Genomic DNA, 70,036 nt, shown 5'->3' with positions numbered 1-70,036 from the left:
AACTAAGAATCAAAGTACTAGCCATCACTTCCAGAGTCAAAAATCTGTATTACTGAGACCCTCTTCCACTTCTCCTTGTCTGTGAATGAAAATGCCTCTGCTTTCTAACATCTGCAGCTGCTTTGGTCTTTCTTCCCTTCGCGTCTCCGACAAAATGGAGGCTGAAGATCACAACAAAAAGAAAGCCCAAACCAAAATCTCAAATGAGAAAGAGAAGCTCCCCAAAGCAAACCCAAAAAAGTCTGGAGCTCCAATTCCAATATCCTACTTCCCCATCGGCTCAAATCTCTCTCGCCTTTAGTGTTTCTAATTCTTATTATGCATGCCTCTCTCTCTCTCTCTCAGTGACATGATGAAATGAAACAACCCAGGAGTGTTTGTCTTTGATCAGCTAAAGAAGGTGTCTTGATTTTCTCTGTCATCAGTGTGTGATTTTCTGTCTCGCACAATGTTTCAAATTTGCAGTTCCTGGGTTACTTGGGGGTAAATGAAATATTTCAAGCTAACTCTCGGTTCTGGCCTTGATGAATTCCATTGAAGAGGAATCATCATTTGGGTTGGTGATCGGTCAAGTTGGTTTCAAAGTTGAACGGTTCGAATCTGAGAAAAGAAACAATTGATATAGAAAGCCTTGCTTGCTTCTCAATCCTCCGAAGATGGCTTTGCAAGAATTCTGCAGATGAGTGTGTACTTGGGAAGGGAAGGGAACTCCTTGGTATCACGTTGTAGCAACTGTGGTTGTAGACTTGTAAGATCATAATTTGTTGTTCTAAATAATAAAGAGTAAATTATATATAACCCGCTGGTTTTGCAATTAATTATAAATTAAATAATAATTTAATTGTCACTAAATAAAATTTTGAAATATCAATTTTGTTTTTTATTATTCAAGTATTTTTTACGATACTATTCTATTGTCTTCTTTCTCTCTCCTCTTCTTCTACTTCTCCTTCCTTCGCTTTGGCTGCACTGGCTTCACCTAATGGGCAGCCATTAATCGTACCTAATTTGATCTGGTGAAGCAGCAAACAAAGATTTTAAGCAGGAAAAAAATGGAGGACAGAATATAGGAAAACCTCCAAGAGGTAGGGGTCTAATGATCAAACTTATCATTAGCCGTCAGATTCCTTCCTCATAGACATTTGAATTTAGAAAGCATTGAAGAACAAGTAGAGAAGACTCGAACTTGAACGGGCTAGCCTTGAGAAGCCCAGAAAGCCAGCTCCCAATCGAAATCCAAAATGAGCCAGACATTGACATATCTAGCCAGTCAAAATCCAAAATGCTGCCCTTGAATTTCTGCTGTTCTACCCACAAGGACTCAACAATAATACTTACTCTGGCCTTGTGTGTTGTGAGAAAATCAGCAAATGGCTTTAATGTTAGCTTTCTTCAGTTGTTTTGGGTTTCTTTCTTTTCGTGTCTCTAACAAGTCAAGGCTTCAAGCCCAAGTGTAGAGCACCACTCAACTCGCATCTCTCTCGCTAATGGTTGTCTACTACTCTACAAGGTGATGCCCGTGCTGACGGAGTTAAGGAAGGAGAAGGCTAGTGAAGAGTAGACCCAGAGGAGAGAGAATATAATAGGTAGACGAGGGTTTTTGTGAATAAGTAAAGGATATATATAATTGATTGATATATGACTTAAAAAATATAATTTGTGAATAAGTAAAGAATATTTAAGTCATAACACATTATATTAGATAATTTAAAAATACTTGGGGTGGGGGGGGGGGGGTTTGGTGTTCCACCCACAACAAAGGATAATGGTGTTACTTGTCTAGTTCCCCTTTACCTGTTGTGTAAAATGATTTTTATCTTTGACCCACACGTAATATATTGCACTAAGGAGACTAACTTAACATTACTTTATGGTCCACTAAAGGGACCAGATGTAAAAAACTCTATTATAAATGAATAAAGAAAAACTAATTGAGAATAATAGTATTAGTAGTATATAGGGGTCTAATTGATAAAGTGGACAATTCAGAAGTCAACATTAATATTAAGGGATAACTTAAGGAGTTGCCTTGAAAATTTCTCTTTCCTTTCGACACTTTTGCTAGGCCGTTGATCTTTATCACTAGAGCAATTCACTTTCTGTTGAACTTTTGTTTAGTATTTTATTATGTCCATTTCTAACAAGAAAATGCGGTCATTCATATCTTTAGAGATGAGCAACATGCATCCATAGGTCAGATCTAAAGGTTAAGATTAGATTTACAAGATATAATTTTTTTTCTTAACCTCTAAATATGACATAAAACACATGACACTTATCCATTGAAAAAAAAAATCTACATGATAAAAGTTTGTCAATACCTTCATGATTTCCATAGAGGTGTTGAAGGGAGTCAAACACGCAAAGGCTTCAAAAGCTTTCTTTTCGAAAGCTAATGGCAAGGAAAATAGGGCGAAACTCCCACACACCTCTGAAGATCATTTCAATAATTGTCATTGTCACCTTTTTTTTCTTTTCTTTTCTTTTCTTTTCTTGGTAGAATTGTCATTGTCACCCGGACCCATAGACAATGCTTGGTGAGCCAAGAACACTGTATGTTTACTGTACTCGGTCAATTTCAATGCATTGCTATTGTTGTGAAAATAAGAAATTAATATTTTGTCTTTTATTCCATCACCTTTTAATTGATATGATGGCATTAAGCAAGTATAGATATTTAAAGCTTAATAAGTTTTTTTTCTTATTTAAGAATTAGGAATTCTTTTCTCAAAACATGTATATGTATATATTTAATTTTCTATTTTTTATAGCTTTTTTAGTACAATTTTGAGTTTTGAGATTAGGTTTGGATTGCTCATGAAAAAGGATTTAGGTATCTAGAGGTGGAAATCAAGTGCTTGAACTTCTTAATTTGGTTCATTCATAAATTTCTGCTTCTTCTCAGATATCTTTGGGCTGAAATATTATTAAACTAATGTTTTTCCTCTTATATTTTAGATTTGCTAACTTTGTAGCAAATTCTTTGTTTAAGTTAGCTTCATCAATGATAATTCTGATTGACTAGCATCTATTGAATCCTTGGCTTCTAACAGCTTTGTAGAACAACAACCGATGTATGTATTGATTTCATAATACAATAAATTTACTTTCGGTAGAACAAATAGGGGTTATTAAGTATGACTTTGATTTGAGAAAATCCCAAGTTTCAAAAAGGGACAATAAATTTACTTTTAACCCAAAAAAAAGAAGAAGAAGAAATTGTATCTTAGCTAAAAGCTTAAAAAAAAAAAGTTTGTATCTTAGCTAAAAGCCTGCAAGTCCCCAATCGGTCAATCCATCTTGTGCCAATTTCTTCCATGCTTCTTAGGAGTGGATATAAGATTTTAAATTTATTTTAGTTAAAATCCAAAGGACAAGAACCATGAAAAGATGTATTCAGGCCGGTCAAGGAAAATCGAGAAAACATTCCCTGTAGAGCTGTGCACAACAGTGCATATAGATGCCAAACAATAAGCTGAAAAGACAAACAAATTACAAGAATATTTTGGACTTTTTTAAATTTAAAATCATGCTTTAAATTTCAGCCTATTATTTGACATATATGTGCACAGCAGCACACGAGATGATTTTTTTTCCAAGAAAAACTTGCTCTCCAAGACTTGTGACAAAGCAAAGCTTGGTCTACGAGCCAAAGCCATTCAAAGCCTCCTTTTTTTTCTTCTTTTTTTTTCACATAAAACCATTTAAAGACAAAGACCAAGTTTTTTTTTAGACTAACTTGGGTCTCCTCTATTTTCTATTTATAGAGGAATCGTTCAACATTTTTATTCACAACTAAGAATCAAAGTACTAGCCATCGCTTCCAGAGTCAAAAATCTGTATTACTGAGACCCTCTTCCACTTCTCCTTGTCTGTGAATGAAAATGCCTCTGCTTTCTAACATCTACAGCTGCTTTGGCCTTTCTCCCCTTCGCGTCTCCGACAAAATGGAGGCTGAAGATCACAACAAAAAGAAAGCCCAAACGAAAATCTCAAATGAGAAAGAGAAGCCCCCCAAAGCAAACCCAAAAAAGTCTGGTGCTCCAATTCCATTATCCTACTTCCCCATCGGCTCAAATCTCTCTCGCCTTTAGTGTTTCTAATTCTTATTATGCATGCCTCTCTCTCTCCCTCTCTGTGACATGATGAAATGAAACAACCCAGGAGTGTTTGTCTTTGATCAGCTGCAGAAGGTGTCTTGATTTTCTCTGTCATCAGTGTGTGATTTTCTGTCTCAATTTTTCAAATTTGCAGTTCCTGGGTTACCTTGGGGGTAAACGAAACATTTCAAGCTAACTCTGGGTTCTGGCCTTGATGAATGCCATTGAAGAGGAATCATCATTTGGGTTGGTGATCGGTCAAGTTGGTTTCAAAGTTGAACAGTTTGAATCTGAGAAAGGAAACAATTGATATAGGAAGCCTTGCTTGCTTCTCAATCCTCCCGAAGATGGCTTTGCAAGAATCCTGCAGACGAGTGTGTACTTGGGAAGGGAAGGGAACTCCTTGGTATCATCTTGTAGCAACTGTGGTTGTAGACTTGTATGATAATAGTTTGTTGTTCTAAATAATAAAGAGTAAATTACATATAATTCCTTGGATTTGCAATTAATTATAATTTAAATAATAATATTGTCAGTTTGTCACTAACCAAAATTTTGAAATATCAATTTTATTCTCCCTCCTCTTCTTCTTCTTCTACTTCTCCTTCCTTGGCTTTGGCTGCACTGGCTTCACCTAATGGGCAGCCATTAATCATACCTAATTTGATCTGGTGAAAAGCAAACAAAGATTTTTAAGCCGGAATTTTTAGATTTGCAAATGGTTTTGATGTCAGCTTTCTTCAGTTGTTTTGAGCTTCTTTCTTTTTGGTATCTCTGACAAGCCAAGCCCAGAACTGTGGAGCTCCAGTTCCTGTTTCTTACTTCCCACACGACTGAAAAAATCAAGACACCCCATGCTTGCATTGGGTGTTTCTGTGTTGAACAATCAGAGAAGGTTAGCACGGCTTCCCTGTGCAAGGATGAAAAGAAGCTAAGGGCGAGGATTCTACCCAAAAATTAAAAAGCCAATGTCAAGGAAAGTGTGGCGAAAGTACCAGACACTTTAAAAGAATACCATTTCGATCACAATTGTCAAACCACCTGAACCCATTGACAACACCTCGCGAGCTAAGAACACTGTATGTTTTCCGGCTGGTTGTGAAACTAAAAGATAAATTTATATGCGACTTTCATTGTAAAATTTCTCAAATAATTTATAGATGTGTTACATGTGACCCTAATTCACATATTCAGTATGAAGATTAAACCCCATTGACATGCTTTGGGGTCGTGCTCCCCTCAATTTTTTTATTTTTTAATACAAGTTTTTTTTTTTATATTTTTTATTTTGGTCATCTTTCTAGTGTAAAATTTTGATGGGAAAACACAATTAGTAGAAACATAATTATGTCCCCTTAGAATATGTCTACCCCGAGTTTACCCAAAAAAAAAAAATCATGGCTATCCCAAGGCATGAGATTTGAGATTTTCAGCTTGGTGTTTTGAATGAGAGTTTCTATAATATGATTTGTTAAGAGGTCACCATTGTAATCTTTTTTGTATATAATGAAAGTTTTTATTCACCCGTGAATATAACACATCATATTGATGTATGAATTGCGTTAAATCACAATGATTATTCGATTCATTTCTATTTTATTATTGAATTTTTAATGCTCATTCTAATGAAAGAAGTCTTTGGACAGTAGTGTTTATTGACTTATAGAAAGCTTTGTTGAAACAACCGTTGGGTCTTAGCCTCAAGATTCCAAACTATCTTGTGCTAATTTTTTCCATACAAATTCATTTGGACCAGCCTATGCATAGCTCGACTATATCATCAAGAGAGCTTTTATATAATTAATATAGGGTGACCCCAAGAAAATTCGAACCTCAACCTACGTGAAAGCATCTATCATTTATTAAATATACGACCCCTCAAGGTCTACCTAAAACTATATATGTGCTTTTTATATTTATTTTTTCCTGGACAGAAACTACGTGTGCTGTTCAAGGAAAACTTGCTCGCAAAGAATCAATTTGCTCACTTGCTCGCCAAGAATCAAGTTTAAACAAAGCTTCCTCGGCAAGCCAAGCCATTCGAAGTTCTTTTCTTTTTTAATTGATAAAACATTTAACGCCAAAGACCAATTTGATATCATCTCTTCTATTTATAGAGGAATCGTTCAACATTAAATTCTCAACTAAGTATCAGCCATCAAAGTCCAGAGTGAAAAAGCTTTGTAATAGTGAAACCTTCTTCCAATTCTCCTTGTCTGTGGAAGAACATGCCGATGCTTTCTAACATCTGCAGCTGCTTTGGCGTTTCTCCCCTTCGCGTCTCCGACAAAATGGAAGCCGATGATCGGAACAAAAGGAAAGCCCAAATCAAAATCTCAAATGAGAAAGAGCGAAAGAAACCTTCCAAAGCAAACCCAGAAAAATCTGGAGCTCCGATTCCCTTATCCTACTTCCCCATCGGCTCAAATCTCTCTCGCCTTTAGTGTTTCTACTTCTTATTAAGTCTCCTTTCTCTTGGTGCCATGTTGAAATGAAACTACCCAGGAGCGTTTTCTTTGATCAGCTGCAGAAGGTGTCTTGATTTTCTGTCTCAGTCTTTCAAATTTGAGGTTCCTGGGTTGCTTCTTGCTTGGAGGGGAAAAGAAAAGTTACAAACCAGCTCTGGGTTCTGGCGTTGATGAATGCATTGACGAGGAATCGTGATTTGGGTTGGTGACCGGTCAAGTTGGTTTCTGAGTTGAACCCTTTGGAACTTGCGTGCTTCTCAGTCCTGCCGGCGATGGCTTTGCATGAATCCTGCAGATGAGTGTGTTCCTGGGAAGGGAACTCCATGCTATCACTTTGTAGCAACTGTAATTGTAGAATTGTATCTTCATAATTTATTCTTCTTGATAAAAAAAGAAGCAAAAAGCACATAGAGCTAATAACATCATATGGTGATTCAAATCGAATAAAAACAAATTATTCTAGCAGAGCACGCTGTGAAGCATCAAATGGAAGATATAACTTCAAAGGCTCTGACAATAATTGCTTCTATAGATTGAGAACGGAAGTAATATGGATTCTATCTCAGATCTTACACCTTATCCAACTCTCAAATTTCGGTTCTCATCAAACCCGTCCAAGATTCAACTCCTGGACTCCAAACCAATAAAGTTCCTGGTACAGCAAATTAAAAATGACCTTGGAAGTCAGCATTAATCTTCAGCTTTTTTAAGGCTTCCTTCTTCCCGGATCTCCAACCATTTGATTAGAGCTGCAGGTAATCATCAATCAAAATATAAAAACTGCTTCGTTCCTTCAATTAGTGATGCGTCTTCTGCTAAGTTTAACCATGTAAAAGAGCTCACTGTGCGCGAGATATTTAAGGGATAACACATTATATTAGATAATATAAGGGGTAATTTGATCCCTCTAGATTTAAAATTTAAAAATACTTAACGGTAGTTAATGTTAGTTTGATTGAGAATCACACGTAACATATTACACTAAACAGACTTAACATTAGTTTATGATCCACTAAAGGGACCCAAATTTAAAAAAACTCTATTAGAAATGAATAAAGAAAAACTAATTGAGAATAATAGTATTAGTAGTCTATAGGGGTCTCATTGATAAAGTGGACAACTTAGAAGTCCGCATTAATATTAAGGGATAACTTAATGAGTTGCACTGAAAAATTCTCTTTTCCTTCGACTCTTTTGGTAGGCCGTTGATCTTTATCACCTGAGCAACTCATTTTTACTTTCTATTGAACTTTCGTTTGGTATTTTATTCTGTCTATTTCTAACAAGAAAAATGTGCTCATTCATCTCTTTACAGATGAGCAACATGCATCTATAGGTCAGATCTAAAGGTTAAGATTAGATTTACAAGATATAATTTTTTTTTCTTAACCTCTAAATCTGACATATAAACACATGACACTTATCCATTGAAAAAAAAAAATCTACATGATAAAAGCTTGTCAATACCTTCATGATTTCCATAGAGGGGCTGAAGGGAGTCAAACACGTGAAGGCATTCAAAAGCTTTCTTTTCGAAAGCTAATGGCAAGGAAAATGGGGCGAAACTCCCACACACCTCTGAAGATCATTTCAATAATTGTCATTGTCACCTTTTTTCTTCTTCTTTTCTTGGGAGACCTGGACCCATAGACAATGCTTGGTGAGCCAAGAACACTGTATGTTTACAGTTTACTGTACTAGGTCAATTTCAATGCATTGCTATTGTTGTGAAAATAAGAAATTAATATACTGTCTTTTATTCCATCACCTTTTAATTGATATGATGGCGTTAAGCAAGTATAGGGATTTAAAGCTTAATAAGTTTTTTTCTTATTTAAGAACTAGGGATTCTTTTCTCAAAACATGTACATGTATATATATAATTTTCTATTTTTTTATAGCTTTTTTAATTGAGTAATTTTCATCCGGACCCCCTGAGGTTTGGTCTATGTTCTTTTTAGTCCAAAAAAACTGAGACTTTGCATCTACTTGCCCTGTACTATAGAAAAAGTTAATTTAATGACAAATTATCACTTCTATGATGAATTTGCCCTTATTAATTTTTTTTTAAATTTTTTTTTGTTTATTTTTACATTTTAAGGGGTTAAATGTTTATTAATTTACAAAATTAGACCCTCCTTCGTTACCCGATTCCCAAATCCCTAATTCTACCAATTCTAAATCTTGTTTTCCAAATTTTGTTGAAGATTAGGAAATGCAAATTAATGGGTGAAACGTTAGAGATTACGTCTAGAGCCCGCTGTTTAGCTTTTTTTGTCGTGAAGAACTTGTCTATTCGGCTAAGTTCATCTCTCACTGAATTCTGAAACCCCAAATTGTTTCTCATTATAGAAGTAAAATCATGTCTTCAAGTAAACGCCGAAAAATTGACCGATGAAGGCTGTAACTTCTTCGATTTGTTCGCCCTTTTGTCTTTGTTGTTTCAAATTGTTCTGTTTTTTAGATTATTTGTTGCTTTATTTTCTTTATCTCAGGATGATGAGCGATTACAAGGTGGAGATGATCAACGATGGCATGCAAGATTTCTATGTGGATTTTCATGGACCGAATGATAGTATATCTCTATTCCCTTACACTTGTCTTCTCTTTGTTTTTGGATTTGTGTTTCTTAGAGTGCAAAATTGTGCCCTTACTGTTTTTTTTGGTGAGGTGAGGGGAATTGGTTTTGGTTCAATCTTGTTGTCACTGTATAGAAACAATTTGTGGTGCATCTTTTTTCCTTTCCCTTTTATTACTGCAGATGTTTCTCCTACCCTTTTGCTACTGTTCGATTTCAGGAATTTAATTCTGAATTGTTTGAATCCATTGTCTTTACCGCCGAAATGGTCGGAGCTCTGTATTACTTTTGTACTGATATGAACAAGAAAGTTCAGACTTTACTGAGCGTTCAACTTGATTTGGAAAATAAGGATTTAGAGTTGATAGAACCAGGGATTTGGGAATCGGGTAATGAAGGAGTGTTTGATTTTGTAAATTAATAAACTTTAACCCCTTAAAATGTAAAAATAAAAAATTTTAAATTAAAAAAAAAGGGTAAATTCGTCATAGAAGTGACAATTTGTCCTTAAATTGACTTTTTCTATAGTACAAGGGAAGCAGATGCGAAGTCTCAATTTTTTTGGACTAAAAATGACATAGACCAAACCTCAGAGGGTCCAGATGAAAATTACCCTTTTTAGTACAACTTTTAGGTTTGGATTGCTCATGTAAAAGGATTTAGGTATCTAGAGGTGGAAATCAGGAGCTTGAACTTCTTAATTTGGTTCACTCATAAATTTCTGCTTCTTCTCAGGTATCTTTGGGCTGAAATATTATTAGACGAATGTTTTTTCTCTTATATTTTATATTTGCTAACTTTGTAGTAAATTCTTTGTTTAAGTTAATTTCATCCATGATAATTCTAATTGACTGACATCTATTGAATCCTAGGCTTCTAACAGCTCTATAGAATGATAACCGATGTATGTATTGATTTTATGCAATAAATTTACTTTTAACCAAAAAAAAAAAAACAAAACAAAACAAAACAAAAAAACAAAAAAAAAAGTTGTATCTTAACTAAAAGCCTAAAAAAACAGGATGTATCTTAGCTAAAAGCCTGCAAGTCGCCAATTGGCCAATCCATCTTGTCCCAATTTCTTCCATGCTTCATAGGAGTGGATATCAGATTTTATATTTATTTTAGTTAAAACCCAAAGGACAAGAACCATGAAAAGATGTATTCATGCTCATCAAGGAAAATCAGAAAAACATTCTCTACTGTGCACAGTTCTTTGTTATGCAAATAGATACCAAACAATAGTACATATAGATGACAAACAATAGGCTGAAAAAACAAACAAATTACAAACATATTTTAGACTTTTTAAATTTGAAATAATGCTTTAATTTCGGCCTATTATTTGGCATATATGTGAACTGCAGTGCACGGCATCACAGGAGATGATTTTTTTCCAAGAAAAACTTGCTCTCCAAGACTTGTGACAAAGCAAAGCTTGGTCTACCGGCCAAAAGCCTTTTTTTTTCTTTTGTTTTCTTACATAAAACCATTTAAAAACAAGACAAAGGTTTTTTTAGAGTAACTTGGTTCTCCTTTATTTTCTATTTATAGAGGAATCGTTCAACATTTTTATTCACAACTAAGAATCAAAGTACTAGCCATCACTTCCAGAGTCAAAAATCTGTATTACTGAGACCCTCTTCTACTTCTTGTCTGTGAATGAAAATGCCTATGCTTTCTAACGTCTGCAGCTGCTTTGGCCTTTCTCCCCTGCGCGTCTCCGACAAAATGGAGGCTGAAGATCGCAACAAAAAGAAAGCCCAAACAAAAATCTCAAATGAGAAAGAGAAGCCCTCCAAAGCAAACCCAAAAAAGTCTGGAGCTCCAATTCCAATATCCTACTTCCCCATCGGCTCAAATCTCTCTCGCCTTTAGTGTTTCTAATTCTTATTATGCATGCCTCTCTCTCTCTCTCTCTCTCTCTCTCTCTCTCTCTCTCTCTCTCTCTCTCTCTCTCTCTCTCTCTCTCTCTCTCTGTGACATGATGAAATGAAACTACCCAGGAGTGCTTGTCTTTGATCAGCATGCAGAAGGTGTCTTGATTTTCTCTGTCATCAGTGTGTGATTTTCTGTCTCAATTTTTCAAAATTTGCAGTTCCTGGGTTACCTTGGGGGTAAACGAAACATTTCAAGCTAACTCTGGGTTCTGGCCTTGATGAATGCCATTGAAGAGGGGCATCATCATTTGGGTTGGTGATCGGTCAAGTTGGTTTCAAAGTTGAACAGTTTGAATCTGAGAAAGGAAACAATTGATATAGAAAGCCTTGCTTGCTTCTCAATCCTCCCCAAGATGGCTTTGCAAGAATCCTGCAGATGAGTGTGTACTTGGGAAGGGAAGGAAACTCCTTGTTATCACCTTGTAGCAACTGTGGTTGTAGACTTGTATGATAATAGTTTGTTGTTCTAAAATAATAAAGAGTAAATTACATATAATTCCTTGGATTTGCAATTAATTATAAGTTAAATAATAATATTGTCACTAACCAAAATTTTGAAATATCAATTTTATTCTCCCTCCTCTTCTTCTACTTCTCCTTCCTTGGCTTTGGCTGCACTGGCTTCTCCTAATGGACAGCCATTAATCGTACCTAATTTGATCTGGAGAAGCAGCAAATGGTTTTGATGTTAGCTTTCTTCAGTTGTTTTGAGCTTCTTTCTTTTTGGTATCTCTGACAAGCCAAGCCCAGAACTGTGGAGCTCCAGTTCCTGTTTCTTACTTCCCACACAACTGAAAAAATCAAGACATCCCATGCTTGCATGGGTAGCAAGCTTCTTTTGGGTGTTTCTGTGTTGAACAATCGAGAGAAGGTTAGTACTTAGCACGGCTTCCCTGTGCAAGGATGAAAACAAGCTAAGGGCGAGGATTCTACCCAAAAATAAAAAAGCCAATGTCAAGGAAAGTGTGGCGAAAGTACCAGACACTTTAAAAGAATACCATTTCGATCACAATTGTCAAACCACCTGAATCCATTGACAACACCTCGCGAGCCAAGAACACTGTATGTTTTCCAGCTGGTTGTGAAACTAAAATAATTTTATATGCAACTTTCATTGTAAAATTTCTCAAATAATTTATGGAACTGTTACATGTGACCCTAATTCTCATATTCGGTATTAAGATTAACCCTCATTTTTTTAATTTTCTAATTTAAATTTATTTTTTATTTTGCTCGTTTGGTCTAGTGTAAAATATCCACTTGTCCCGTCTATTATTGGAGAAAATTTTTATTGAAAAATACAATTAGTAGAAAAATGCGGCAAAGTTTTTTTTTTTTTTTTTTTTTTTGGAAAAAATGAGACTTTATATTAATATTAATAGAAATAAATAAAATACAAACAATAATACAGGATTAGGTTCTAGAGAACCTACGACCCTGTCGATCTTCTACAACATATTGAGAGAGCTGAGCAGGCAAAGAGAGAGGATCCAACAAAATTTCTTGGTCCTACGTTGCCAGGGCAAAATTGTTCTAGTTTGAAGCCAACACCTTTTAGTAAAGAGTTTGTGGGTTTGACTCTCGCTCAAGCATATTAATAATATCACATCCCCTGCTTTAATAAAGCCCATTTGTACCAAAAAGGAAAAGAAAAACAATTAGTAGAAAGATAATTATGCCCCTTAATCATGTTTGCCCGAAGTTTAAAAAAAAAATTATGTTGGCCCGAAGGCAAACCAAATGTTACCCTTCAAATTTGTGACAGAAAAAGATATCTTGGGCCAATGGATCAACGCATTTATTCAATTAAACTCTATAAATATATCCCATATGTTTTCCATTGTGAGATTTGAAATTTTCAGGGTAGTGTTTTAAGTGAGAATTTCTATAATATCGTTTGTTAAGTGACAACCATTGTAATCTTTTTTCTGCATAATGAAAGTTTTTCATTACCGTATTGATATGTGAATTACATTCAATCTCAGTGACCATTCAATTAATTTTAGTTATATTCTTGATTTCTTAGTGCTCATTCAAACGAGAGAAGTCTATGGATAGTATAGTGCCCATTGAGTTATAGAAAGCTTAAGCTTTGTAAAACAGCCGTTCCCTTTTTTTTTTTGGGGGTAAGAAATATAACCGTTGGATCTTAGCCCCAAGCCTCCAACCCATCTTGTGCCAATCAAGAAAATTCGAACTCCAACATCTTATGTCAAAGAATCTATCATTCATTAAATATACGACCCGTTTAACGTCTACCTAAAACTACCATATGTGCTTTTTTTAATTTTTTTCATTTCTTCTTTTCCTGGAGAGAAACTACACGTGCTGTTCAAGGAAAATTTTTTTTTTTTTTTGGGTAATGGCTGCTCAAGGAAAACTTGCTCGCCAAGAATCAATTTTAAGCCAAGCCATTCAAAGTTCTTTTCTTTTTTTAATTGATAAAACCATTAACGCCAAAGACCAATTTGATATCATCTCTTCTATTTATAGAGGAATCGTTCAACATTAAATTCTCAACTAAGTATCAGCCATCAAAGTCCAGAGTGAAAAAGCTTTGTAATAGTGAAAACTTCTTCCAATTCTCCTTGTCTGTGAAAGAACATGCCGATGCTTTCTAACATCTGCAGCTGCTTTGGCATTTCTCCCCTTCGCGTCTCCGACAAAAAGGAAGCCGATGATCTGAACAAAAGGAAAGCCCAAATCAAAATCTCAAATGAGAAAGAGCGAAAGAAACCTTCCAAAGCAAACCCAGAAAAATCTGGAGCTCCGATTCCCTTATCCTACTTCCCCATCGGCTCAAATCTCTCACGCCTTTAGTGTTTCCACTTCTTATGAAGTCTCTTCTCTCTTGGTGACATGTTGAAATGAAACTACCCAGGAGCGTTTTCTTTGATCAGCTGCAGAAGGTGTCTTGATTTTCTGTCTCAGTCTTTCAAATTTGAGGTTCCTGGGTTGCTTGGAGGGTAAAAGAAAAGTTACAAACCAGCTCTGGATTCTGGCGTTGATGAATGCATTGAAGAGGAATCGTGATTTGGGTTGGTGACCGGTCAAGTTGGTTTCTGAGTTGAACCCTTTGGAACTTGCGTGCTTCTCAGTCCTGCCGGCGATGGCTTTGCATGAATCCTGCAGATGAATGTGTTCCTGGGAAGGGAACTCCATGCTATCACTTTGTAGCAACTGTAATTGTAGAATTGTATCTTCATAATTTATTCTTCTTGATAATAAAAGAAGCAAAAAGCACATAGAGCTAATAACATCATATGGTGATTCAAATCGAATAAAAACAAATTATTCTAGCAGAGCACGCTGTGAAGCATCAAATGGAAGATATAACTTCAAAGGCTCTGACAATAATTGCTTCTATAGATTGAGAACGGAAGTAATATAGATTCTATCTCAGATCTTACGCCTTATCCAATTCTCAAGTTTCGGTTCTCATCAAACCCATCCAAGATTCAACTCCTGAACTCCAAACCAATAAAGTTCCTGGTACAGCAAATAAAAAATGACCTTGGAAGTCAGCATTCTTCAGCTTTTTTAAGGCTTCCTAAATTCAATGGAGTTGAGTAATTTACTCAATAAACAATGGTCACGGTTGTTATGGTTAGGCCCTCAGTCTCGTGAGGGTATTTAAATTTCTCGTGAGGGCCTAACCGTACAACCGTGACCATTGCAAAGGTTAACCATGTAAAAGAGCTCACTGTGCGTCTACAGTCTCGTGAGGGTATTTAAATTTCAATTCCATTGTTCTGCAAATATAGTGATTCAAAGCTTCATCAGGGTTTTCCAAAGGCCTTATTTGGGTTAATGAGCGTATCAGTTGAGACTCTTTGTTGCTGCAAAGATCCATATCCTCAGGAAGCAATCGCACTAATGCGATCCATCGTTATTTGCAATTATCAAAGATTCAAAGTACAATGCAATCTACACTTCGCCTCAGAGTTTTTGATGCCCTACATGGACGCTTTTGAGAGAAGTTTATGCTCGACGTATTACTTCAGCACAGAAAAAAAGAACAAATAAATTCTCAAGATGTATTTCATTAAAAACTGGCATGGTCATTAACCCAAGAAGGACCAAATTGATTAAGCAAAGAACCTACCCAATGCAAGGATTAAAAAAATAATTTCGATATCCAAAACGAGAATACAAGATCTGATGGCAAAAATTAAGCGCCGGGGAATCTAACGGCTTGAAGGTGTTTCCTAGAAGACAAGTTCATGAGGTTTCATGCCTGAACTGAGAGAAAACCTTGCAGCCAAGTAAACCTTCAAGTCTGGAACTCCTTCAATTGCCTTTATCAAGGAAGCATCCACTGCTCTCTGGTCATCCTTCTTCTCCTGTGGAAGTGTCTTTTTCTCCTACATTTGTAAAGACAAGGTTCAGTAAAAACAGAATGGCTCAAGCTCATGACCTTTCACTGGTGCAACATAGCAGGGGTCAATTACTGGTGCTAGACCATTGCACACATAAATTATTCAAGGCAACAAGTTATTTGCAAATAGTAAGGACTGACCTCTTTTTCTCCTTCAAAGAATTCACCTTCTGTCTTCTTTTTCTTCTTTTCGACTTCCTTTGCAAAATATTTGTCATCAAATTTATCGGCATTGACACCAGAAATGTCTACCTTGGTGGAGGTTCCAATCACGTATGATTGATTAACGCGGCGGAGAGGAACCCCATTAATCTTGAATGGCCCTGCAGCATTAAAAATATATATATACATCAAGGGCTGCTAATAACCATTTAAAGTGAAAACGGATCAAATTTACAAAATTACTTGTCCAACCACAAAAGAACTTAAGAAACCAAGTTTACCCCAGGCAACTACAAAAACAGCCAATGCTAAGCATACAAGATGTAGAGATTAAGGAACAGCAAAATGCCTGTGAATACAAGATTAGGGGAACCCCAATATACCAGCTTCACTATCATTAACATTCTACAGATACAACACAAGCCTCTAGAAATAATACATTCACAGAAAACAGAAACAGAGCATAAAACAAACAAAAAGAGGCAGCCTCACAAGGAGCCTAAACTGTATGAAAAAAAGCAGACCAGATTAAAGGTCCTAAAACTTTATTGGCTCACCCTAATCACCCACAAAAATAACAGAAACCATTGAAGTGTGAATAGAATCAAAGATTTGTAAATCACAGGACTGTGTGCTACAGGAATTAAAAGTGGCAAAGTTAACACCCTATAGACCTCTGAAGGCAACTGTATGTGCTACATGAGTAATAGACTAAAGCAACACAGTAGTGGAAGAGTTCACAGGCAAAATACAGTGGCAAAACTTCAAGACAGAAGAAATGGCAAAACATGTTAATGCTGATATGTAAACATGGATAAGGGTCTAATATATATTTTTTTTAACCAATTAAAATGCTAATAGCCTCTTTAATATTATGTTCATTAGGAGAAAATGCACCATAACTTGCTTAAAAGCTGCAAAACATAACGTACAGGAACTAATGCGACATCCTACTCATTCAAACTAAAATGTCTTTACTTGGAAAATCTCCTGATCCAACATTAGGATTGGTATAAAAAGTCTGATCACAACAAGTGAAAACTTAAAACTAATTACCCAACAGAAAAACAGAAGATTTAACCATCGAAGCACATAACAGAGGACAATACGCTTGAAAATGAGAGGAACAACTGGTAACAAACAATAGATTTCCAATTAAAAAAAAAAACTAATTTTTCATGAAGCAAAGCCAAATAAAACCTTTGGGGACAATGACAACCTTCCAAGGAAATTGAATCGTCTTGAACTATGAAAACAAATGCGTAATACAAATTGAAGCGAGACAATTACATTACTATAAGCAACAATTTGATATCCTAGATTACTTTTAGAGGCAGTTTCTCTTAAAAAGGTTAAAGGAATACATAAAGGACAACTCACCTGTAACGAGAAGCAAACCAGAAGGGAGTTGCTTCAGGAAAACAACCCTTTTCCCCTTAAACCTCCCAGCAAGGATAATCAAAACAGTTCCAGGGGTTATACTCGATCTAAAACGTAAAGAAACAGGAAAATATAATCAAATGAGGAACTATCAGAAAAGCTGAAACGATTTAGGGATCTAAAAACTAGAAATTGCAATAACAAACCTGAGCTTAGTAGGCTTAGGCTTGCGCTTGTTAACCAGAGGCTTCTTGACATCGTCGGCGGGATAAAACTTGGGTGGCTTTTCTTGAGGTTTCGATTCCGCCGGCTTGGCATCGTGACGGGGGAAGACACCGCCGTTCTTGGCTTTGATGGCCCAGAGACCACGCTTGTGGTACATCTTCGATCGAGAGTACTTACCTATACCACGAATGAGATCTGGGTTTCTAGAAACCCTAGGCTTCCCATTCTTTGGCGCCATTAAAGAAGCTTGGAGTTCCTGCTAATTTTTCTAAGCCTCTGAAACGTTTGGACGGTCGAGTGAACTGACAACAGTCGGCGACTATTAAAACCTCAGAAACCCTAATGCCCTTATGAATTATATCAGAACTCGGAGCTGGATCAGGTTCGCCCGATTCCAATCCGATTTTAATCCAGATAGGTTTGAATCGCTCTGATTCAGCCCATTATCTAATACAAGGCTCAGTCTGAATTACCTTAACCCAGTTATCAGAGATTCAAAATTATGACCATCACACAATTGCTCGATTGGTAATAAATGACATCTTTTAATGAAGAGGTCGTGGCTTCAACTCTCCCTGATGTTATATATAATATTATCAACCTCTTTATATACAAAAAGCGACCTTGTACAGGGAAAAAAAAGATCTGCCATGGGTACATTATCTGACTATTGCTCCAGCCGGTGAATCAGTATTGATTCATTTGATCAACAATCAAATCCGGTTTAGAATTTATCCAGCCATTAGCCATTTGATGCGTATGCTACAAAGATGTGACAAGAGTCACGTGGTGTGCGATCGCCAACTAGGCTTACATTCTTTATCATCCAAGCTACTTTTTGTGAATAGAGCAATCAAATGGTGATGACTAATGTTGACTAGGACATGCATAAGGTTAGCTGATTTTACAACTTCACTGAAACCCTAAACCTTAGTAGTGAGTATAAATATCAAAGATTAAGGCCAACTAATGGTACGCACTCCAAACCCTGAAAGCCTCTCTCAAACTCACTGCAATTACATACTTTTCCTATAATTGCTCATTGTCTAACTTTACCGTCAACCATTAGAGGCAACCCGTCGATCACCCTGATCGACTCACTCTAACATCTACTTGTGGATCTTAGCAGGTCTCAAGTTCAGTCAATCCATTTCAATTGGATTCCTGTGGAATTCGATTAAAAAGAGGGTTGGATTGTCTCAGGTAATTTCAATGGCAACATTCTAAGTCCATGCTAACCCACTTCTTAGAAAATTACTGTTCCATTATTCAGTTCTTGGGTGAACCTTCCTTATTCTTGCATGTATGCCTCGAACTCGATAATAATGTGAATGGAGTCAACCTGTGTGCATGGTTATATAACCAGCAGCTAGGAGCTGTCGAGTGGAGCACTGGAGTATACACAGAAGGACATCTGTGGTCCATCAATTTTGGAAGAGAAAAGAAAGTTGGGATCATGGAGGCTATGCTTATGGGTCCGCAACAGAGGATTGCAAAAGCAGAGGAAGAAGGGCTTAAGATAGATGAAATCTAGACAAACAATCAACACATTGCAGAACTACTATCATGGCCTTCAAAACAGAAATGGACTCTTTAGGGATTACCCATACTGATGGAGTTAGCAAAATCAATAAAAATTATGGAATATAAAACTTTCCAAAATCCAGTGCTCCAGAACTTTTTTGAGGGATACGCTAATACGGCAGCCACTTTACAAGATAACTGTAAGAGAACAATATCTAGTATTTGTAATTGCTATCAACTTTACTTTTAATGCAATTTTTCTTTTTCTAAAATAAAAAAAAAAAAAAAAAAAAAAAAAAAGAAAGAAAGAAAAGAAAAGAAGAAGAAAGAAAGAAAAGAAAAAGAGATTGTAAGGATACTTGGGCTGGGCCTGGCTCAGTTGCATAGAACGCTGGCTAATTGGGCTTACTTTAGTATTGATCAAGCCCAGCCCATTGACACGCCCACTAGTAAATTATCTTTTATCTTTTGTCTTCTTTTTTGGTAAACCCCACTAGTAGATTGTCAATAACGTATATGTGCAGTTCTTTTCTGTCAGATCCTGGACTCAATAGACCAACTAAAAATTGGATAGTGTTGGTCTTCAAAATCAATTTGTGTTACATAAAACATTGGTTTGGATCCAAGATCTGAAATTAAACACAAGTGAAACTGTCGAAACCGCACCTAGTGAGAAAAGAGAAATCACTGTTAAACCAAATATTTGTTTTTGTAAAACTATTACTAATCTAATTTAATGTCAACTTTGATGTGTGCATGGGTACATAACGCAGTAAAAAACAATGTTGGATGGAGTGTGGGGCTATTTTGGGAAGGATAACTAAAGTATGTCAGCATAAGAGGAATTGGAAAAGGGAATATGATTGAGGTGTTACTACAAGGGATACAAGATGGAATAGATCAAGCACAACAAATGAACCTTCAATTGAATGAAGTATGGTGTAATGAAAAGGATGTGCGAGACCTACTTTCACCTTCGAACCTCAGCAGGTGACCATTAGCTTATGTCCCGCTTTTGATAAATGTAGTAAGTAATATGAAGGGTATTAACATTAAGGATTTTAGTCAGCGCATACTCCAACAGTGGTTCAAGTATGTAACATCCATATCCTCCGTAGAATATTAGAAGACCTTAGTTGTACTAGATACTACTAAACTTTGTATCCGTTAATATTAATTAATAGTAAGTTTTTTCATTACTAAAAAAAAAAAAAAAACTAATAGTAAATTTTTTCAATACCAAAGAAAAAAAAAACTATAGTGTTAAACTATTCCAATACATTAGCTGAGTGTTACCTAGAATCTTTGTTTATTGTCATGCAGGTATCTTTTGTGTGGTCCAATGTCCTTGCTTTACAAACCATGTCTTATAAATTTAAAAATCCTAATTTTTTCTTTTTATAGTCATAGGCATCAAATTTCTAAAACGACTTCAAAAAGATTTCTAAAGTGACATGGTGGCTCAAATGTATTTGGACAAAAAATAAGAATTTTTTTTATCTTTCCCGTATTTATTCTTGTTCTTATGTCAAAAATTTCACTTCTTGATTTCTTCAAAAATATGAAGGCTCATCTCTCTTTTTTCCTTGATTTTTTTAATGGCTAAATTGCCCTTTTTAATTTTTTTTTGTTTTCTCTTTTTAATCGATTAAAGAATTTTTTTTCTTTTATATAAGAATCTATTATATGTGATTATGGCTGTTTCTATTTTTATTTTATTTTATTATTTATTCTTGTTCCCTCTCTTGGCCTCTTTTATAGAGCTTTTTACTTTTAATTTTTTTTAATATGTGTTCATTTTTTTCTTCAATAGATTCTTATAAAGGAAGGAGAAATTAAAAAGTATATTAAATTATCTTTAATAGATTCTTATAAAAGATGGAGAAAATTTTAATCACATTTAATGAATACGTATAAAAAAATGGAAGAAAGAAAGAAAAAAAAAACTACAAAATAGGAAGAAAAAAAAATTAAAAACACATCCACATATAAATCCTAAAAAAAAAGAGAAAATAAGAAATAAATAACAGAAAAACAATTAAAAATCAATATAATTAATAAAATAAATCAGTGTGGTTTTCTATTGATAAATGCATTAGGATGCTGTCATTATCATTTTATGCGGTTTTACTTTAGTGCTGCATATTAAATGCGCAATTCTATGATGCCTGTGATCAACCTCTCCAAAATTTTGATCTTGACCGAGGCCAGGTGCTGCACATTAGTGTCAAGTGTCAACTGCCACCATTTCAATTTTGAGTTCGGATCAGCGACCTCGACGTTTGCTGACCACAAAAACCAGTAGGGGCCTACGGTGAAAAACACTTTTTGAAAAAAATAAAATTTTTTTTCACCAGTGGGCCCCACTGGTTTTTGTGATTAGAAAACCATGGGGGAGATGATCCGGATTCTTCGATTTCGACCAATAGGTGGGTCCAAGTGCTGCGCATTAATTCAAATTCAACACCATTTTATTTTATTTTTATTTATTTATTTATTTATTTATTATTATTATTTTTTTTGGGTAGACAGCTCAACACCATTTCGTGACGTGCTAATTAAGAATTTGTATTTCTGAGGAATAGAGGAAGCCGGAGCCTTCTCTTTTTGACTCTTGGTGTCTTTCTAAGGCCAACAGTTGATAGGCCACCAAAGCTGTGGGGTCCACTTTTGGATTAAGGAATAGACCTTTAATCGATTCGTATCGCCGATTCCAATACCGAGTTCTGCCTCTGCGTCGTCCAATGAATCTGCCCAAGCCCTCCAACTCGGTTCAGGAAGCCACTCTTGACCCTTGATTTGACTTTTCGTGCTCCCAAACGGGACGAAACACACCTTCAAAGCCGCCAGTCATTTTCACTGGGTAGGTATAAAAACGAATCTTTTTCTCTCCTCGTTCGATTCAGTAATTGTAAATTCTCATCTTTTCAGTCTCAACTCTCAATTCAGTTCAGTTTCTATAGTTATGGCGCTGATCAATCGTTTCTCATCAATCTCCGCTGCTCATTCATCTTTCCAGTCTAGAAAACCTAGTGGTGTTAATCTGCAACAACCCAGTTGCTCCTACACGCCTCCCTCCTCTTCCTCCCCTTCTCCTTTCACAGAAAAACACTCCATAGAGAGGTATCAAAGAGATAGTTGGTTATACAATGACCCATCTTTAAATTCTTCTTGTTCTCTCCCATTTGATTCGAATTTAAGATCCATTAGAGAGAACGATATAGCTCTTCAACTCCCCGAGCTGAAGAAGCTGCTTCAGGTTTTGAAGGAGAAACGAAAGAAACAAGGGTCCGATGGAGGTAATAGAACGCCTGGAAATGTGTTCTTGATCGGAACTGGTCCTGGAGATCCTGAGCTATTGACGTTGAAGGCTCTGAAAGTAATTAAAAGTGCTGATCTTCTGTTGTACGACAGGTTGGTGTCGAATGATTTGTTGGAGATTGTGCAACCAGAAGCTAAGCTTCTTTATGTTGGCAAGACTGCTGGTTATCATAGCCGTACTCAGGTCCTTTGTTCATCCTAAACTTCCATTTTGGCATTAAAGTTTGATTCTTTCGGTGATTGCAAGTGCGAGTTCTTACCCATTTCAAATTTGAAGTTTTAAGACTGTCCTCTCAATTTTGATTGATTTTGCAGGAGGAGATCCATGAGTTGCTTCTGAGTTTTGCGGAAGTTGGTGCTACTGTTGTAAGGCTAAAAGGGGGTGATCCATTGGTAAGTTTCTACCGTCACATGTTCGTAGAAATGATTCATAAGCAAGTGGAATTAGCTAGTGTGCTAGTGATTTCCCAAGATGGATTAAGATTGATCCGTTGACTTGGGTTGCTAGGTATTTGGGAGGGGTGGAGAGGAGATGGATTTCTTGCGACAACAAGGGATTCAAGTCAAGGTTATTCCAGGTACAAGTACGACATAGTAAATCAGTTTCCACCGTTTTAACTGTAACCAAAGCGGCACTTATGTTCCATAACAGTTTAATCACTGGATTTCTATGGTGCAGGCATTACTGCCGCTTCAGGGATTGCAGCAGAATTGGGAATTCCATTGACCCACCGGGGTGTTGCAAATAGTGTTAGATTTCTGACAGGACACTCAAGAAAAGGAGGAGCAGATCCTCTGTATGTGGCAGAGCATGCAGCTGATCCTGATTCAACCTTGGTTATTTATATGGGCTTGTCCACCCTCCCATCTATTGCTTTGAAGTTGATGCATCATGGTCTACCACCTGATACACCAGCTGCTGCGATAGAACGAGGGACTACTCCTCAACAACGGGTGGTAAGTGAGCATGGATTATAGTTTTTGTTTCAACTGTGTGTGTCTGCTGCAGTTTACTTTGCTTATCCACCATAAACCATTAGGTTTCAATTTTTTTTTGGTTGAATTTGGGTTTCAATTTTACTGTCAACTACTGATGCAAACTGGGTAATAATTAATTTCACATCTATCTGAACCTTAATGTAGGTATTTGCACAACTCATAGATCTTGTTGATGAAGTTACTTCTGCAAACTTGGTTTCACCAACCCTTATCATCATTGGGAAGGTTGTTGCACTCTCACCGTCCTGGCCTTCGTGTTCTATAGGAGCAGATGTCTTAGTGGAGTCTTTCTAGTTAACCGAAGTGATCAATGAAGGAACAAGTGAAATCATGTTTTCAGCACGGCTCTAACTGGGCTTCCTAAGTGTTGTGCCCTTGTATTCTCTCTGGACAAATAATCAGTGGAAGCACATTAGTTTGGTTCCTTGTATCTGTTTATACTGGAGCTGAGTGGAGTGGCTATTACAGTTAAAGGTGGACATTAATGGCCCAATGTCCATATTGCCTCCACGATATGGGAGAAGGAATCCATCAACATGTGGTAATTCACTAGACTCTGGGAGAAACCCACTGACTGGAAGATAGCATGTCTGATTTAAGGTTGGATGTCATCAGCATTCCCATTGGTTCCATCTCTTTGATTTGCATGTGAGATTTCCTCAGTCTGTAACACTAGGCTAAGTGTTATAGAATGTGGCCACTGTATCAAGTTTTTTTAAGAATTGCATACTTTGTGCTGATTCTTTTCAGCAGAAGTACCATTTTTCAATAAAGTGTAATTTAGTTCTGTTCCATCAAGAAGGAACCATTGTTAATTTAAAGTCATGGAAAATTTCTTACTGTGTTCGTCCAACTGACTTATCATAAAGAAAAGTAAAGTTCATCTAACTGTGTTTGATCTATTTGGAATACATTTTCTATCATAAGTATGCAATATAAACGGTTTATTGAACGCACTGAGACCATGATACTTGCTTATCCTGCTGAAAAATAAGCCAATGCAATCTAAAAATAATCCAAGCATGCAACATGCAATCACATGTATCTCCTGTTAGAACACGAACCAAGAGATGTTGCTTCTAGCTGATCTCCTTCTATTTGTATGTATGGAAAATGGTAATCATCAGAATAATGAAGACTGTAATAGATAGAACAAGGGGAAGATTGTGAGGATTTTGTAATCTTTTGTACTACGTAATCTATTAACCTTATGCATGAAGATAATCAACTTGTGTCAGATTCTATTATGAATTTTTGACTGCATTCTCCATAGTGCTCTTCTATCTCTTTCTTACTGTGACGTTGGAGGTGTGGAAGAAGGATTCAAGAAGAAGGTATCCGCAACAGCTGGTTTTATTACTAAAAGCTCACCACATTTGGATAGACCTCATACAGTAAAAGAATACTGACTTTACGCATTCTAGATGTCCACTATTCATTAGAGTTCCAAATAGATTGGATGATTTCTGTCTCCTCTTTGTCAGGAAATAATGCTATTCTTCATTGGTCAAACTATTGTTAGGGTTTGATGTTTTTTCTTTTGGTAGGTTTACTAAATATGTTCCTAATAGACAGAGAAATAATCTATGTTCTTAAAGTCATTCGTTTTCCCCCCTCATGGTACAGGATTCTAATCTGTAATTTCTCTGTTGATAACAGGAGATGGAGCAGACAGAGTTCACCAGTTGAACTTCTTTATCAATTTTGAGGTTGCCCTGTTTTATATCCTAAAATGAAATGGAAAAAGTTAGTGTCAAGTCATTAATTTGCAGTGTTATTCTCCATGACTCTTTCTTAATTCGTTTGTCATATTAAATGGATCACAAAAATATTACAGTAGTACAGAGAGCTTCATGACACCCCAAAGCTATAATAAGCATGAACAAGTGAAAGATATGGACAGGATTGTCCAGGGAACAGATAATTTAGATGCACTAGGTTTATGTGCTGGTCTAAGTTCCCCTCATACATTCAGTATTCTCTTTAGGGAAATTTTCACTAGCTGTCCTTGTTTGGGGGTGGTCTCATATTTCAAGGTTTTTCATTATCACCATTATGGTAGGTATCTAGGCGTGTATTCTATGAAGGATTCATATAGGAAAGATGATGTCTCACAATTTTCCAGTAGACTTGAATAAGTGCATCTAGTACTTCTGTCACTGAGCCTTGTAATGATGTAATCTTACTTCTTTGGTTGTGGATAATTCATTCTACACGCTGGTATCTGCTAAAAGTCTGGCTAGTTTTATGGCAGAAGTTGTTTCTTACTTCCTTTTTTCCTTAACATAATTTGGTTTGCTTTCATCTCTTGTTTTCTGGTGCTGGAGCGTTTGCTAGAATTTTTGTTTCTAAAGAGTTTCTGACACGGAAGGTCATGCTTGCTGCATTTGTCAAGTACCCACTTAGGCACATACTCGATGCTTGGAAATGTGCACTAGTCCTGGGCACAGGAGTGAGGCTGCGTACATTTGACCCGACCCTCCCCATTGTGGTTGTGTACTGGGTATGGACTGTTTGATATTCTGATGTGATGCTAGTGCTTCAACTTTAGTTCATGTTCTTTTATTGCATTAAACATTTTTATCAGGCTTGATATCTGTTCACTCTGTTGCTGTAATTAGCTTACTTGATGAAAACTGTCTTCTCAATGTATTTAATCCTGAAGCAATCTTGTGCAGAGTGTGATTGTTCTTCGTGTCTGCAATGATGACTTCTAATTTTTCAACTTGGCTTCTCAGAAATTGTTTTCTTTGGTCAACCCCCCCCCCCCCTCCTCTCTTCTTTTATAGGAAAATTTTGTGTATACTGAATCATAATGATTCTTACCACCTTCATTTACTGTCAAATATATCTTCTGTAGTGAGATTTCAGTGCAATCATATGGACTCATCGACCTCATCGTATGTTTGTTTTTGTAATGAGTTCGAGGAGACAAGGACCAAAGCTTCTTCCATTGGTGAAGACCGTGAAGAATGTATGCAAATGCAATAAGTGCTAAATGTATTTTTATCTCTCATGTAGAGCTAATGGCTGAACGTGGACTTGTAGGTACACATATATGAGTATATATATATTCTTCCTTCCAAGCTTATCTCAGCTGTCTTTTCTCATTTTTTCATTTTAAGCACCAGGTCAGTAGATTGATGGATCCATCTCCTCTTCCAGCAGCACCTTCGTCCTCATATCAGTGCATTTGGTGGTTTTGGCATGCATCTGATGGGCCTCTCCTGTCAACGTCATCAGCTCAGCCCATTTAATAATGATGGGCTTGTTATGGCCCAACAAACAGCCTGTTTTACGTGGACCCGTGGAAGGAAGAAACTAGTGAATTGCTTTGTGAATTTGGATCCTCTTTTTTGGCTGCTCTCTTCCCAAACAAGAGAGCAAGCAGAAAACTCGGTGGATCAAAACCCAAAGCAGACCATTTTTACAGTAGTTAGGAAGGATGAAAATCTCTTTTTGTGTGTGTGTGTGTGTGGAAGATGTGGGTTTATTATATATTGTTGATGGGGTAAAATATAAGGTAGGGCTACGCCCCTGGCCTCAAGGGGATTCGAACTGACCACCTATTTTGGGGGGATTTTCTCCTAAAGAGCTTAAATAGAACAATAATTACTCCCATCCCAAAAAGAAAAAAACCCCTAAGAGCTGAGTCATTCAAGACTCATTAGCTTATATATCGTCTCCCATAAGGTCATTGCAAAGTGTCTATCAAACTTTGATCAGTGAGACACAAAGTGCCTTTATGCTAGGTAGATTTATATCAGATGATATTTACTTGGCACATGAATGCAAGCACTTCATAAAAAGATCTCAATAAAAAAAAGGTACATGAATCTAAAACTTGGACTTCGCAAAGTTCATAATAAATTAGAATGGCGTTTTATTCAAAAGACTCTTAGATTTCATAGTTTCGTTGAAAAGTGGACTCATTGAATTTTGCAGCGCATAATAACGGTAGAATACCAGGTGAAACTAAATAATGGACAATAAACTGAAAGTTTGACTCCCTCCAGTGGCATTAGACAAGGATGCCCCCTTAACTTATACATATTCACACTATGTCAGGAGGCTTTATAAAAAAGACTTAGGTCCTCTTTGGGAATCCTCAAACTCCCTAGTATCAAAGTTGTTAAGAATGCCCCTTAAATCAATCATCTCTTTTTTTTTTTTTTTTGGGGTGAATAATTGTATGATTTTACTCTAGCAATTGAACAACATGCTCACATGATTAATTATGTTTTGTAGGAACATCAAATCATTTCGGGGCAATACATCAAAAGTGGGAAACCTGTAGTTCTTTTCAGCAGAAGGGTTCTCTCACACTCTCGAGGGTATATTTCTTCAACCTTAGAAATAAATCATTCACTTTCTTTCATTTAAATGATCGACTATTTGACAAGCTTAATGGGTGGAAAGAAAATCTTCTATCTCATACATAAAAGGAAATATTAGTAAAGACATTTGCCACTACCCTCTCCTACGTAAGTTATATCTAGCTTTCTTCTACAAAAAAGATTGAGTAATCACATCACAAAACTGATTAGATTACATTTGGTGGAAGAATGAAGCAGATAGAACTATAAATTGTGTGAGTTGGGACAAGATGTGCCTCCCACAGAGTCAGGAGGGCTAAGGTATCAGGACTTCCAATATTCAATAAAGCTCTGTCAGCAAAACAAGGGTGTATGTTTCTTACTCATCCAAACACTTATGGCTAGAGTGTGTAAAGCAAGATATTATGCCCATCAATCCTTTTTGAATGCTTCCACTCCTCCATATGCTTCTTGGGGTCTTGGGGTTGGACAAACATAGTAACGGGCATGCAGGGAAATCCTTAGGGAGGGTTTGTTGAGGAAAATAGGGAATGTGTGGTCAAGGACTCACATACTAAATGACCCTTGGGTCTTAGGTTTTCCCCAACTTTCCAAAATCAACCATATATAATGGCCCATCCATGGTAATGGAACTTATTGACTGGCCTAGGAAAAGATGAAATGTACCTTCGACAAATTATTTATTTCCATTGCAAGTCAGTCTGGCCATTCAGACTATAACCATTCTTTCCCATTACACCAAGGATGAGTGGGTTTGGGCTGCTTCAAGGTTGTGTGTCTTTAATCCAAAGTCAACCTACGATACAAATATAGCTGATGAGCTTGGAAGTGGGTCTTCACAGTCTTCCACTTCCACTTCATTCTTTAGTAGGAAAATCTAGAAAATGAAGTCCCTTCCCAAGGTAAATACTTTTATTTGGAGAGCTTCATACAGACAAAGCATTGTTCAATCGATCATAATGCTTCCTTTACCTCTACTCTACCTATTGTTTTTGTCTTTCAAATGTGGAAAATGTGGTGCACTCTCTATTCCATTGTGATTTTGCAAAGGCCTGTTGGAAAGCCTCCCCCTCTAAGGCTGTACACATCTGATAGTAGAGGTACAACAATAAGAATTGGTTGGACTTTGAAGTAAACAAGAGGGGCCGACAGCACGGCACCGGGCTGGGGGGGGACGGAGCCTTCGGGGGCCCTTCGTCTTTGACAAACTTAATGAAGTACTATTGCATTTTTTTGGGGGGGTTTTGGGTTTGCTACTCGGATAATCTGCTGCAATCCTTGAACTAGAAGCCATAAGAGATACATTACATTTTGCTTTTGATTTGAAACTTAGTTTCTATAAGGTGTTCTCAGATTGTCAACCAGCTGTTAGAGCCCTTAATGGGCTAGTTTAGTCGTTTGGTTGGGTAGTTTGGGACTGGTTTAAGGAAATTTTATGTTTAGCTAGTAATTTTGATTATGGGTATTATGTTTATGAACTCAGGATTCTTTGCGTGGTTTGTTTGTTGAATCTGAAGCAAGGTGGGAAAAAAAGGGCAAGAAAAAGTTAGAAAAGGTAAATTTTCTCATGAAATCCAATAGTGTGGCTTATTTGGTTTAAGAGTGGGAAAGTTGGTCGTAACATGCTAACTTTTCTATCCCATCCCTTTTCTAAATTCCACTAAATATGTGATATTTTATGAAAAAAAAGCAGAAAACAATAGTGTGACTAAGGGTGTCAATCGGTAAATTTCGGTAATTCGGTATGGTTTTGGTACGGTACCAACTTTGAATACTGAAAATTAGAACCGTACTATACCGAATTTACATAGTAAAGTATGGTTTCGATATTTACAAAAACAGTTCGATATAGTTTCGGTATTAAATCGGTATGGGAAAACAATTTAAATACGGTATCTAGTGCGTCACACTTTTGGTATGAACAAATCCATGTCATTTTTGTTATTAGTTCATTAAGATCCTAATGGAATGCGATCAAACAATCGATAGAATCTGATATTAACAGAAACAAAACAAGTAAACCTAGAAGAGGAGTGAAAGACGAAACGAAAAACTGAAATAGGGAATTATGAATAGGGTAAAGGTAAAATATTTTAGTTGTAAAATTGCATTTATTTCCCTTGATTTGGTACAGTTTTAGTACATACCGACGGTTTGAGTTCTTAAAACTTGAATTGTATCGGAAGAAATTCCATTTCGATACGTATCGTACCGAATTTTGAACGAATGCGGTTCAATACATAGTTAAACGATTTCGATACGTAATTGGCACCCTTAAGTGGGACCAACATTTGAAATTTGTTCACAAAATCCTTTCTTTTACTTTCATGTTCGCTACTCCAAATTACATATGGTCTCACATGTTTATTTTTTTCGCGCAACTTTTGAGAACAAACGGTGCCTTTGATACCAGGATGATTTCTTGGCTAGAGGGCCTAATAGGTCTTGAAAAATACATGTTTGGTGGCAGCCAGCACCGACTACGCCTTCCATGGTAAACTCGTGGTTTTGCTGCTCCTGGGGTTTCTTTCGAGTGCATTTTTTTATAAATTTCTTCGTTGAAAAAGGGAAAATATTATCACCATTCACCAATGCATTTATTATTATAATTATTTTTTTTGGTTCAATGCACTTCTGATTTGAAACGTTATTGGTAAGGAAAATAAATGGTCCCACCATACGTTGGAAAATCTTATCAGTTTGTTCAGCTTTTAAGAGGTATTGCGAAATTTACCACGAGGCAAAATCCAAAATAGGATACGTGAAGGCGAAGCATACTGGTTTTTTTTAATGCACGTGAAACAGATTGTTTAGTGATTAAAAAAATTAGAGTAATTATGCAGAGTCTTCGTTGAATTTATCCATACAATTGAACCGGTTTAAAACGTGGGTAAATCTAAGACCAGATCAATTCACATCAAATCCTTTTAATAATTGATGTGGGATCGGCTGCCCATATGACTTTATAGGGTTTTATTAGGACAAATTTATTTTTATTTTATTATTATTATTTTTTTAATTTTTTTAAGACAAATTTACATCCCTTTGACAGCTACTTCAATAAATACAATGCTGAAATACTCTATTAATGTTTTTTTTTTCTTTATTTCTTTTTCTCAACAGGCAATTTTTTTTTTCTTGGTAGAAGAAAGTATTTATTAACCACAAAAAACCTCAAGGCTAGCTCTAAAAAAAACTAGGGTTAGGATTTAAGCATAAGATTGCTTAAAGCATTACACTTTGAATGTCTAAATTAATTGGAATACTCAGACAGTTGCTTCTAGTTAGTATTTATAGATTAATACTAGGTTCTACGGTTAATTGGACTCTACAACAAAGTCCATCACACCGTCGGATCATAACTGATCTGATGGTCTATATTAGAACATACATTGGGTTAACTCCGATATCTCAATCATATTTGAGTATGATTCAGATACCTCAATAAACTCGAGAGTTGAGGAACAAAATAAGGCTAAACAATTAGGCATGGCACTAGCTAGCTGGGCTATTATTGCCAAGGAATCAGTAATGCTGTTTTGCTTCTTTAGAACATATTGGAAACACAATAAGTGAACAAAGAGTAAAGCTCAAAAACATCCTCCAATATATGTCAAACATCAAGACATACTTAATTGTCATGATACTGCACGAAAGAGATGACTGAAAGACAAATTTTATCATTTTACTGGGTAGAGATTACAGCCTTATTTAAACTCAATGAGATTGGTTACATGATTTCTTAATAGTTAAATAAAAGAAACAAGAGAATGACATAATAATAAGAATCATGACACCCACTTAAGTTGGGCCTCCACTTAAATGGAAAAAAATTCTAAATTATCCACAATTTACGTTTTTTCAAAAGTTTAAGTTAACCATTGTTAATTATTCTATCGGCTTTGAAATTGAAATGATTATTTTACTCATGGGGAAGAAATATATAAATTTTAAATTTTATCAAATCTCAAATAATTTTTTTCAAATTTACAAAAAAACACTCTCTCAACCTCCCGGTTCTGTCTTTTACTGCCGGGCGCCGGGTGAGAAGACGAAGAAGACAACCACCACTACAATCTCTCATCTTCGAATTCTGACTTCCACTGCCAACCAATAATCAAAGAAGACGATCGTCACCTCCCTTCACCTCCTCATGGTATGTACATAATTTGCTTAACCAAACAAGTTCCAGCAAATAACAGCACTATCTTCCGGAATCTGAATGAAAACCAAAATAAGGTGTTAAAAATGAAAATTAAGATATCCTTAATCAGTCAATTTAGCATAGAAATCAAATGATTTTTTCTTTTTAAAAAAAAAAATATCGTCATATCCTTAAATCGTTAGAACAAATTCAACATTGGTGAAGGGAGACGGTAATTGTCTTCTTCGATTTTGGTTGGCGGTAAAGTAAAAGCCGGGAGATGAGAGATGGTTGTCTTCTTCGTCTTCTTGCTAGCGGTTAGAAGCCATAATTGGGAGTTGAATGAATTTTCTTGTAAATTTGAAAAAATTATGTGAGGTTTGATAAAAAATCAAAACTATAGTTCCCTTAACCTCATGGGCAAAATGGTAATTTTAATTTCGAAGTTAGTAAGTAATTTGAAATTTTTGAAAAAAAGTAAATTGCGAGCAATTTAGTATTTTTTTTTCCACTTAAGTGTATAGTCAATAATTTAAGCGCAACTTAAGTGAGTGCTAAAAAGGAAAAAGAGCGCGGAGCCCCGGCCCGACCTGTAGTTCCGCTAACGTAAAGCGAAGAGTTGAGCCTTAACTGGTTCTAATAATAATATTTTTCTGCGGACACTACAAAATTACAAAAGAATAAATTCAAATAATTATCAATAAAAGCCAACAAACTTTGTATAGAAAAGACATACCATCATATACGAACAAAAAAAAGTCATTTTAAGTGATAACAACACCTTACCAGACCCGCTTGCCAAGCCAAGAGGGCTCTATCTTTGCCACAAGAGACAGATTGGATTCTGGATTCTGAGTTTTGTACAAAACACCACTTGTGGTAGCTTTTAAAATAACATCCTTTTTTTCGTGGGAATATAAAAAATAATATAATATCTTGCTACCAAGAAAAAGTGATAAAATCTTAGTAGTCAAAGGAACCAAATATATAGAACCAGAAATCCGATTTTTCTTCAAAATGGGACCCTCATTCCAATCACATTTCCTATATAAACCTCAACATACTGGCTAAGTTCACCACACCAAACCATAGAAAGAGAGAAAGAAAGAGAGAGAGAGACACAGAGAGAGAATGTTGAAGCCTCAGGTGCAGTTGCAACAATCTAGGTCTGTTGAGTCGCTCGGGCTGTTTCAGAAAGAAAAGAAGCTCTCTGTCATGGCCGTGGCCAGCGACAATATTAAAGCCGTCGCCGGAACTGACACGGAAAAATCTGTGACAGTTAAGGCGGTAGTTACAGTGCAACTAACTGTCGGAGGGCTCTTATCAAACATTGGGTTGCAGAAAGGCCTCGACGAAATCACTGATTTACTTGGTAAAACCTTGCTGTTGGAGCTCGTTAGCTCAGACCTTGATCCTCGTAAGTTCATTTGCTAACAACTCTCTCTCTCTCTCTCTCTCTCTCTCTCTCTCTCTCTCTCCAGCATGATTGTTATTAATTTTTGGTGTGTTGTAGGTACTGGGTTGGAGAAGGAGACCATCAAGGAATATGCTTATTGGGTTAGTAAGGATGACAAAGAGGTGAAATATGAGAGTAACATTGAGGTTCCAGGGAGTTTTGGGGAAGTTGGAGCTGTTTTGGTGGAGAATGAGCATCACAAGGAGATGTACCTGAAGAACATTGTCCTTGAAGGCTTCTCCAATGGCGCTGTTAACTTTGCCTGCGATTCATTTGTTCACAGCAAGTTCAAGAACAAAGAGAAGAGAATCTTCTTCAGTAATAAGGTCCTCACCCCTCTCTCTCGCATTTGATTAACACTTTTTTGTTTGACTTGTTTGAGAAAATCTTCAATGAGTTATAGAATTCAACTCTTAAATCAAAATGTTCTACGTGGTTGAATCCTCTAATTTATTGATACTTATGGGAACCAATATCTATGTATTGATGTTAAAGCTAGAAATGTGAGGATAATTGATGGCACACAGTAATGAAGTCCATAGTGGTGAGGAGACAAAGTTTGGTGGCCTTTGCTTATGGAGCCTAACATGATGTGAAGGAATGATTTGGGTGCACCCTTAATACATGATGCTAGATTGCTAGTGTTAATTAATATTATCTTTCTAGTTTTTTATTTAAAGAATAAGCTTTAGTCACAATAAAAATGATTCTTTTTCCAATTCTTAGTGTTTTTTTTTTTTTTTAATATGAAAAAAAAAAAAAACTTAGTGTTGGAATCATGGCTGGCTAGTAAGTAGGACCTAATTAATTATTATTCTTTCATATTTTAATGTTTAATTTTACATGTAATCTGCAAAGTTAGATTTTTTTTTGAATATTTTAATATATTGATACCCAAGCAACTATGTATGCTAATTTCCTAGCTTTAGGTGTTAAAAAAAGCTATCTTTATCTAGGCTTTGGTGGATGTCCTCCCAAGCATTGTTATTGCCTAACTATGTTGGATTTAGATCCTTTCCATTTAATCTACTCATACAGTCGTGCACTTATATTTACATGACTATGACATCCACACTCAGACAAGGCCTATGATTGTGATTGTATGGCTATATGGGCAATCTAGGTGGAGGGGATTTGGACTTGTTATCTAAGCAGTTTTATATTGTTTTCCTTTTGACCAAGAAAAATGATATAAAAAAAATGTATGTATATTTATGTATGCAATCTTTTGTGGAGCAGTCATGCCTACCATCAGAGACTCCAGATGGACTAAAGAGGCTGAGAGCAATAGAACTAGAGCATCTACGTGGGGATGGCAAGGGAGAGCGTCAAACATATGAGAGGATTTATGACTACGACACCTATAATGATTTGGGAGACCCTGATAAGAGTGCTGCCCTGGCAAGGCCTGTCCTTGGTGGCTCTAAACATCCTTATCCTAGACGTTGTAGAACTGGACGCCCTCATTGCAAGACAGGTAAATAATATCTTATTATACTTATATATGTTGGAAAAAGAATATGATGTCATTGTGTAGATTGTTGTGTACACCTTATTATATTTCACTTGGACCCTAAGCCCTCGTCTTATGGGTACTTATTTATGTTATCTATTTCTTGAACAAGGAAGGTAACCATTTATATCCACGTATTTTAAAAATGGACTTATCCTCATCTAGTTTCTCCATCTTTATCTTTTATATATCCTTTCTATATTTTTCATTTTCATTTTTTATGATTTTTTATATTTAAGAATTGTATCTGGGTCTAGTAGAGAAGAAATATGGGAATTGTATTTATCCACTTATAAGATCTTATTGTGGCAATGATGACCATCGAATTATCATGGAACTTCATAACTGGGACTTTCCTATTTTTCTCTTCATTTTTTGGAATGAAGTTTGATTTACCAAAAAAAAAAAAAAAAAAAAAAAAATTCAATAGGGAAGTAGACCAAAGAATCAATCTTGATCATAAATTTGGGAAAATTTTAGTTCATCTTTAAGACCCACATGAGGCAGTACATGAATAATATGGTGGCTTATAATGATATGCTTGATCTATGTATGTAGATCCCTCGTCCGAGGAAAGGAGCTCGAGCGTATATGTGCCAAGAGATGAGGCATTTTCTGAAGTGAAGCAGTTGAATTTCGCAACCAATGCAGTGAAGTCAGTGGTTCATGCTCTGTTGCCTTCACTTGAGACCGCACTTCTCAATAAAGAACTGGGATTCCCATACTTCACTGCCATTGATACACTATTCAATGAAGGGGTTAAAGTACCTAAGCCTAAAGATCAAGGCTGGTTCTTCAGCTCCATTTTACCAAGGCTTGTCAAAGCCCTTGATAACAAACAAGATGAGGTCTTGCTCTTTGAGGTTCCAGAGACAATAAACAGTTAGTCACCTCTCTCTCTCTCTCCTCTCTGTGTGTAACATTTGTATGTTTATGCATGGTTCTTTACCAATTACTTGTGTTGCAGGAGACAAATTCTCTTGGTTCAGGGATGAAGAATTCTCACGCCAGACTCTTGCTGGTCTCAACCCCTTTAGCATTCAGTTGGTCACGGTATGATACAAAATTATGCAATTTTGAATCCATTGAAGCCCATCTAAGGGTTATTAGTAAGCTTTTAACTAAGTAAATCTTGCAGGAATGGCCGATTAAGAGCAAACTTGACCCTGAGATCTATGGCACAACTGAGTCTGCAATTACTGCAGAACTAGTCGAGCGAGAGATCAAAGGTGTCATGACCACTGATGAGGTAGCACAAGTCTGAATTATAATGGAGGCAAAAATGAGAGATTTAAGGGATTATCTTTTCAACCATAAAATTCAATTTTTTTCTTGCAGGCTATAGAGAGAAAAAAGCTGTTCGTCTTGGATTATCATGATCTGTTGTTACCCTATGTACACAAGGTGAGAGAGCTCAAAGGAACGACCTTGTATGGGTCACGCACATTATTCATGCTTACCCATGACAACACATTGAGGCCTCTAGTGATCGAACTCACTCGGCCACCCAAAGATGACAAGCCTATGTGGAGGCAAGTGTTCTCCCCTGGTGATGATGCCACAAATTGCTGGCTATGGAGACTGGCTAAAGCTCATGTCTGTGCTCATGACTCTGGCTTTCACCAGCTTGTAGTCCACTGGTAAGTAAGCTTGCATTTTAAAGCTCCAAATATGAATGAGAAACCTAAGCCCTAGCTAACTATGTTGTAATGTTATGGGAGAACTTGCAGGTTACGGACACATTGTTGTACTGAGCCTTACATAATTGCAGCAAATCGACAATTAAGTGCAATGCACCCGATCTATCGGCTGTTGTTTCCCCATTTTCGATACACAATGGAGATCAATGCACTTGCTCGGGAGTCTCTTATCAATGCAGGTGGGATCATTGAAAGCACCTTCTCTCCAGGGAAGTATTCAATGGAGCTCAGCTCTGTGTATTATGACAAGTATTGGAGGTTTGACATGGAAGGTTTGCCTGCAGACTTGATTAGGAGGTAAATTCACTAGCTCACGGTAGCTTTGATCACCTTATTAACTTGAATATTAGCCACCTTAATATGGTAAGGCTTAATTTGGACCATTTGAACCCTCCATGTTTTGGGTTGGCTTTGTTTATATTAGAGCCAAAGATAAAAGAAACTGGATCAAAGGGAATAGTTTGAACTACTCAGCTGGCTAGGTTCTACTGAACCCATTAGTTGTCTGCATATGAAGCTGAGAAGACTATGGATGATTTTGAATTGCTCATTCAATTCAAGGAAGAGGTCATAAGTCATTGCATGTATTAATTCAACGAAATATTTGGATGGTTGGATATCATTTAATTAGGTTCTCTTCTTTTTTTTTTTCCTGTCAGAGGAATGGCTGTTGAAGATCCAACGGCTGAGCATGGTCTAAAGTTGACAATTGAAGATTACCCATTTGCCAATGATGGTCTCATCCTTTGGGATGCTCTTAGGCAATGGGTTAGTGACTATGTCAAACACTATTATCAAGAAGCCAGCCTTGTTGAATCAGATGAAGAACTTCAAGCATGGTGGAATGATGTAAGAACCAAAGGCCATGGAGACAAGAAGGATGAACCATGGTGGCCCATTCTAAAAACTCAAGATGACCTAATCCAAGTGGTGACAACCATCATTTGGGTCACCTCCGGCCACCATGCCGCTGTCAACTTTGGCCAATACCACTACGCCGGGTATTTCCCGAATCGGCCGTCTATTGCAAGGTTAAACATGCCCACTGAGGAACCATCAGAGGAAGAATTCAAGAATTTCATGGCCAAGCCAGAGTTTGCACTATTGAAGTGTTTCCCTTCAGAAATTCAGGCTACTAAGGTAATGGCAGTATTGGATGTGTTGTCTAGCCACTCTGTGGATGAGGAGTACCTTGGAGGTGAATCTGAACCAGCTTGGTCTGAGAATCCAGTTATCAAGGCAGCATTTGAGAGGTTTAATGGGAAATTGAAGGAGCTTGAAGGGATTATCGATGCCAAGAACAAAGATTTGAAGTTGAAGAACAGATGTGGTGCAGGGGTGGTGCCGTATGAACTATTGAAGCCATTCTCAGAATCTGGAGTCACTGGCAAGGGTGTTCCTTACAGCATCTCCATTTAAGACTGGGGATTTTTATTTATTTATTTTTTTTGTGGTGAAATTTAAGCTTGAACTTTTAGTTTTTTGAAGCCATAATCTGGATTCACTGGAAAGGGAGTTCCTTACAGCATCTCCATTTAAGACTTGGAATTTTTCTTTTTTTCCTTTTTTTTTGGGTGAAATTTAATACTTGTATGATCAGCTTTTTGGTTGAAGTGGCAAATAAATTACAGTCTCTTTTAAAGAGAGAAATAATTTGGCAGATAGTATCTCTCTCTTCTTTTTCTTTCTTTCTTTCTTTTTTTTTAAGAAAAATTCATTAAAAGTTAATGCATACAATTACAGCTTAAAGCACAGTTAGTCCTATCGGTACTTTCCAAAAAATCTGTAGGAATGATATCTAATAACGATTGTTTGAGAGTGTAGGATTGAAAATCACACAAATTAATATTCCTAGCAATGTTAATAACTTCTGCCAAATGGGTATCAGTTTTAGGGCCACATGTTGTTGTCATTGCCCTGTAGCATGGTCTTTACCTTCTTTTTCATTACACCAAATATATTAAATGTGCACTCTTAGTGCCTTTGCTCTAATTAGGCCTTGGATAATGCCAAATACCAATGCCTCCTCAACTGTTCCATAGTCTACTTTTCCTATGCTTACAAAGTGAATGTTTCTACCAAAAAGACACACACTCCATTCTACTATGTTCAATAGTTCATTAGGTACCCCTGCACAAAATAAAGTGGGTAAGTAATGATTTTTGATATATTCACATATGCAGAATTGTTTACTTGTATACAACTTTCATCTAGAGTCCTAAGTTCCATAGGTGCATCTGGGTGTGGTTTAAGTCATTTATCCATTGGTTCACGTTGGTCATTACTCTTATGGGTTTTTGTTCTTTATTGTTACTTGTCTTAGAGTTTTGTTCAACTCATACAAAGTAATAGATAAATTATAAACACAAAGAAAAACCATTTCTTGGATTGTCTATCCAAGTTTGAGTTTGACGAAGAAGAGAGAATTGCACAATTGGAGAATGGAATTGTGGGATATAAGCGCTGTTCGAAGGCCTAATGGTCCCGCCGCCCAAATTCTCTTCGTCGATTCACAAGAAAGGAAAACGTGCTAGGTTGATTCATCAAAAGCACCACATAATTCATAGGTTGAGTTGATTGCAATCCATTGGAAAAAAAACTATCTTAACAAGAAGCTCTGCATTCACGAGATACCAAAAAACTGATTTGAACCTAGGATGAAGTGGTAGTTCCTAGAAAATTTCCACTATATTAAGCAAACATATTGTCGAACTGTTAACACCCCTAACACCCCCCCCAAATTTCTAAAAATTTCATTTTTCCATTTCTAGTTTTTTTTTTAGTCCTCTTTCCATGTGTGAAATATTAGCACTCGCCTCCTTGTCAATTTTTTGAAATTCTTTCCATTGCATTCCTAGAATTTTGAAAATTTTCATCTAATTCTCTTTTCATGGTGAAATATCGTTATTTAGGCCCCTGATTGGAGAAAAATTTTAACGATATGTTGGGAATAAACCCAAATACGTAGCGGATCAAACATAAAACAATACATACAACATATAGATTTACTTGGTTCGGTCAAATGACCTACATCTAAGGGTGAGTTTAAGAGACTCAATATAAAATACACAACTAATATAATAAGAACTCTCTACAGAAAATATATCAACTCAGAGATGAAACTCATAAGAGATCGAGAAAGAGCTCATGGCACCGTAAGAACAACATCCATGAAACGATCTCACTTGATTTGTAAACCACTGACAAGTCATTGAGAACAAGAAGGCTCAACCAAATACCAATAAGCCTTCAAACAACCAAGTGAATCACCATGAGAGTACCTCACACCAGAGGCAACAACAAGAGAGATGAATCGCATCACCCAGAGCAGAGCACAAACCCAAAACCAAATCTCACGAATTAAAAACCCTAAACCCCTTTTGGGGTTAAATGAATTACAACAAAATGAAAGGACTGAAATGCCCCTCATAAAAATAATACATATCCCTCTTAAGATAAAAGGGCAAAAAATGCCCTTGCTATAGCCAGAAAATTCATTATGTTTTGTGTGAAATATCGACACTTGGTCCCTCTGGATGATAAATCCTAGCTTCTTAATTTATATCACTTAAAATAATTATTTTAATTTCAACCATTTATTTAACATTAATCCACGTGTAGTCTTATTATAAGAATCAGATTCTCTGCGCCCTAGAGTCTGATGTGGTCTAGGTCGTTTGACTATTCGATGAATGTCACGTGTATTCATTATTTCCAAGTCGTTGAACATCATACATGCTAAATCATACTCTTAAATCGACTGTTAAAAAAGCAAAAAAAAAAAAAAAAAAAACCAAGTTCCTCAGCACGTGGTTTTGGAAATATTTTTCTCCGATATGAAAATTTCTTGGTGGTTGAGCTTGATCTACCACCGATGCAAAACCACGTTCCTCCAGCACGGCTTGTTTTGAAACTCTTTTACAAATGAGAAAAAATCGTCCATTTGCCCCCAAAGAAAGGAGACTCTGTCAGTTCTTTCAAGTTTTTTAATGGATATTCCACAATTTTCACGAGGCAAAAATCCACAATGGATTCCAGCTCAGTTTTGTGGTTATACGTGCACACGAAACAGATTGTTTATTGATTAAATAAGATTAGAATTAATGATGCGAGTCTTAGGACTTATCCATATCATATCAATTCACGCCAAACCCTTTTTATTATTAATGTGGGATGAGCTGCTCATATGACTATTTAGGGTTTTGATAATCTAGAAGAGAGTTCATGGACAAGCTGCTCATATATGGTTTAAGAGAAAAATTATAGTATAAGGTATTGAGTTTGAGTTTGAAAATTTTGAAGGTTTATTATTCAATAAAATTATTCTAAGGACAAGTTTGCTTCCCTATGACTTGAGTTTTTCTTATAAAATACAATCTAGATCTTTAGGTTAGTGCAGCTAAGGTAATGGTGCATGTATTCTCAACACTGGATAATCATCACTTAATCGTCATCAAATCTTAGCCGCTCGAAATATCACACATGATGAACTTAGGTAAAAAGAAAACGGGTTTCATATTTTGAATGACTGAGATTAAATAAAGAGTAGGAGACCATTATTCAACACTGGGACACCACAATCACCACCACCTCAGTGGCACTCACCAGGCAAAACCTGCTATTTTCTATTATTGTGTATAATCATAGATGAAAGGCTTTTTAGATAAGTGGGCTTCATTAATTCTATAAAGTGTATCCATCTACTGTGGTCGAGAGACTAAAATGTCACCATTTAATTATAATCTTATCTAAATTTAATGAGGTCGACTACAGAGATCTGATGAGTTAAATAAAACAAACAAGAAAAGTAACATACAAAAACCCAATCAAAACAAAACCTTGCACTAACAAAAGTTAAAAAACCAAACCAATCCTTTACAAAGTAAAACAATTATATATCTTTCTAGTTCAAAAAAATAATAATATCTTTCTATACATGATACAAATTTATAAAAGACTACATTTATATTATTAAAAACAAAACCTTGCATTGAAAGACATAACATTGTATATAACAACAAAAGTCACTTTTGAGTGATAAAAAGTTTTTTTTTTTATTTTTTTGGAGGGGTATGGAAGTGATGAAAGCTTATATCAGGGATCCAATACTTAAACTAATTGGTACTAAAAAGAAGTAAATATAATGAACCGCAAACCCTATTTTTCTTCAAAATGGGACCTCCATTCTAATCACATTTCCTATATAAAACCCAGCATGCTGGCTAAGTTCACCAAGCCAAACCTCAGAGAAAGAGAGAGGAAGAGAGAGGAAGAGAGAGAAAGAGAAGAGAGAGAGAGAGAACATGTTGAAGCCTCAAGTGCAGCAATCTGGGTCTGTTGGATCGCTTGGGCTATTTCAGAAGAGCTTTGTCTCCGGTGATGTTGGTGAGAAGCTCACCACCGTAAGGGTGGCGCGGCCTCTCCGTCAAAAGCAAAAGAACCTCTCTGTCATGGCCGTGGCTAGCGACAGTATTAAAGCCGTCTCTGGAACTGGCGTTGAGAAATCTGTGACAGTTAAGGCGGTAGTTACAGTGCAACTAACTGTCGGAGGGCTCTTATCAAACATCACTGACTTTCTTGGCAAAACCTTGCTGTTGGAGCTCGTTAGCTCAGAGCTTGATCCTCGTAAGTTCATTTTCTCTCTCTCTCTCTAGATCTCTCTCTCGCTGTCTCTCTTCTTATGATGATTGTTATTCTTTGGTGTGTTGTAGTTACTGGGTTGGAGAAGGAAACCATCAAGGGACATGTTCATTGGGTTAGTAAGGATGAGAAGGAGGTGAAGTATGAGAGTAAGATTGAGGTTCCAGGGAGTTTTGGGGAAGTTGGGGCTGTTTTGGTGAAGAATGAGCATCCCAAGGAGGTGTACCTGAAGAACATTGTCCTTGAAGGTTTTCCCAATGGTGCTGTTAACTTTGCCTGCGATTCATTTGTTCACAGCAAGTTCAAGAACAAAGAAAATAGAATCTTCTTCAGTAATAAGGTCACCATCCCCCCTCTCTCTTCGCGTTTCTTTATTCATGCATGTTTCTGCTTATTTTGTGATAAAGAACAAAGAGAAGAGAAAATCCTTCAGTAATAAGGTCACTGTCCCTCTGCCGGGGACAAACATCTATTAATTAAACTCAAAGTCAGAAATGTGAAGATAATGAATAGCTAGCGCATTATAATGAAGTCCATAATGGTGAAGGTTGACAAAGTTTGTTGGCCTTTAGTTATGAAGCCTAATATGATATGGAAGAATGCTTTGGGTGCTGTTATTATAAAACCCTTAATACTTGTATGCTAGGATTAATTAAAGTCTTTTTTGGTTTTTTATTTTATTTTAAGGATAAGCCTTCAAATATCGAGAGAAATGAAAATGAATCTCTAATTTTTAGTCTTGGACAATGGCTAATAAGTAGGACGTATTTAATTATTATCCTTTCATATTTTAATGTTACATTTGACGTATGGTCATTAGCCTTAGGTTTTCTTTTAATGTTTTTAATATGTTAATTTGCCAACAACTATATATGCTGATTTTCTAACTTTAGGGGCTAAAATGTTATTCTTATCTAGGGTTTGCTGGTTGTCCCCACCAAGTTTTGGAGAAATATCCTCTATCGTGCATAGCACTGCACATATATACCATACAAGTGTTTGAGAATGCAAAGTAATTAAAAGGCTCTTGACTATTTTTTTTAATCTAAAATCAAGCTTTTAATCTCAGCCTTCAATTTGGTATAAAAGTGTACTGCTTTGCACAACACAGAGATGTGCACAACAAAGGGATTTTTGCCCCCCAAGCTCATTGTAGAAAAAACTTTTCCATTTGCCGGAGTGTGTTAGTAGTTTTGAATAATTTTACTTTTGATAAAAAAAATTGTATATATCTATATTAAAAAATGTATATTGATTTATGTATGTATTCTTTTGTGGAGCAGTCATGCCTTCCATTAGAGACTCCAGATGGACTAAAGAAGCTAAGAGCAACAGAGCTAGAACATCTACGTGGGGACGGCAAGGGAGAGCGTCAAACATATGAGAGGGTTTATGACTACGACACCTACAATGATTTGGGGGACCCTGATAATAGTGCTGCCCTGGCACGACCTGTCCTTGGTGGCTCCGAACATCCTTATCCTAGACGTTGTAGAACCGGACGCTCTCATTGCAAGACAGGTAAACGATATTCTACTATACCCATATATGTTGGAAAAGAAAACAATGCCAATTGTGTAGGTTCTTTTGCACACCTTACATTTCACCTAGAACCCTAAGCCCTCTTGTCTTATGGGTACCTATGTATGTCATCTAATTCTCAAACAATGAAGGTATTAATTTATACCGATATACTTTAAAAATTGACTTACCCCCATCCAGTTTCTCCATCTTGAACTTTGATGGATCCTTTCTACATTTTTCATTTTTCATTTTTATGGTTTTTCATTTGTAAGAATTGTACTTTGGCTTAGTACAGTAAAAGTATGGGGATTACATCTATAAGCGGATCAAATATACATTGAGCCGTAACCACTTACATAGATCTCATTGTAACAGTGATGACCTCCGACTCATCATGGAACTTTGTAACTTGGACTTGGCCCATTTTCTCTTCTTTTTTGCAATGAAGTTTGATTTACCAAAGAAAAAAAAAAAAAACACTAATCCCAATAGGGAAGTAAAGCAAAGAATCAAACTTTTGATCATATATTTCAGGAAATTTTATTTCATCTTACATAGAGGTTTAGGTTACAGAAAGGAGACCCACATGAAGCAGTACAAGAAATAATATGGTGGCATTTAATGACATGCAAGATCTATGTATGTAGATCCCTCGTCCGAGAAAAGGAGCTTGAGTGTCTATGTGCCAAGAGATGAGGCATTCTCTGAAGTAAAGCAGTTGAACTTCTCAACCAATACAGTGAGGTCAGTGGTTCATGCTCTGGTGCCTTCGCTTGAGACCGCACTTCTCAATGCAGAACTGGGATTCCCATACTTCACTGCCATTGATACACTATTCAATGAAGGAGTTAAAGTACCTAAACCTAAAGATCAAGGCTGGTTCTTCAAACTTATTTTACCAAGGCTTGTCAAGGCCCTAAATAACACACAAGATGATGTCTTGCTCTTTGAGGTCCCGGAGACAATAAACAGTTAGTCACTTTGCTCTCTCTCTTTCTCTCTCTCTTCTCTTTGAGTAGCATCTATATGTTTATGTATGGTTCCTCACCTTCACTTGTGTTGCAGGAGACAAATTCTCTTGGTTCAGGGATGAAGAATTTTCACGCCAAGCTCTTGCTGGTCTCAACCCCTTCAGCATTCAGTTGGTCACGGTATGATATGAACTAAGCAATTTTTTTATCTCAATTTTGAAAACCTGCCCTTAAATGCGCTGGAGTAGGTTCACCTGCCCATATAAGGGCTATTAGTAGGTTATTCAATTTTTTTAACTAACTGAATCTTGCAGGAATGGCCGATGAAGAGCAAACTTGACCCTGAGATCTATGGCCCAGCTGAGTCTGCAATTACTGCAGAACTAGTCGAGCGAGAGATCAAAGGTGTCATGACCATCGATGAGGTAGCTCATGGGGAAAAGATGAAATATTTAAGGGTTTATCTTCTCTACCATAACATTTTATAATCTCCCGTGTTTTCCTTGCAGGCCATAAAGAGAAAGAAGCTGTTCGTCCTGGATTATCATGATCTGTTGTTACCCTATGTACACAAGGTGAGAGAGCTCAAAGGGACAACTTTGTATGGGTCACGCACATTATTCATGCTCACACATGACAACACACTGAGGCCTCTAGCAATCGAACTCACCCGACCACCTAAAGATGACAAGCCTATGTGGAGGCAAGTGTTCACCCCGGGTTTTGATGCCACAGAATGCTGGCTATGGAGACTTGCTAAAGCTCATGTTTGTGCTCATGACTCTGGCTTTCACCAGCTTGTGGTCCATTGGTAAGGAAGCTTTCATTTTAAACCACCAAACATGAATGAGAAAGCTAATTAAGCCCCAACTAACTATGTTGTACGTAATGGCATGAGAATTTGCAGGTTAAGGACACATTGTTGTACTGAGCCTTACATAATTGCAGCAAATCGACAGTTAAGTGCCATGCACCCGATCTATCGGTTGTTGCTTCCCCATTTTCGGTACACAATGGAGATCAATGCACTTGCTCGGGAGGCTCTTATCAATGCAGATGGGATCATTGAAAGCACCTTCTTTCCAGGGAAGTATTCAATGGAGCTCAGCTCTGTGTATTATGACAAGTACTGGAGGTTTGACATGGAGGGTTTGCCTGCAGACTTGATTAGGAGGTAAATAGACTATCTTACCATAGCATTGATCACCTAACTTGAATATTAGCCACCTTAATATGGTAAGGTTTGGGCCATTTGAACCTTCCATGTTTTGGGTTGGCTTTGTTTATATATTGAGCCTAAGATACATGACAATGGATCAAACTGAACAGTTTGAGCTACTCATGGCTACGTTCTACTGAACCCATTGATTAATTTTACTTTTTGCTGATCAGAGGAATGGCTATTGAAGATCCAACGGCTGAGCATGGTCTAAAGTTGACAATTGAGGATTACCCATTTGCTAATGATGGTCTCATCCTTTGGGATGTTCTTAAGCAATGGGTTAGTGACTATGTCAAACACTACTATCCAGAAGCGAAGCTTGTTGAATCAGATGAAGAACTCCAAGCATGGTGGAATGAGGTGAGAACAAAGGGCCATGGAGACAAGAAGGATGAGCCATGGTGGCCCATTCTCAAAACTCAAGATGACCTAATCCAAGTGGTGACAACCATCATTTGGGTCACTTCCGGCCACCACGCAGCTGTCAACTTTGGCCAATACCACTACGCCGGGTATTTCCCGAATCGGCCGTCAATTGCGAGGTGCAACATGCCCACCGAGGAACCATCAGAGGAAGAACGCAAGCATTTCTTTGCCAAGCCAGAGTTTGCACTATTGAAGTGTTTCCCTTCACAAATTCAGGCTACTAAGGTGATGGCAATATTGGATGTGTTGTCTAGCCACTCAGTGGATGAAGAGTACCTTGGAGGTGAATCTGAACCAGCTTGGTCTGAGAATCCAGTTATAAAGGCAGCATTTGAGAGGTTTAGTGGGAAATTGAAGGAGCTTGAAGGGATTATCGATGGAAAGAATAATGATATGAAGTTGAAGAACAGATGTGGTGCAGGAGTGGTACCCTATGAGCTATTGAAGCCATTCTCAGAATCTGGAGTCACTGGAAAGGGAGTTCCTTACAGCATCTCCATTTAAGACCTGTGGTCAGCTTTTTACTTGAAAGTGGCAAATAAATTATAGTATCTTTTCAATAAAGAGGAATAATTTGGCATATAGTCTTTGAGCTTCATGAACCATGGATTGTTTTACACCGTGCATCAGAATTTGGCCCAAGCTATGATTATCAGGGTTGGACTAGGGTTAATCACCCTGTGGCGTGGTGAAGGGCCTTGGGGCAAAAGATATGAATCCGACGTCTGGGTTGCCCTTAGGTTCTAAAAATGTGTTAATAAGTGGAAATTATTTTGAATGAATCTTGCTTTTAATTCTAAATGAAGCCTCATTGATTCAATCTCATTCTTTGAATTTATCACTTTAAGTGTTAATTTTGACTGGTTTTTATTCGGGCATTTAATGATCTTGACCTAGACCTATAGAGCATTCTAGCGGAGTGGGAGATTTTTCTTTTTTGAGGAAACGTTGCAGGAGAAATTCCTGAGCTGATAAGCGAAGGAAATACAATAACATCAGTCAAACTTGTAGCCATGCATGTGGTCAAGTCCAGAATGAACCCACAGAGATGCCTGATTATCCTTAAATAATCCAAAATGCACCACCACATGCAGGATGCCAAGAGCTAAAGCTAGTTGCAGCCCATCCCTCAGGGCTCCTAATTCACACACAACTGCTGAGGGACATGCATTTTGTAAATTTGCACTTTGTAGCTACAAACCCAACATCTGGGCTCCAAATAAGAGATCTCCTACCACCTGCAGCGGCATTTGATGACTACGATCCATCACAATATATCTTCCAGCAGCCCTCAACATCCACTACAGGCAGCTCCCGAGTACTAGGAATTCCATTTTGGGTGGTTGGAAGTTGCCTACCCCGCAACTTAGAGGATTCCTTATTTAGCACCTCTTAAATGTAGATGCTGATCAAGTGTAGAGGTCTGCGACCTCTTTACATTTCTCCACTATATAATGGGTGGAGCGGCTGGAGCCTACTTATGAGTGCTGACCAAATGAATCAAAGACAGATTCCTAGTAAGCCCTCCATAGGCTCTGTTATTCCCAGATTGACACTGAGAGGGTGAATCAGTGTCTTCAAAAATTCACTTCAATGTGAAGCTTCTTTAATCTCGAAACAAGATTAATTAGAACATTCTTGTAGCTATCAACTGCACAAGGACACGTCCACCACACACCACTATGTGGTTGGGTCTACCAGACAGTGTACCACCACTCTGCAATCAAGGCACTCCAATATGTGCAACAAAGAAAAATAAACAAAAATGCAATGCACCAGAGTTTACGTGGTTCGGCCAAATTGCCTACATCCACGGAGTAATACCCTACCTAAGGTTTCGTATATTACTCAATACACTCTTAGATATTTTGACTGCTACAATAGTCCAGGAACACCAATCCGTGTTATAGTCTAAAATGCAATTCAGACAAGTGCACCAACCCCAACCCCCTAGACAAGCTCCAACTTGCTAGGTTACAATGTAAACCAATAATTCAAATTCCCCAAATTACATTCATGAGCTAGATTCTTCATCATTAAACATAACCTAGAAAATAATAGACAATCACTTGTGAATATGGGTTACCTCAACTTGTGTAAGATGTATGGTAACAATACTTGTTTCTCTTTTTCGCCAACTCTTTTTTTTCTCTTTTCAATCCTTTTCAGTTTTCTCTCTTTAAAAAAGCCATACAACCATGTTCCCTTCTTTTCTTCTGCTTCTTCTTCTTCCTTCTCTTTCACTTTCTTTCTTGTTCAGCAAAACAAAAGACTTCTTATTCCCAAGCTTCAGATCTCCAAAGCCAACCAACGTCTTTTGGTTCGACCTCCACACTATTCCCAAGCTCCTTAAAACGTCCTTACTTTTGCTGGAGTTTGTTCTCCTTTTATAGATTAATTTAACTCAGAGTTTGAATCAAGCTCAGAGTTCCTAGCTGACTTAAACAATGAGTGTTTTAACGTACAAGTCGGACTAACTTCGAGATCTCCAATGAACAATCCCACCGTTGGACTTGAAGATCAAGAAGTCGTGAAGCTCTCCTCCAAAAATCGGCTCAATCGGACACTAGATGACCATCCGATGAAGAGGTTGATCAAGACTGGACAGAGACCTTCAAAAACGGGATTCTTGAGTTTTCTTTATTTGAATTGGATTCTTTCTCTCGGAACCTTTTTGTGTGTTGCTGTACCATATCAAAGCCCACTTAAGTTGCCAACAATGACAACACCTTCATTTTAGGCCAATGGAGCAACAGGCTCTCTTCCTAATATGTAGTGATGAGACGTTATGGGAGCACAATCATCAACCTTGACCACTAGAGGCTCCGAACTCCTACACACCCAACATTTAACTTACTAACCCACCTCATAATGATAATTAAGTTCTAGTTGATATGCACGTAGCTCATCTTTGTGATGTAATCATGTAAGCACATCAAAATGAACTTGGATCACCTCACCGTCAGAAGCCCAATGTACTTCATGATTGTCTTGTGGTACACTACAAATTTGGTCGTCAACTACTACACCATTCAAGTTGTGGGCTGGCTTCGGGGCTATTCATAAATTGAAATGTGTTCACAAATAGAAATAATTGAGCAAGAAATAAATTTTTTTTCTAATAATTTTTGCTATTAAAAAAAGAAAAAAGGAAATAATTTTCAATGACATTTCCTAGTAAGCAATAATGTTTTCCCAGATATAGAGCACTAACCTAGTCTGTTTACCTATAGTTGAACCTGAAAATCGAGACAAGAATGGTATGCCATCCATTAACAGATTCATGGGCAGCAATCAATGGGAAATTATCCAAAAGTTGACTAGAAGGACATGAATTATTAAATTCATACAATACAACAAGCCTAGCTTTTCAATCTTCACTATTTTCTATATAAATCTCAACACAGTCGCTAAGATTACTAATCCAATCCAGAGAGAGAACATGTTGGAGCCTCAATTACATTGATTTGGGTCTACTCGACCCCCTGCAGATTTCATGTCTTTCTTCTATTTTTATTTTTAGGAGGACATTGAGGGGGGTGAATCAGTGGTTTCTAAAATTCTTTTTAATATGACGCTTTTTTAAGCTCAAGACAAGATTGATCAAGATAATCATGTAGTTATCAATTACACAAAGACACATCTAGCATACACCACAATGTGGTTGAGATTACCAGACAGTGCAATACCACTACTTTACAATCAAAACACTTCAATATATGCAATGAAAAATAGACTAAAAACATAAGACACCAAATTTATGTGGTTTGGCCAGATTGCTTACATTCACGGAATAATGCCCTAAATAGAGTTTTGTATTTATTTAATACTTTCAAACTAAAATCTTGATCATTACAATGATCAGATGACCATTTAAAACATAGAACACCTACTCCAGTGTAAACTCTTGCACCCACAAAAGTATAAGGCCACAACTTCAAATAACTCAACCTTAACAAGTAACCACTTGAAAGATGAAACTTTTCAAATGAGGGAAATTACAATAGATTACTTTCTTTCTTCTTCAAAGTTTTCACCAAAATATGCATCCAAACTTGTTCTCCATACCAATCTTGCTTCTTAGCTTCCCCTTCCTGTTTTTCTTAGTCTCCACAAGCCAAAAAACTCAAAATCCGTTTCTGTTTTGCTCAAATTTGGACTTTTAAAGACTACGAACGTTGATATACAAGAGCCATTAGATTTCATCTTTTGGATGAGTCCTAAAGAGAATCTAATCACACAATCATAGGATATCCATTTTAAAATGGTGGGTAAGATCTGAGCCGTTGGATGTCTTAAGTTATATGAGATCTTACAAGATTATTGGGTCATTTTGGGACTAGATATGGAGATTTTATAGTTAGCTAGTAATTTTGAAGTTGTGTATTTTGTTTATGTGCCCTGGACTCTTAATACAAAAGCTGATTTCTTCACTAAAGGGGCTAATAGATCCAAATTAGTGCCCATTGCCTTTAAATCTTGTTGCCTACTTTTACTGTCTCTAGGGTTTTGTCTAGAGCTTCTTTTATAAGTTTCCTCTTTGAAAAGAAAGAAAGAATAAAAAATAAAAAATCTATCACCTTTGCATGTTCATGGAACTCGATTTGAGTGCTACGAAGGGTCGAGATTCCGCTTGCTGCAGGAAATTATGCAGCAACCAAGCAATTTTAATGTCCACGGAGTATAGCCTAGTTTGGAACTTTATTCTTAAATGTAGAAAGGTCCCCACTAGATGTGGGATATGCTTTCTTTTTTTTGTCCCCACTAGACGCGGGATATGATTTTTATTTTTATTATTATTATTAATTTTTTTGGGTAATAGAGAACTTCATTAGAATGAATAACCACACGTACACCCTATATTCATAAAATCAAATAACATAAGCCAACTTAAATTTAGGGGGTCTGAGTGTACAAAAAAGCATCCTGCGATAAAGCACCCGCCTTAGCCAAAGTATCAGCGATCATAGTAGCTTCTCTGAGAAGGATATGAAGTCAAAAGACTGAAGCATACCAAGGATATCAGAAATGATAGGAAAAATCCTCCAAGGCACCTTAATAGCCGATTTTTTGAGGATAGCAATCAGAGCTTGGTTGTTACTTTCAAGTTCTATATGAGTCAAGGCAAAGTCCCTCGCCCATAACAATGCTTGCCTCATGGCCATTGCTTCCAGTATAAGAATATCCCGGCAATCCAAACCATTGTCAAACCAAACATCTTACCCAAGTGATCTCATGCTATGCCTCCATATCCTGCTAGATTTTTGTCCTTGAAGAGAGAGCCATCAACATTAATTTTTGTATTTGGGAAACTAGGCGGAGCCCATTTGACTAATAAGGGATTTACCTTATTCATTAGTTCCTTCCGGTCATTTAAAGAATAAAATTGAAGGTCTTGAATTGGACTATTGGAGATGGCATCCATGCGTGCAGTATAATTTTTTCAAATGAGCCAAAGAACTAGTAAACCATCTGTAATCTTACCATTGACTCCAGCCGCCGACCACGTGGTGATATCCATTTGTGCGGGATACGCTGTCGGCATACGTGCACGTGAAACAGATTGGTTGGTGATTAAAAGAAGTTGAGACTAGTTATGCGAATCTTTGTCGAACCTCTCCATATTAATTGAACCGATTTAAAACGTGGGAAAATCTAAGACCATATCAATTCACGCCAAACCCGTGTCATAATTAACCCGGGATCAGCCGCCACATGATTTTATAATAGGGTTTTATTAGCACAAATTTACTTGGAAAAAAATCGTCTGGTGTGTACATCTCACTGCTGTGCCAGCAGTGCACCACTAAATTGCGACACGTATAAAATATCAGTTTAATGGTCGATATCAAAATGGTAATTTTAAGCATAAAACTCCTGAGAAAAAACCCATTTAACTTATATCCGCTACATATGAAAAAACCCGATTGATTAACAACTCTAAAAACCCTAACTTCGCCTCTCTGTTTCTTAGTGATTGTCTTCTTCCTCCTCAACTCGTGGGTTGCAACTTGCAAGAACTCCCCTTCGTTTGACGTCTTCTCCCTCATTCATCCTTTTAAACATTCTGTGCTTGTTTGACGTGAAAATGGAAGTTAAAAGAGTTGGTTCAAATGCTTACCAAGTATTGTGGAACAATACGGTGATGACTGGGGACTTGCAAGCCTTAGTTGAGTAGGCATTTTGTTGTAATTTTCCTTGGTTTTTCTTCCAAAATAAGTAAAAATAAATTTAATAATGGTTGGAACTCCCATTCACACAGATGGTTCATTTGTTTATATGCAACAGTTGGGTAGCAATCTTCATTTGGAATGGTTCAAATTACAGATGCATTTATTCCTCTTTTATGTGACGGTTGCAAAACTACATTTCGTCAAAAGTTTTTAGAGGGCTTGAGTGTCTATCTTTGCGAGAATCGTCTCTTTTAACAGCAGTTGAGAAAATCAAGTAAAGTTCTTTTTATGTAAGAAGCTATCGGCATTGATGGCAGATGGTGGATTAGATACTTATCTAACACCAAGATTGAAATCAGCAGCATTTCAAGTTTTCTACACTAGATTTTGCAGAGAAAATTATGAGAGAAAAAAGAAAAAGAAATCAGTTAAATGAAGGGAGGAGTTCTAAAAGCCAAGGAGAGAAAGGAAGAAGATGACTTCAAAGATGGGATTTGAAGTGGGACTCTTAGAATTTTTCATTGATTGGGTTTTCTCATATGTGGCCGGTATAGGTTAAATGGGTTTTTCTCAGGGGTTTTACACTTAAAACCTAATATTTTGATCTCATCCATTAAACTGGTATTTTACACATGTCACAATTTAGTAGTGCACTGCTGTGTACAACAAACGATTTTTTTCTAATTTACTTTCCCTATAACGAGCTACATCTATAATACATTTACCAAAAAAAAAAAACTACATCTATAAATATAATGCTATAATGCTTTATTAATAGCATGAGGCGTCTTTGTGTCTTTGTGGCGAGTTTTGGGTCCGTCCTTAAGGCGTGTTCTGTGTCTGCCCTTGTGGTGTGTAATTCTCCGTTTTTGTGGTGTGTTTCCCCCTTTGTGGGTGTTGATGTTTATATGGTGTTGTATTTGTTACAGCTTTCGTTCTAAGGGTTTATTAGACTTGACCCATCCCTTAGCCTGGATGATCCTGTCTATTATATATACGACAGTTTAGTCAATTTCCACTCCTTGGTTCGGACCGAACCTTATGTTTTCATGCATCTATCTGTTGTTTTTTTCCTTTCTTTTGTGTCTGTATTTTTTTTTTCTATTGTGTGTCTATGTTTTTCTTAGTTTAGTGAATGAAGTATTGTTTAAAAAAAAAAAACTTTATTAATATTTTTTTTGGGAAGAGAAAATGTTATCTTTTTTTTCGATAAGAAAAAAGCATTTATTAACTGTGAAAAACCTCAAGGCTGACCTCAAAGAAGACTCAGGAACAAAGGAACGGTACAAGGCAAACAATCAGGCATGAAACTGATTGGGCTATCATTTCCAGAGAGTTAGTTATATTGTTTTGCTTAGTAATACTGTTTTGCTTCCTTGAAAACACAATAATCAAACAAAGAGCATAGCTCAAAAACATCCTCCAAAAAACATTAAGACATATGTGAAGGTATCAAACAAAAATTGCTACTATAAGGCTATGTCCAAGCTATGTCCACAGTGAAGAGCAACTGGTAGTTTTCTTTATTGTATTTTAAATTACATTTGTACATGACTTTATATAGAATTTCAAGAGTTTCTTGCTATACTACATATGATATTTCCAAGATCTAAACTCGGAAATACATATTGTAGATCCAAAAACTTAGAGTGCGGGTAAAAGGCTATTGTGGTCATTCACATAGAGACTATTAGATTGGAATCCGAACCAATAGAAGTAAATGGAAATGATGCTGAATTAGGAGTTATATCAGAGTTTAGAAAGAGATCTAATTTGGACGTTGATAGATTTGGTAGATGGATCAAGTGTTATGTGATAACACGTGTGGAAGGTTACGAAAATCAGGTAAGACCTTTTTGTAGTATAGAATAGGAACTAGGGTTGAGCATGGGGTCTTGATTCTGCTCTTGGAACAAAAGTTTCAGGGGCTGGTCAATTAACCTAATTGCCCTAGGCAGTCTAGCTTGGTTCTGTGAAAAAATGGCAAAATTGGAATTATAATTTTTAAAGCCCTATTTAAGGTGTTTTCGTTCCAAAATGTATTATTATGATCCAAAGTAATCAGAGCTTATCAGAGAACTCTTTGTGAAAGTGAAGGAGAGTTTGAAAGTCATTTGAAACTGTTTTCGGACAACGGTTTACTTTCTTGAATATTAGTATTCATCTTCTTCTTTCTAATTCTCTTCTATGATTGATTCTTCCTACTGTCTAAGCCTAGTTGAAGGCTTCTAGTTACTGTATCAGTCTAATTCTACCATCCTTACTCTAGAGTGATTCCTCATTTGTCATGGCTTATCTGTGAATCTTTCGGATCTATTTCGGAGAAGACCTAATATAGGATTCATTAGATTTTTGTTAATTTTACTTCACTTGATGTCTAACCATTGATATATCATTTCTAGTATTATGACAAAAAAAATTTAGGTAATTTCAGAGTAGTTTGGAACCCAATCGGGAAGCCTTTTGACAATCTGAGTCAATTTTGTCTATGCTCCTAGGGTGGTTGATTGGCTTGATCACTAATAAGCATGTATTTATCATTATTTATTTGATTTAATTTTTCATACTTAGTTAATTAAAAGAGAGCTAATTGAGTAATTTTATGTCTTTTTCAGAAATAATGTGATTTTAGTTATTACAAATAATGTGGAGCAAAGTTGACAAATATATTAGAGGATTTTAATTAAAATAAAATCACGGGATTCAATCTTGCTACCCAAGAAATCATGAATGTTGAGATCTAACTTAATTAATACAAGGAGAGCACTAATCTTTCCATGTGTGAAATATCAATATTCGCCTCCCTATCAATTTTTTGAAATTCTCTCAATTCCATTCTCAGAATTTTGAAATTTTCCTCCTGGTCATCTTTTAAAATGTAAAATACCAGTATTTGGGTCTTTGATTGAAGAAAAATTTTAACGATAAATATAATAGCCAAAAAATTTATTGTGTTTTCCGTGAAACATCAGTACTTGGCCCCTTTGGATGTTAAATCCTGATTCCTTGAATATAAGTTAAATAGATTGTATCACTTATTTTAGATCACTTAAAATTATTATTTTAATTTCAATCATTTATTTAGCATTAATCCATGTGTTATCTGACTATAAGAATCAGATTCTCTGTGCCCAAGAGTGTGATGTGTCTAGTTGGTTTGGCCATTCAATAAATGTCATGTATATTCATTAATTCCAAATCATTGAACACTATACATATTAAATCAATATCTTAACTTATCAACGAGCATACTCTTAAATCGACTGTTTAAAAAAATAAAAATTCTTAGTGGTTGAGCAAAACCACGTTCCTCCTGCACGGCTTGTTTTGGAACTATGGAAAAAATGGTCCATTTGCCCCCCAAAGAAAGGAGAATAATGGTCCCTTCTATACTGGTGTGGGGGACTCTCTCAGTTTTTTAATAGATATTGCACAACTTTTTCGAGGCAAAAATCCACATTGGATTCCAAGTTTTGTGGTTATACGTGCATGTGAAACAGATTGTTTAAGTGATTAAATAAGATTAATGATGCAAATCTTGGTAGGAGACTTATCCATATCATATTAATTCACGCCAAAACCTTTTAATAATTAATGTGGGGTCAGCTGCTCATATGAGTACTATTTAGGGTTTTGATAATCTAGAAGAAGAGGGTTCATGGACAATATACATATACGGATTTAAAGAAAAATTACAGTATAAGGTAGTGAGTTTGAGTTTGAAATTTGAAGGTTCATTATTCAGTGACAAGTTTGCTTCCCCTATGACTGAGTTATTCTTATAAAATACAATCTAGATCTTTAGGTTAGTGCAGCTAAGATAATGGTGCATGTATTCTCAACATTGGATAATTATCACTTAGTCATCATCAAATCTTAACCACTCAAAACATCGCACAAAATGAATTTAAGTAAAAAGAAAATCCGTTCCATGTTTTGAATGACTGAGATTAAATAAAGATTAGGAGACAAACATCTGACATTGGGCACCACAATCTCCATCACGTCAGTGGCACTCACCAAGCAAAATCCTATTACTTTCTATTATTGTATCAATCATAGATGGGACTAATATTCGGTCCATTTCTGACAAGGAAATGGACCATTCATTTCCTTGTAGACGTGTGATATGTATCCTAACATCACATCAAAAGGTTGAGTTGCATTTAAAAAATTACATCATTTAAAAAAAAAAAATTAATCACAACTCTTTGATATGGTTCATAAATGGATTTGATGTGATGTTGTGACACATGTCATGCATCTATAAAGAAATGGATGGTCCATTAATCCGGTGTTCGACCCCGGTCCCACACCGGCTGTGATGGGTGGTCCATTTCTACTGGATAAACTTCCAAGCTTTTTCAGACATGTAGGCTTCGTTAATTTTATAAAGTGTATCCATCTAGTGTGGTCGAGGGACTAAAATGTCACTATCTAATCATAATCTTATCTAAATTCAACAAAGTCGACTACATGCATTTTATAAGTTAAATAAAACAAACGAGCAAAGTAACCTACACAAACCCAACCAAAACCAAACCTTGCATTAAGCAAGGTTAAAAAACCAAACCAAACCTTTACAAAGTAAAAATAATAATAATAATATCTTTCTAGTTAAAGAAAATAGTAATATCTTTCTATGCACGATACGAAGTTATAAAACGCTAAATTTATATTATTAAAAACCAAACCTTGCATTAAAAGACATAACATCCTTATAACATAAATTTATTTTAAATTTTTTTTTTTTTTTTGAGGGGGGTGGGGGAGATGGAAGTGATGAAGGTTTATGTCAGGAATCCAATGCTTAAACTAATTGGTGCTAAAAAGAAGTAAATATATAGAACCAGAAACCCTATTTTTATTCAAAATGGGACCTCCATTCTAATGACATTTCCTATATAAACCCCAGCATGCTAGCTAAGTTCACCAAGCCAGACCTCAGACAAAGAGAGAGGAAGAGAGAGGAAGAGAAAGAAAGAGAAGAGAGAGAGAACATGTTGAAGCCTCAAGTGCAGCAATCTGGGTCTGTTGGATCGCTTGGGCTATTTCAGAAGAGCTTTGTCTCCGGTGGTGTTGGTGAGAAGCTCAATGTAAGGGTGGCGCAGCCTCTCCGTCAAAAGCAAAAGAATCTCTCTGTCATGGCCGTGGTTAGTGACAATATTAAAGCCATCTTTGGAGGTGGCGGTGAGAAATCTGTGACAGTTAAGGCGGTAGTTACAGTGCAACTAACGGTCGGAGGGTTATTATCAAACACTGGTGACTTAGTTGGCCAAACCTTGCTGTTGGAGCTCGTTAGCTCAGAGCTTGATCCTGGTAAGTTCATTCTCTCTCTCTCTCTCTCTCTCTCTCTCTCTCTTTCTTTTTTTATGATGATTATTATTATCTGGTGTGTTGTAGGAACTGGGTTGGAGAAGGAAACCATCAAGGGATATGTTCATTGGGTTAGTAAGGATGAGAAGGAGGTGAAGTACGAGTGTAAGATAGAGGTTCCAGCGAGTTTTGGGGAAGTTGGGGCTGTTTTGGTGGAGAATGAACATCTCCAGGAGACGTACCTGAAGAACATTGTCCTTGAAGGCTTTCCCAATGGTGCTGTTAACTTTGCCTGCGATTCATTTGTTCACAGCAAGTTCAAGAACAAAGAAAAGAGAATCTTCTTCAGTAATAAGGTGAATCATCCCCTTCTCTCTTTGGACCAATATTCATTCATTTCTGACAAGAAAATTGACCATTAATTTCCTTGTAGATGTGTAACATATCCTAATATCACTTCAAAACGTTGAGGTTCATTTATAAGTTACATCAATTTTTCAAAAAATTTAATCACAATTCTTTGATGTGACTTATAAATAAATTTCAATTATTTGATGTAATGTTGAGACACATGTCATACATCTACAAGGAATAAATGAACTAGAATAATTTTCTTCTCTTTGTATTTTTTTCTCCATGCATGTTTCTGCTTATTTGTTTTATAAAAAACAGAGAACAGAGATCGAATATTCTCCAGTAATAAGGTCACACTGTCCCACTGCCTCTCTCTCTGTCTGTCTCTCCTCAGTCGGGGACAAACATATCTATTAATTAAAGCAAAAGTCAGAATGTAAAGATACTTAATAGCACATTATGATGAAATCCATAATGGCGAAGGGACAAAGTTTGTTGGGCTTTCGTTATAAAGCCTAATATGATATGGAGGAATGTTCTGGGTGCTGTTATTATAAAACCATTAATGCACGTGTGATAGGATTAATTAATGTTTTTTTAGTTTTTATTTATTTATTTTATTTTAAGGATAAGCCTTCAATTATAGAGAAAAATGAAAAAGAATCTCTAATTTTTACTGTTGGACCATGGCTAATAAGTAGGACCTATTTAATTACCATCTTTTCATATTTTGATGTTAAATTTAACGTATGGTCACTAGGGTTAGGGTTTTTTTTAATATTTTTTAATATGTTAATTGGCAAACAATTATATGTGCTGATTTTCTAGTTTTAAGAAAGCAAAGGCATAAAAAGGCTCTTGAGGACTTTTTTTTTTAATCAAAAATCAAGCTTTTAATCTTAGCCTTCTATTTGGTATAAAAAGTGCTCTGCTCTATACAACAGAGAGATGTGCACAACGAAATTTTTTTCTTTCTCCCAAGCTCATTGTAGTCTTTTCCATTTGTAAGTGTGTTAGCAGTTTTGTATAATTTTACCTTGATAAAAAAAATATTTTATATATCTATGTTAAGAAAATGTATATATATTTACATATGCATTCTTTTGTGGAGCAGTCATGCCTACCATTAGAGACTCCAGGTGGATTAAAGAAGCTAAGAGCAACAGAGCTAGAACATCTACGTGGGGACGGCAAGGGAGAGCGTCAAACATATGAGAGGGTTTATGACTATGACACCTACAATGATTTGGGGGACCCTGATAATAGTGCTGCCCTAGCACGACCTGTCCTTGGTGGATCTGAACATCCTTATCCTAGACGTTGTAGAACCGGACGCTCTCATTGCAAGACAGGTAAACAATATTCTACTATACCCATATATGTTGGAAAATAAAACAATGCCATTGTATAGGTTCTTTCGCACACCTTCTTACATTTCACCTAGAGCCCTAAGCCCTCTTCTCTTATGGGTAACTGTGTATGTCATCTAATTCTCAAACAATGATGGTATTCATTTATACTGATATATTTTAAAAATTGACTTACCCCCATCCAGTTTCTCCATCTTGAACTTTTATGGATCCTTTCTACATTTTTCATTTTATTTTTATGGTTTTTCATTGGTAAGGAATTGTATTTTGGCTTAGTACAGTAAAAGTATGGGGATTAAATCTATAAGCGGATCAAATACACATTGAGCCGTAACCACTTATAAAGATCTCACTGTAACAGTGATGACCTCCGACTCATCATGGAACTTTGTAACTTGGACTTGGCCCATTTTCTCTTCTGTTTTTGCAATGAAGTTTGATTTACCGAAGAAAAACAAACTAATCCCAATAGGGAAGTAAAGCAAAGAATCAAATCTTCTGATCATATATTTCAGGAAATTTTATTTCATCTTAAATAGAGGTTAGGTTACAGAAAGGAGACCCACATGAAGCAGTACACGAAATAATATGGTGGCATTTAATGACATGCAAGATCTATGTATGTAGATCCCTCGTCCGAGACAAGGAGCTTGAGTGTATATGTCCCAAGAGATGAGGCATTCTCTGAAGTGAAGGGGTTGAATTTCTCAACCAAGACAGTGAGGTCAGTGGTTCATGCTCTGGTGCCTTCGCTTGAGACCGCCCTTCTCAATGCAGAACTGGGATTCCCATACTTCACTGCCATTGACTCACTATTCAATGAAGGAGTTAAAGTACCTAAGCCTAAAGATCAAGGTTGGTCCTTCAGCTCCGTTTTACCAAGTCTTGTCAAGGCCGTTGATAACACACAAGATGAGGTCTTGCTCTTTGAGGTCCCGGAGACAATAAACAGTTAGTTACTTTGCTCTCTCTCTCTCTCTTCTCTTCTCTTCTCTTTGAGTAGCATCTATATGTTTATGTATGGTTCCTCACCATCACTTGTGTTGCAGGAGACAAGTTCTCTTGGTTCAGGGATGAAGAATTCTCACGCCAAACTCTTGCTGGTCTCAACCCCTTCAGCATTCAGTTGGTCACGGTATGATATGAATCAAGCAATTTTGGATCTCAATTTTGAAAACCTACCCTTAAATGCACTGGAGTAGGTTCACCTGCCCATATAAGGGTTATTAGTAGATTAAATTTTTAACTAACTGAATGTTGCAGGAATGGCCGATGAAGAGCAAACTTGATCCTGAGATCTATGGCCCAGCTGAGTCTGCAATTACTGCAGAACTAGTCGAGCGAGAGATCAAAGGTGTCATGACCGTCGATGAGGTAGCACAAGTCCGAATTAGAATAGGGAAAAGATGAAATATCTAAGGGTTTATCTTCTCTACCATAACATTCTATAATCTCCTGTGTTTTCCCTGCAGGCCATTGAGAGAAAGAAGTTGTTCGTCTTGGATTATCATGATTTGTTGTTACCCTATGTACACAAGGTGAGAGAGCTCAAAGGGACAACTTTGTATGGTTCACGCACATTATTCATGCTCACCCATGACAACACACTAACGCCTCTAGCGATCGAACTCACCCGGCCACCCAAAGATGACAAGCCTATGTGGAGGCAAGTGTTCTCCCCGGGTTTTGATGCCACAGATTGCTGGCTATGGAGACTCGCTAAAGCTCATGTTTGTGCTCATGACTCTGGCTTTCACCAGCTTGTAGTCCATTGGTAAGGAAGCTTTCATTTTAAACCGCCAAATATGAATGAAAAAAACCTAATTAAGCCCCAACTATGTTCTAATGGTATGAGAATTTGCAGGTTAAGGACACATTGTTGTACTGAGCCTTACATAATTGCAGCAAATCGACAGTTAAGTGCAATGCACCCGATCTATCGGTTGTTGCTTCCCCATTTTCGGTACACAATGGAGATCAATGCGCTTGCTCGGGAGTCTCTTATCAATTCAGATGGGATCATTGAAAGCACATTCTTTCCAGGGAAGTATTCAATGGAGCTCAGCTCTGTGTATTATGACAAGTACTGGAGGTTTGACATGGAGGGTTTGCCTGCAGACTTGATTAGGAGGTAAATAGACTATCTCACCATAGCATTGATCACCTAACTTGAATATTAACCACCTTAATATGGTGAGGTTTGGGCCATTTGAACATTCCATGTTTTGGGTTGGCTTTGTTTATATATTGAGCCTAAGATACATGACAGTATATGGATCAAACTTAACAGTTTGAGCTACTCATGGCTACGTTCTACTGAACCCATTGGTTAATTTATTTATTTTTTGCTGATCAGAGGAATGGCTACTGAAGATCCAACGGCTGAGCATGGTCTAAAGTTGACAATTGAAGATTACCCATTTGCTAGTGATGGTCTCATCCTTTGGGATGTTCTTAAGCAATGGGTTAGTGACTATGTCAAACACTACTACCCAGAAGCGAAGCTTGTTGAATCAGATGAAGAACTCCAAGCATGGTGGAATGAGGTGAGAACAAAGGGCCATGGAGACAAGAAGGATGAGCCATGGTGGCCCATTCTCAAAACTCAAGATGACCTAATCCAAGTGGTGACAACCATCATTTGGGTCACTTCCGGCCACCATGCAGCTGTCAACTTTGGCCAATACCACTATGCCGGGTATTTCCCGAATCGGCCGTCAATTGCGAGGTGCAACATGCCCACCGAGGAACCATCGGAGGAAGAACGCAAGCATTTCTTTGCCAAGCCAGAGTTTGCACTATTGAAGTGTTTCCCTTCACAAATTCAGGCTACTAAGGTGATGGCAATATTGGATGTGTTGTCTAGCCACTCTGTGGATGAGGAGTACCTTGGAGGTGAATCTGAACCAGCTTGGTCTGAGAATCCGGTTATAAAGGCAGCATTTGAGAGGTTTAATGGGAAATTGAAGGAGCTTGAAGTAACTATCGATGCAAAGAATAATGATATGAAGTTGAAGAACAGATGCGGTGCAGGAGTGGTACCCTATGAGCTATTGAAGCCATTCTCAGAATCTGGAGTCACTGGAAAGGGAGTTCCTTACAGCATCTCCATTTAAGACTTGTGGTCAGCCTTTTGCTTGAAGGTGGCAAATAAATTATAGTATCTTTTCAAGAAAGACGAATAATTTGGCAGATATATAGTCTTTGAGCTTCATGAACCATGGATTGTTTTACACCGTGCACCAGAAATTTGGCTTAAGCTTGATTTTCAGGGTTGGGCTAGGGTTTATCACCCTGTAGTGTGGTGAAGGGCCTTGGGGCAAAAAATATGTATCCGACGTCTGGGTTGACCCTAGGGTTCAAAAAATGTGTTAATAAGTGGAAATTATTTTGAATGAATCATGCTTTTAAGTCTAAATGAAGCTTCATTGATTCAGTCTCATTCTCTGCATTTATCTTTTTAAAGTGTTAATTTCACTGGTTTCTACTAAAACTTGCAGCCATGTGGTCAAGCCCCGAATGAAGCCCCAGAGATGCCTGACTATGCTTAAACAGTCCGAATGCACCACCACACGCAGGATGCCAAGAGCTAAAGCTAGTTGCAGCCCATCCCTCAGGGCTTCTAATTCACACGCAACTGCCGAGGGATACGTTGCTAATTTACACTTTGTAGCTACAAATCCATCATCTGGGCTCCAAATAAGAGATCTCCTACCATCTGTAGCGGCATTGGATGACCACGATCCATCACAATATATCTTCCAGCAGCCCTCAACATCCACTACAGGCAGCTCCAAGTACTAGGAATTCCATTTTGGGTGGTCGGAAGTTGCCTACGCCACAACTCCGAGGATTGCTTATTTAGCACCTTTTAAATGTAGATGCCGGATCAGTGTAGAGGTTTGTGATCTCCTTACATGTTTCCACTATATAATGGATGGGACCTATTTATGAGTATTAACAAAATAAATCAAAGGCAGGATTTTCGAATAAATTCTCCAGGGGCGTCCTCTTAATATATAATAATTTAATAAAGAGGTGTGATTGAAGTACAGTCGTCTACCTTGACCGGCCGGTTGAAGCTCCAAACTCCTTACACAACCAACACTTAACTTACAGACCCACCTCTTCATAATAATTAAGTTCTTGCTAATATGCATCTACCTCAGCTTTTGTTATATATTCACATAAAATCGAGTTTGGGTCACCTTACCCTTAGGGCAAACCAATATGCTTCATGATTGCCTTATACTGTATACCACGAATTTGGTCGTCAATTACTATAAACTTCAGGTTGTGGGCAGGCTTCGAGGCTATTCAGAAATTGAAATGTGTTCACAAGTGGAAATAATAGGGCACTTGTATGCAAGAAAAGAAAAAAAATTTCCAAAAGTAATTTTTGCTACTAAAAACAAGAAACAAGGAAATCAATTTCAATGACATTTCCTAGTAAACAAGAATGTTTTCCAGATATAGAGCACTAACCTAGTCTATTTACCTGTTGTTGAACCTGAAATCGAGACAAGAATGGTAATTATCCAAAAGTTGACCAGAAAGGACATGAATTTAATTAATCATACAAAACAACAAACCTAGTTGAGCTATGGCCCCGCTGAATCCACAATTGCTGCAGAACTAGTTGAGCGAGAGATCATATTTTTGAGTATAGGGTATAGCTCATATTGTGTTGTCGACAGATACAGGGATTTGGGAAGGTCATCCCGGAGTGGGTAAAGAGGCAGCGCCCCTGAAGCCTGTACAGGATCCACGTTTCTTTGGGCCTCAGAATTTCTTTATAATTTGGACTTAAGCCCATGAATAGTTGTGGCTTAGAAGAGGAGTGGCAGTAGAAAACCCAATGGCTGAGCGTGGTGTAAAATTGACAGTTGCAAATTACCCATTTGCCAATGATGTTCTCATCCTCTGGGATGCACTTAATTAGAGCATGTTTGATTATATGAATCCAGGGATTTCAAATTCTTGGATTCATGAATCAAAGATTTATGTCTGTTTAGTTCTAAAATATCCCTGGACTTATGAAGGGATTTCACTTTTTTTGCCTAAAAACATAAATTAAGTCATTCTTGGGTATTGGGTGAAATCAATGGATTCCACCTTAAACGTGAATTAAGGGATTATTGATGCAATGAATGCAATTTTAATTTGAAGAACAGAAGTGGTGCAGGAGGGACACCCTATGAGTTATTGAAGCTATTCTCAGAGGCTGGAGTCACATGAAAGGGAGTTCCTTATAGCATTTCCATTTAAGCCTACTTGAACTTGGTCGATCTGATGGTTTCTTTTTCACCGACTACGTAGACTTGTATGGTCAGTCTTTGGCTTATGATGTCAATAAGTTAACAAGAAAGACGAATAATATGAATAGAAATTCTTTGCTTCCTGATGCCCTTTTCTCATGCTACCAGTCTGCATCTTGTGGATTGTATGGTCTGAATTCTGGACCAAGCCAAGCATACTCTTTTCTCATGGCACTCTCAATTCCTTTACTGTACAGAGGATTAGTTAGTGAGGCTAAAGCCCCAGGGATTGACAGGGATGACAGCATGAATCTTTGTTTAGAAAGGGAACAGTAGGTTTGCTTCCTACTAATTATCGTTGTGTTCATGAACCAATTTTCATTGCTGTAAACAATATATGGTTGAGACTACCATCTTGATATACTCTTAAGCCATCTCCCCTTATACCTTCTGGTTTCAGCAGAATCCAAGCCACAGTAACTGGCATTGGCATGCCAATGTGGCTGGTGCAGCTTCCAAAATATAAGTGAGTTGCTCAACTTGGTACATAACATAGGAGTCTCCTCCTCTTTCCTATGCTACAAGTGTGGCACCAAGAGAAAGAGACAACATATTCCAAGCTATATCTTCCACATTTCAGGTTGCATCTTATGCTCTATCCAATTGTAAGAAAGAGCAAGGGAACTCCTCTTTCTTTTATGCAAAATGCCCTGAAAGAGCATATATTCAACAGATGACATAACATGGTGCATCTCTTTCACCATCTCAGATTGTGAACCCCTTTAAAATTTCTTTTCAGGGCGAGTTAGTTTGCCAAAGCCAACTTCAGAACCTGTTTTCTTTACTTGATCAGTACTCATAGAAAACGAAAAGTTAACACAGGAAATGCAATTCAAAGCCTTTCCTTGTCCTCTGCTTTGTATGTTTCCTGTGCTGCTTTTTTCGCAAAGGAAGGGGGGAGAATCTGTTTCCAACACCCAATTTCATCCACTTAATAAGCAAACACTAAACCTTTTCCTATCACTAGATGAAGTAGGAAGAGGAGAACAGTGGCTAAAAGATGTTGCAGATATGGAATAGCATCAATTTATACTCATTTATACATATATGTACAAGTAGTGATCAACCATGATACAAGTGAGCTCAAAGAGAATGAAACAGGAACAAATCATTTCCTAGGAGAAACTAAACTAAAAAGAATAAAAAATTGATTTTTTGTTCCTTTTCACATGCATAGGTGGTAATGTGTAATCATGTATGAGATGGGTACTTGACAAAGATGTGCCGTGCAGCAGATATGGTGCCTCAGAGACAGAGGCTCTCAAGCCTCTAAACATACAACTCAATCAAGAATGGTGGCGAGCTAAGTTTTCTGTGAAGAGAGCTGTTGAATTCCCAATCCCATGGGAAGCCTTTCATATTTGAATCATGCCACGGATCTTGGGGTAGTATGATTGCACATACACTCAGGGACAGGATACTTTGTTACATCTCTTCCAGCCTTGCTTGTCCTGAACTCTGGTTGCCCCAGTGAATCGTGGTGCAAGTCTCTGATAATCCTATCGAACTCAGAGTCTGGTAGAGAAGAATTCAAGAAATATGGAAGCATCTGCCTTTTGTTTGGTGTTATATACTTCTTGTGCCCAGCATAGGCCCTGTGTCCCTGCTTCAAAAACATATTTACTACTGTTAGCAACTCAAGCAAGAACCTATAATGTTCCTTAATCAAAATGAAGGGCCTCGTTTCTCCTCGATGCTAAATCATAGAAAAGGTCCCAAATTTTCGTATAGCCTTTTAGAAGCATATCTGGTGTCATTAAGAGAAGCATTTATCAACATGTTATTTAGATTGAACTATAACAGGCTATGAGATGGGACTTTTTCAACTCAAAATTCAATTGCTGAGTTAATTTGGGCAAATAGATTTTTTTTCCCTAGAATTCAATGGTTTCATTAGGAGAGACTCTCAATCTAGCAGAAGTGCAAACTAACATGCTGGCTCTAAACTAGTAATACCTGAATAGCGTGGCCCATATTCCCACCATGAGACGGCATGAAGACATCACTATTTTCAGAAACTATATAATCAATAGCAGCCAGAAGGGATGCTTTGTTTGCAAATGGCTCCAATTCACCAGTCAAGGCAAGGTCATTCTTGTTGTAGAAATGAGGAAATTCTCGAATCAACGGTAGCAAAGCTTCTCGTCCACCCAATGGAGGGCCTCCTGCCCAATATATCCTTGCACTTTTTGGGGCTCCAAGTGCTTTAAGCAGCCTAAACATGAAGTGAGATAACCTTCAGGACAGAAGAAACAACATAACTTTTATAACTCTGCAATAAAGGGTTTAAAATCCTACCTGGTAACCTCCAGTGCATTCAAAGGGCAGAGCCCTGCAAGCTTGCGATCATGGTAAGTCATGTTTGATCTTGCAGTAAGGAGCTCTGGCCTTAATTTCCTCTCATTCTGAATTATCTCATCATAATCATCTGTCAAACCGGGTAGACAGCCAGTTCTCACCCAAACATCTTTCTCCATACGTAGATGTAGTGCAAGGTACGGCCCCTTGCTCCACATCCTCTCAGCTAGCTTGTTACCAATATCTAAAATGGGTGGGGCAAACCTCAAAGCATGAAATGCCACCTAAGACAACACAATATCAAATAAGAGAATGCAACACCAATTCCTCAGCTTTAAGACTTCCAACAAAGATTGGGCAGGAAAAGTTTAAAAATGAGATAAATCAGAGCAGCAAATACCTTGCACCGGAGCTTCTGCAGATCAGAGGGAAGATCCTTTGAGAGTCTAGAATCCAAACCTCGTAAAAGCAAAACGCCATCCCTCCTTAGCTGCAAATGGGTATGGAAAAAATCAATCATATCTTTCTGCCAATTATCATGCAATAACATAACTGTTTGAGCAAAGAAATCACAAGGAAAGTAACTTCTAAGCTAACTAAAATAATTACCAGTTGGAAAGAGGGTTAAAATGAAAATGAGAGTTCCCCAGGAGACAATATAGAGGCCACATTATAAATTTTCATCACTGTGACCTGTTTCGCACAATCCATTAACCCATTTGGGCATCAATTTCCTTAAAATCATTCCAATCAGAAAGTTCAAAGTTCCCCATTTCGTCTAATAGTTAGAGACAGTAAGAGTTTTGATTGAGTGAGGTCTAGTTACAGAATGTGGAAACTTAAGGGCACAAGGCTTTCAAGGCTTCTGATTCACAGAAGCACAGATACCCACTTCCGAAATATTAAACTAAGTGAAGTTAAAACATAAGCTATTGATGAAAAAACACAGCTTTATCATTCCTCAATACTGGTTTCTTCTAGAACTGGAAAACACAGCAAGTGTTCAAATGGATTCTCAATGGAGGCTTAGAGTATTTCTTACCCGACTGAGGTAGCGTTGTCGAATCCAGCGTGGAGAGACATGAAGAGGGGTCCGCTTCTCCTCTACGGGCCTTGACATCAGATGGGTCGAGGGCAATGATGAAACTATCCGTACATCATTAGCAAGAACTCTTTTGAAATGATCCAGATCAAAAATATCAGAAAATTCACTGCATCCACCAAAAAAGATTCGAGAAAAGATTCAATTAATTAGTCTGTTCTGTATGAAGAAAACCGCAATCAAGACCACCCATCAGAGCATTTAGTTTCTCAAGTGGATAGGATTAAGTGTTCTTAATTTCTTGTCCATTTAAAAAACGAATTCTTTCTGTTCAATTAATCAGTCTTGCTGACTCTCTGTTTTTACCTTTCATCTCCCCAGATCACGTTCACTTGCAAGATCGGAACAACCAAAGAAGCTCCAAGAATACGAGCAATAACAACGGCATCGATGATTTGGTTCCTCTGCTGGTTCATCCCACCAGAAACCACAACCATCAGGTACTTTGTTCGATCCTTCACAATCCCTTGGCTATACCGTCGATACTCTTGACTGAAATCCAAGCAGGGACGATAACCCAAACCGTCAGGTTGCTTCCAGAACCCCATTTCTTCAGTTTCTTCTCCATCTACACCAAGCTTCGCCCCTCTGAAACCAAAGCTCGATGGCAGAACCAAGTTGCCCTTCTGGGTCAAAGCTGGAGCTTGACGACCCATTGAACATAGGTTAGGCCAGAAAGGAAGTAAAGGGTTGAGATAGAAGCTCAACTTCAACATTCCAAGCAAAGAGAAGAAAAAGACCCAGAAAACCCAGAATCTTGGTTTCCTTGAGTTGCTGAAAAACTTGCTTGCATTGTTCTTTGACGACTTCTTTGGTGGCGAAAGGAGGAGAGATTGAGGAGAGGAAAGAGCAAGAAAGTTGCCAATCTGAGATGGAACAGAGATGTATGCGAGCTTGTGCGAGTGGTTCTTCCATTTGGCCATGAAACTTGAGCGAGAGAGAGAGAGAGAGAAGAGTCAGCAGCTCACAAATGAGCCTGGGCTGAAAAAGAAAGCTATAAAAATAGTCTGAAAGCAGAGAAATTAAGAAGAGAGATAATGCGTGATGTGGGGGTTTAATATGGAAAAACGTTGCAGGCGGCGGGAATGATAGAAAAGGGTTGATCAATTCAGAGATTCCGTCTCAAGCAGAATGAATGGTTGGTTTCTTTCTATGTGAAGGTTTTCAAATTAAAATATCATTTCAAAGTCGCTCGTTTTCCTTTTTTCTGAAACAGTCCATATTTAAACTAGATTAAAACACAAAGCCCTGGTTTGCAAATAAGAAGAAAGAAACGCGCGCAATCTATCTGCGCTGCAGTAATCTCTCCACAGCTTCTCTGCTGTTTCTCTTGCCAACGTTTGGTCAAAAAGCCTTCTGCAAGTCAATCGCGGTGCAAGTAATGGCTTAATTTACATCTATTTACATGAAAGCGAGGTTTAAAGTATTCCACGATACTAAAAGATATTAATCGATACGTAGTCAAATATATTTGACCCAATCGATACGATACATATCGATACGTCTCTCCATTGAATTACACTAAAATACATTAGTCAGAGCGATACAATACTCGATACAGGAGGATACGTCTCGTCTAAAATGCACCTAACGCGATAATATGCCTCCGCTCGACGAGACCGGTACTTGTCTTGGGTGCACAAAACCTTGTATGGAAGAGATTTTTAAGTAAAATGAACCCCATATTTCACTAAATGAAAAAATATTCATTAAACTCTATATTGTTTCATTAAGCACTTGTTTTTATATTCACAAAAAAGCCAATTGGAAAACGTGTTGGTAAAATTTTATCACCAATGGGTTAGAAAATTCTAACACCAGCAAAGAAACAAAAAGCCCTCATACTCACACACAAAAAACAAGAAATCTAAATCAATCAAACCAAACAACTTATAATTTGGTATTGTATTGGCGTCTCATAAAATTTGTAGAAACCAAGCCTAATAATTAATGAATTGGGAGTTAGTGCGAAACACGAATTTTCTCTAATGGCGCAATTTCAAATTGGTCTAATAACAAACCGGAACTACTTTAACCCAACCCAAACCCGGTCGATTGATGATTTTGATATCCTGGTTTGATAGATATGGTTATAGG

At 37.1% G+C, this 70,036-nt stretch overlaps 6 protein-coding genes across 7 annotated transcripts; 4 read left to right on the top strand and 2 right to left on the bottom strand.

The window, feature by feature from the left end:
* Nucleotides 1-15,203: 15,203 nt before the first annotated feature.
* Nucleotides 15,204-17,565, bottom strand: LOC149001479 (large ribosomal subunit protein eL6z-like). Its single transcript, XM_089138079.1, has 4 exons — nt 17,213-17,565; nt 17,007-17,113; nt 15,606-15,787; nt 15,204-15,450 (listed from the first exon to the last, which is right to left on the bottom strand). Exons 1-4 carry the CDS (start codon nt 17,467-17,469, stop codon nt 15,295-15,297), a joined length of 702 nt encoding a protein of 233 aa, XP_088994205.1. The 5' UTR covers nt 17,470-17,565; the 3' UTR covers nt 15,204-15,294.
* Nucleotides 17,566-21,662: 4,097 nt separating this feature from the next.
* Nucleotides 21,663-26,399, top strand: LOC149001478 (S-adenosyl-L-methionine-dependent uroporphyrinogen III methyltransferase, chloroplastic-like). The gene is made up of 5 exons (XM_089138239.1): nt 21,663-22,260; nt 22,392-22,469; nt 22,585-22,654; nt 22,756-23,033; nt 23,220-26,399. The coding sequence occupies exons 1-5, from the start codon at nt 21,721-21,723 to the stop codon at nt 23,367-23,369; spliced, it is 1,116 nt and encodes a 371-aa protein (XP_088994365.1). The 5' UTR covers nt 21,663-21,720; the 3' UTR covers nt 23,370-26,399.
* A 6,254-nt stretch (nt 26,400-32,653) lies between these two features.
* Nucleotides 32,654-37,837, top strand: LOC149001477 (linoleate 13S-lipoxygenase 2-1, chloroplastic-like). The gene is made up of 9 exons (XM_089136178.1): nt 32,654-32,973; nt 33,070-33,338; nt 34,252-34,489; nt 35,084-35,407; nt 35,493-35,578; nt 35,664-35,774; nt 35,864-36,165; nt 36,256-36,522; nt 36,885-37,837. The coding sequence occupies exons 1-9, from the start codon at nt 32,688-32,690 to the stop codon at nt 37,642-37,644; spliced, it is 2,643 nt and encodes an 880-aa protein (XP_088992304.1). The 5' UTR covers nt 32,654-32,687; the 3' UTR covers nt 37,645-37,837.
* A 3,607-nt stretch (nt 37,838-41,444) lies between these two features.
* LOC149001476 (linoleate 13S-lipoxygenase 2-1, chloroplastic-like) lies at nt 41,445-46,588 on the top strand. The gene is made up of 9 exons (XM_089136177.1): nt 41,445-41,850; nt 41,937-42,205; nt 43,149-43,386; nt 44,037-44,360; nt 44,455-44,540; nt 44,675-44,785; nt 44,870-45,171; nt 45,268-45,534; nt 45,753-46,588. Exons 1-9 carry the CDS (start codon nt 41,529-41,531, stop codon nt 46,510-46,512), a joined length of 2,679 nt encoding a protein of 892 aa, XP_088992303.1. The 5' UTR covers nt 41,445-41,528; the 3' UTR covers nt 46,513-46,588.
* Nucleotides 46,589-57,099: 10,511 nt separating this feature from the next.
* LOC149001475 (linoleate 13S-lipoxygenase 2-1, chloroplastic-like) lies at nt 57,100-62,663 on the top strand. The gene is made up of 9 exons (XM_089136176.1): nt 57,100-57,500; nt 57,585-57,853; nt 58,966-59,203; nt 59,849-60,172; nt 60,271-60,356; nt 60,485-60,595; nt 60,694-60,995; nt 61,086-61,352; nt 61,578-62,663. The coding sequence occupies exons 1-9, from the start codon at nt 57,182-57,184 to the stop codon at nt 62,335-62,337; spliced, it is 2,676 nt and encodes an 891-aa protein (XP_088992302.1). The 5' UTR covers nt 57,100-57,181; the 3' UTR covers nt 62,338-62,663.
* Nucleotides 62,664-65,548: 2,885 nt separating this feature from the next.
* LOC149001474 (O-fucosyltransferase 20-like) lies at nt 65,549-68,937 on the bottom strand. 2 transcript variants are annotated; one of them, XM_089137042.1, is made up of 6 exons: nt 68,246-68,937; nt 67,880-68,048; nt 67,238-67,327; nt 66,838-67,121; nt 66,496-66,754; nt 65,549-66,145 (listed from the first exon to the last, which is right to left on the bottom strand). In XM_089137042.1, the coding sequence occupies exons 1-6, from the start codon at nt 68,860-68,862 to the stop codon at nt 65,906-65,908; spliced, it is 1,659 nt and encodes a 552-aa protein (XP_088993168.1). In that variant the 5' UTR covers nt 68,863-68,937; the 3' UTR covers nt 65,549-65,905. The 2 variants fall into 2 exon arrangements, with proteins under 2 accessions (XP_088993168.1, XP_088993169.1); XM_089137043.1 differs by having other exon boundaries at nt 65,549-66,142.
* Nucleotides 68,938-70,036: the final 1,099 nt, after the last annotated feature.

Source organism: Hakea prostrata, chromosome 10 (genome assembly GCF_041222555.1).
Source record: "Hakea prostrata isolate BN-2017 chromosome 10, UWA_Hpros_2, whole genome shotgun sequence".
Lineage (NCBI taxonomy): Eukaryota > Viridiplantae > Streptophyta > Magnoliopsida > Proteales > Proteaceae > Hakea > Hakea prostrata.
The sequence above is the reverse complement of the archived record's forward strand: the minus strand, read 5'-3'. Positions and strand labels throughout refer to the sequence as shown.

Excerpts from the sequence above, each read along its gene's own strand:
- LOC149001479 (XM_089138079.1), bottom strand. The coding sequence starts at position 17,469 with ATGGCGCCAAAGAATGGGAAGCCTAGGGTTTCTAGAAACCCAGATCTC. Across the intron at positions 15,788-17,006 it reads TGGTTTGCTTCTCGTTACAG|GGCCATTCAAGATTAATGGG; the intron begins GTGAGTTGTCCT and ends TTAATGCTGCAG. Across the intron at positions 15,451-15,605 it reads TCTTTGAAGGAGAAAAAGAG|GAGAAAAAGACACTTCCACA; the intron begins GTCAGTCCTTAC and ends TTACAAATGTAG.
- LOC149001478 (XM_089138239.1), top strand. The coding sequence starts at position 21,721 with ATGGCGCTGATCAATCGTTTCTCATCAATCTCCGCTGCTCATTCATCT. Across the intron at positions 22,261-22,391 it reads GTTATCATAGCCGTACTCAG|GAGGAGATCCATGAGTTGCT; the intron begins GTCCTTTGTTCA and ends TTGATTTTGCAG. Across the intron at positions 23,034-23,219 it reads CTACTCCTCAACAACGGGTG|GTATTTGCACAACTCATAGA; the intron begins GTAAGTGAGCAT and ends ACCTTAATGTAG.
- LOC149001477 (XM_089136178.1), top strand. The coding sequence starts at position 32,688 with ATGTTGAAGCCTCAGGTGCAGTTGCAACAATCTAGGTCTGTTGAGTCG. Across the intron at positions 32,974-33,069 it reads TAGCTCAGACCTTGATCCTC|GTACTGGGTTGGAGAAGGAG; the intron begins GTAAGTTCATTT and ends GGTGTGTTGTAG. Across the intron at positions 36,523-36,884 it reads CCTGCAGACTTGATTAGGAG|AGGAATGGCTGTTGAAGATC; the intron begins GTAAATTCACTA and ends TTTTCCTGTCAG.
- LOC149001476 (XM_089136177.1), top strand. The coding sequence starts at position 41,529 with ATGTTGAAGCCTCAAGTGCAGCAATCTGGGTCTGTTGGATCGCTTGGG. Across the intron at positions 41,851-41,936 it reads TAGCTCAGAGCTTGATCCTC|TTACTGGGTTGGAGAAGGAA; the intron begins GTAAGTTCATTT and ends GGTGTGTTGTAG. Across the intron at positions 43,387-44,036 it reads ACGCTCTCATTGCAAGACAG|ATCCCTCGTCCGAGAAAAGG; the intron begins GTAAACGATATT and ends CTATGTATGTAG.
- LOC149001475 (XM_089136176.1), top strand. The coding sequence starts at position 57,182 with ATGTTGAAGCCTCAAGTGCAGCAATCTGGGTCTGTTGGATCGCTTGGG. Across the intron at positions 59,204-59,848 it reads ACGCTCTCATTGCAAGACAG|ATCCCTCGTCCGAGACAAGG; the intron begins GTAAACAATATT and ends CTATGTATGTAG. Across the intron at positions 60,596-60,693 it reads GTGTCATGACCGTCGATGAG|GCCATTGAGAGAAAGAAGTT; the intron begins GTAGCACAAGTC and ends TTTTCCCTGCAG.
- LOC149001474 (XM_089137042.1), bottom strand. The coding sequence starts at position 68,862 with ATGGCCAAATGGAAGAACCACTCGCACAAGCTCGCATACATCTCTGTT. Across the intron at positions 68,049-68,245 it reads GTGATCTGGGGAGATGAAAG|TGAATTTTCTGATATTTTTG; the intron begins GTAAAAACAGAG and ends TGGTGGATGCAG. Across the intron at positions 67,122-67,237 it reads TGCAGAAGCTCCGGTGCAAG|GTGGCATTTCATGCTTTGAG; the intron begins GTATTTGCTGCT and ends GTGTTGTCTTAG.